Source organism: Cavia porcellus, unplaced genomic scaffold (genome assembly GCF_034190915.1).
Source record: "Cavia porcellus strain 051 isolate PalLab524CR breed Dunkin Hartley unplaced genomic scaffold, mCavPor4.1 scaffold_16, whole genome shotgun sequence".
In the NCBI taxonomy this organism is placed as follows: Eukaryota; Metazoa; Chordata; class Mammalia; order Rodentia; family Caviidae; genus Cavia; species Cavia porcellus.
In genome coordinates, this window is record NW_026947499.1 from 33989738 (window position 1) to 34059011 (window position 69274).

The following is a 69274-nucleotide window of genomic DNA, read 5'->3' on the forward strand; positions in this document are numbered from 1 at the left end:
TAAAGGGACATTGTGAAGCTCCTTGATCAAACCTTATGAAGGATTTTGGGATGGCAATGCTCGAGCATTACCGTAGGCACATGGCCCTTTGAGTGAGGGCCTAGGTCACAAGCATGCTTTTGAAACCAACTCTAGGCTTTTTTTACTATTTTGGTTTGTTTTATTTTGTTTTGTTTGTGAGACAGAGTCTCATTATGTAGCCCAGCCTGGCCTTGATCCTGTGATCCTCCTGCCTCAGTCTCCCAGAGTGCTGGGACCACAGGCATGAGCTACCAGGCTCGATGGGGGGTTTTTAAGCCCTGGAGGCCAATAGGGAAAGGTTCCCAAATATCCTTTTGCCCTGTCCCCAGAAGTCTCAGACCCCTCACATTTTAAATCTTCTCCCCAGAGCCTTACCTTGCTGCCGACCCGTGTGTGGCTGCTGACCACCAAGCCTGTGCCCTGCGAACCATGCTGCTGTTCCTCATCCTAGCTCTCTTCCTCAGTCCTGCCTGCAGCGCCCAGGGTGAGTCCCGTCTGCCTGGCCCTGGCCTCCTGGTCCTGTCCTAGACAGAATCCGGTCCTAGGCACGACTGTCAGGTGGGAAATGGGACCTCTGGACCCCAACGCAGCTGCCTGGAGTGCACCCCGGTGCTCACCTTTCTGCTCCTCTCTCTCCAGAGATACAGGGCCCTGGCTTTGGCTCCTACTTCTATATCAAGGGCGAAGAGCAAGGCGAGATCCAGAGCATCCGAGTCTTCGTGGGGATCCTGGGCCTCATCAAGGGGTAGACTCTGGTTCCCAGGCTCCCCCCAAACCCTGCTTGCGCTCACAGTTTCTAGTTTCCCCGCTGGAGCCCCTAGAGGGCGTTCTGTCCTTGGGTCTTCAACTCCCTCTGTTTCAGCTTCCGGGCCTTTGGATGAGGTGGTGCAAATCCTCGGTGAGGCCGCTAGATTGGGACTTCCGTTCAGATAGGATGGGGAGGCTCTGCAGATCCCTCCTCTGTGTAGTTCTGTCGGTTTTAGGGTCCCCTGGTAATAAGTGACTGAAATTACTCATTAGAGTACAGGTTACAAAGAACTCCCTGTCTTCACCTAATCCTTTGTGCTACGGAGAAGAGCCAGTCTCTCCAGCAGGCCTAGGCTCATCTTTTCCCACTACCATGGGCCTCTGGGGAGCTATCATCCTCCCAAAGTACCGTGCGTTTCTTGGATTAGGGTTGTCAAGTTAAGTTTGGTTTTTGTTTTTTTTTTTAAATACACCCAGTTCAAATCAATATCAGTGAATAACATTTTATTGTGTCCTGTGCAACATCTGGGACACATTTATTCTTTAAAAATTCAGTATTTATTAGCAGGACATGATGATACACTCTTGTAATTCCAGCACACACGCAAGAGGCTGAAGCAAGAGGATTGCCATAGTGCTAGCTCAGCCTGGGCTACAAAGTGAATTCAAGGCCTGGACTACAGAGCAGGAACCTACCTCAAAATACCACAACAAAAACAAAACCCATCAATATTTGCACACAGTTGTATTTTTAAAAAGCAACATTTGGGATATATTTACCTAAAAAGTTATCGTTTATGTGACATTCAAGTCGATCTGGTAGCCCTTTTACCCAACAGTCCTACTTGGGATGTATCTTACAATACACCAGTAGGAAAAATCTAGAGTGAAAAATACTGAAGGAGACTTCAGGGCCACTTTTCTTTTGCTCCAAGACTCCAGCACAGCGCCTTAGCAGAACACAGTGACCAGGGCCCCTTAGTCACATGTGGTATCATCAAGCGAATCAGGGCTTAACGGCCTTCTTGGGTCAAGGTCCACCTCTGGGTAGGCTGGGAGGAGGGCAAGTGCCGAGAGGTTCAGAACAGGAGGGAGTGCGGCCGGCAACAGCAGGTGCATGGCCGCCGAGAGCGCTGGATTGCCACGCTGACTGGGCCTCTCTCCAGCATCCAGCTGCGGTTCGGCGAGCTCTGGAGCCCGCGCTACGGGGCTCCGGGTGGGCGCGCACAGGAGTTCCTGCTGGAGGAGGGCGAGCGCATAACCGCGGTGGACGGCAGCGCGCACGTCTGCATCTGGCACCTGCGCTGGACAACCAGCAGGGGCCGCCAGGCGAGTTTCGGGCGTGCGGTCGGCAGGCGGTTCAACACCAGTGCCCCGACTCCTGGCCAGCAGCTCCTGACCGCCAACGGCCAGCACTGCTTCTTCTGCCTCTCCGGAATCGGCTTCAAGTGGGGATTCGCCCCCCAGAAGCTGTCCTCTCAAGCATCCACCGTGGCTTCTCAAGAGCAGACCACAAAGCCGGTGGAGGTCTCTGGAATGGGCCGTACCTTCTCACTGGACTTCCTCTACTAGATGCCCTGGCGTGGCTGAGAGACCAAATGACCCCGGGCTGGAGATGACAAAGATACTACAGCCCTGAATCCCCTAGTTGAATAAAGTCTCTGCACCCATGTATGCCCGCATGGTCCTTTGTCATCAGGAGAATTGGACTGGGAGCCTGGACTGATGGCTGAAATCCCAACACTCTGGGAGGCAGGATTGCAAGCCTGGGCACTTAGCGATTTAGTGAGACCCTGTCTCAAAATTAATAACAAAACCTGCAATTTTTTGTTGTTGTTTTTGGTTTTTGAGACAAGGGCTTGCTATGTAGTTCAGGCTGGCCTTGAACTCTCTGTGTAGCCCAGACTGGCCTCTGCTTCAGCCTCCCAAGTGCTGAAATTACAGGCATACAACACCATGCCTGCTTTAAAACCGCATCTTAAAAGACTGGAGAAGTAGCGCAGTATGAAACCCCATATGCCAGAATGGGGTTTATGTGTGTGGGTGAACTTGGGCATCCTCAGGCCCCTCTTCCTGTTTTCACCCTACTCACTGTGGGTTGCACTGGGATCGCCATCCCTGCGGTTGTGATACCTCAGGCAGTATCATTTCAACGCGGGGCTGGCTCGCAGGAGCTGAGGGTGAGCTGTAGGAACTTTGGAGGAGTCCCGAGGTGGCCCCACGCAGAGAGGCAGTGCAGGGCAAGAGACGAGTGGGTGCAATGAATCAGAAACACTGCCCCTGAGCAGGCTAGTGCCTGTGGTTCCTCTCCCCTCTGCTCTCCTACACTGGGCAAAAGCTGTCGCTTTTTAAAAAACTGGCGCCATCGTATTTGTGGCCATCCATATCGCCAACCCTGGAAGGAATGGAATGCAAAGTCGACCCTCTGTCTTCACCCTCCACGGCTACTCCCGCAGCTGCTAGCCTGAGTACGGATACCCGCTAGTACTGGAAACATTTCGCTGTTAGCAAGGCAGGTGCAGGAAATAAACTATGCGACAGAGCTGGCTGTCCACATGGTGGAGCAGCTGGGAAAGGTTAATGGTAGGTCCCCAGTCAACCCCAGTGACTTGTGTGCTGCTAGGGAAGAAAGGGAACTGCACTATACTTAACCAAAATCTTTTTTTTTTTTTTCTTGCTTTGTCTGAAACAGGGTCTCTTCCTCTCTAGCCCAGGGTGGCCTCAAATTCACAATCCTCCTGCCTCAGCCTTCCAGAGTTCTGGGCTTCCTGGCATGGACTATCATGCCACCCCAAAACGTTTTCTTAAGTGTGTTTCCACAAGTATCTGAGCTTTGATTATTAACACCTTCAAAGGCAAATCTGATGATATTCATAGTTTTGAAATTGTGATGCGTGAACATTTCAAGCTGCCTGTGACAGCTGTAAGGGGTGTGGCAAATTGAGGGGCATTGTTTGTGAGCTATGTGAGGTCACATTCATACCAAAGGAAACACAAAATTTCAGGAGAGGACAGTACAAATAAAGAGGAATTTTTTCCATCCCAGTTCATAAAATCCACAGACCCAAGTTTACTCAAGCAGCATTTAAAATTAAATAAAAACCGAAGTAGAGAAGAGAAAAATGTCCAGGTGTCTCAGTGCAGAGAAGTTTGTGAATTTTTTGCTTTGATCTTGGACTCAGCATCCAGGCTTTGCAGCTGAGTCCCAACTCTGCCACTTAGTGCTATGTGACCCAGGACAAATGACTTCATTCTCTGTGCCTCAGTTTTCTCATTTTGCAAATTTGGACAATGGCAATCCTGTCCTTAAACTGCTGTGAGCAAGACACACAGTGGACCTTTTCTTTGCTTTTTTCTAGCTCTTTGTTTTCAGCACTACGGGTTAAACCTAAGGCCTTCTCACTGAGCTGCATACCCAACCCTTTTATTTATTTTGAGATAGAATCTTCCTAAATTGCCCAGGTGCAATTTGAACTTGTAACCCTCCTGCCTCAGCCTCTCAAATAGCTAAGAAAACTACAGGTATGCACCATCACACCCAGCTTCATTTGGGCTCTTGCCTTTGCCCTTCATCCTTGTCTCTACTTGGCCAATTCTCCTTCATCCTTTAAGACTTACTCAGATGTTACCTCCTCTGGGAGGCCCGGAAAACGCACTCCCTCCACTTTACCTTTAGCAGATGCCCATGCACAATGCCCTGCATGTGCCCGCATCAATGCAGGTGCCACAACAAACTGCTGCTATCTGCTTGCATACTTGTCCATCATAGGACAGCCACCTCCTCAGCTGAACACCTGGCCCCTTCTTTATTCTCAGTATCCAGGGGATCCTGGTGGGAACTAGGCCTTGGCAGTTTGATTGAGTAAATGAGTTGGTGAATGGCTCCCCAAGGCCTCTTACACACTCAGAGGAGCCTAGCCCTAGAGACCAGCTGAAGGGGTCTGGAGAGGGCACAAGGGCAGGGGTGGCCTTGCATCCTGGCTCCTCAGAGTGCAGGGTTAGCACTGGCTCCTTATGGACAGACCCTGGATCTTGGCAGTCACCTCTGCCCACCCCAAATTGTAGTTCCCTAGACTCCAGCCCTCGGGGCTTTAGACTCTCAGACCCAAGGACCACGCCTAGACACTGTTCTTGCAGAAGCTTTAATTATTGGTGGATTCAGAATCCCAACTTGGTCACCCTAGTACTGTTAGGACATCTGTACCCAGACAGCCTCAGTGGGTGTGTCTGTGGCCCAGCCTGAACACTCAGCCAGATCTTATGGTGATGAGGTAGTGTTTGTACCAGTTGGTGGTACAGTGATTGGATCAACATGTACATCACCCCATATGCAGCTAAGACTCTTCAAGAAAAGGAGCCCAGTCGAGCCTTTGAAGCCCTTGAGCACCTGCCCTTTCTTTGGGGGGAAGAAAAAGAACTCAGGGGTATCCATCACCCCAAATGAGACACAGCGAGGTAGGTTGGTGCACAGGACCAAGTACCGGAGGTTGATCTTCAGGCAGCCACGGACTTCAGTGATATATTCACCCTCATCCAGATTGAATTCCTTGAGAGTCCCTCTTTTATGGCCATGGACAACATCCCAGTTTTCCCCCAGTTTTACCTGGAGGCTGGAAGAGAGGCAGACTTGAAAGGATTCAGTGCTTCCTGGCTCCTGGCACCCCCACCCTCTGGTGCCTACACTTTGTTCTACAGTTTCAGCTTTGATAGTCTTGAACTCATTACCCAGCCTCTCCAGGACTCGGTTTCCTCATGTGCAAAATGAGCTGGCTGCTGGGCCTCCTCAACCTGAGCAGCTCCTAAGAGAGCAGGTCAGGGGCCTGAGGAGCATGTGCCTTCTACTGCCCCTTGCCGCTGGGCTCACCTGTTCCCTTTTCGCCTGGTGCGTGGTGCAGGGTCTCCCCTGCCTGACCTTACCCTGCCCACTCTCTGTGTCCTGTGCTGCCACCATTCCTGCCCCATTTCCTCTCCCACATCCCTACAACCCTACTCCAGGCTTCAAGCAGAGGACCCACAGCGTTCAGGGAAGCCTCTTGGGGTTTTGGGCGCTCGTGTTCAGTCAATGGCCCACTTTGACCCTACATCCTTTCCTCTGACTCTAACCAGTCAGACCTTTTCCTGATTTCCTCACAGGTATTGGGACAGAGAAGCCATTTTTGGTTGAGCTAAGTTTGGGTTGAAAGGAGAAGGTAAGGAGAAGCATCACAACACCCTTCTTCTTCCTCTTCCCCTCTTCCTCTTCCTCATCTTCTTTCTCTTCCTCCCTACCCCCACACTTTTTTTTTGTACCAAGGACTTAACCCAGGGTCTTCTCTCTGAGTTACATCCCCAGTACTATCTATCTATTGATCTATTTATTTTTGAGACAGGACCTCTCTGAGTTGTTAAGAATTCAAACTTGTGATCCTCTTGCCTCAGCCTCCCCAAATGCTGGGATTACAGGCTTTCACCACCATGCCTGACTAGCCACCCTCTTTGAGAGGGCTGGGGAATAACTGTAAGACTTACTAGTAGGGTCAGGAGGACTGTGAGAAAGACAGAAGATAGCCAGGCAAAGAGACAAGCGGAAAGGTGATGGCTGGTGACTCCATGATTCTAGGAATCAAATGGCCTCAGAGAGTCACCAGGAGACCGTTGAGAATATTTGGAGAAGTGGCTATATGTGGATGCTCCCTGGAGTCCTAAAACTGTGGAGTGAGTGGGACTTAGCACTTCTATGACCCCAGTCTTACCTTGTAAGGTAGCCAGTGAAACTCTCAGTCATCCGAACTCCCTTGACTTCCTCATTACTGCATAGAGGGGTGCTGAAGGGTCTGCCAACTTTCAATTGGGTATCAATAAAAAGAAGGTGGGAAGAAATTGTGATCACACAGGGACCCCTGCCAGAGTCATGACCCCCACCCTGCAGGCAATGACCAGGTTTTCTCTGTGATGAGAGCTAGGATCCCCCTGGCTAGAGGGAGACAGGCCTGAGGGGAAGACTCAGGCTGACTTACCGTGTGCCCAGCAGGTGGGGCTCACCAGCAGGGCAAGGGTCAGCAAGAGCAGCATGGCTTCTGGCTGATGTAGCAGGCTCTGGGGAGCAGAGAAGTTGCATTACTCCCAGAGGAGCTATCCAACCTGCCCCCACCCCTACAACAGCGCCTTACCTGCTAGGAAAGTCTGTTATGGAAATCTTGTGCCCAGGCACCTGTCATCTGCCCCTTATATGCTCCTGGGGCCTATGGGCCCCCCTCCAAAAGGAAGAACCCAGTGGTCACTAGGGGGCCAGGAAGGAGTTGCTGGTGAGGGCTCTTCCGAGGTGAATCCCCAAAGTCACCCTGGGAGGCTCCCGGATGTGCTGTGTTTGCTGTCTTGGCCTTGCAGCCTACACAAACAAGCCTGGAGACGACAGGCATTTACCTGTCATTTCTGGGTGCTCTTGTCAGCACCTAGACTGACCTTTTCTTCAGAGGCAGGAGGTGATTTATTCACAGGCTTTCCCTAGCCAGCTTGAGCAGGTTTCAACCCCTGGGATGCCAAGGCAGGGGTCCTCAGAAGGGCTGTGGGCTTGGGGCTGTTTTGGCAGAGATGGGCTCAGACCTCATTCATCCTGGGTAGCACTTGGGTCTGGCGGGCTTTCAGGGCCTAGACCCAGCTCCCTGCTTATGCCAGAGAGCCATAGTACACAGTCTAAATCTGTGCTTTGAGCCAGGGGCAAGAGGCGCCTCAAATCCCATTCCCTGTCCTGCCACTCAGAAGGCATCTGTGGCCTCCACACTGGCTTTGGGCATAGTGGGGGATGAGCTGTGTTAAGGAGCACAGAGCCCATAGGACAAAAGGACGCTCAGGATGTGACCTTGCTTAGTACTCTGTCGTGAGACTGAAGATCCAGGAGAAGTGACTTGCTTTGTCTCCTATTCTTCGAATGCAGGAGGGCTAAGATGAGGGTCTCCCTTTTATCTAAGCAATGACAGTGCTTCTCCAGAGCTTGCATCTTGGACACCCTTTCCTGTTTCACCCAATTCAGTCTCCTTGACCCCCATCTATATGTATGGACCCTCCTTTGTGTTACACCATTATGTACCAACACTAGCTTAAGAGGGGAGACGTTCGACCCAAAGAAGTTGAAGGACTTAAATCTACCCTGCTGGAAATGAATTGGAATGTGGGACAGAATAAGGGTGCAGGATAAGGATGAGAGGGTGTGGATGGATGCTGCTGGATGCTCAGCCAGGGAACCAAGAACAACTCGAGGGAAGCCCCTGGTGTGCCATTTGGATACTGTGCATTGTGACATGCAGAAGGCAGGACTGTCCTCAGGGGCTATGACCTCTGGAATAACCATAGATTGGAGGTCAGCCCAGGGCCTAACTGAGGTGCAAATCTGGTTTCCTCCTCACTTGGGGTATGATTGAGGGCTCCCTCTGTGCTTTGACTGCTTCCTCTGCTATATGTCAATAATAACAGAATCTACTCTTGGGTGGCCATGAAGATCTGAGGTTCTGCACTGAAGGGTCAGAATGCTGAAGATTACACTACGCAGGCAGCTGCACCAGGTTAGTCTCTGGAAAGTGCAAAAGATTAGAAGTAACAGAGTGTCTGTCTGGGCTGAATGAATGATGCCACCCTGGGAATACTGCTGAGGTGTGGGAAGGAGCACAGAAGCTCCCTTGCTCACAGGAGCCTGCTGGGTTTGAATTGGTGTGTTTAGACACACCATATGCCTAGAATAGAAAGGTGCACAGAGAATGGCTTTGTATGTCACAGACTGTCTCACTGGGAAGTGGGGACACTGGTCTCAGAGAGGGGCTGTGGGTAAAGGGTTGTGGGACCAAATGGGCCAGGTGCTACCAGCACTAGGGATGGCAAATAATGCCCTGCAGGGCAAACCAACCCACCACCTATTTTTGAACTAAGAATGCTTTTCATGTGTTAAAATCATTAGAAAATTTTCAGAAGAAAAGTATTTTGGTATTGTACGTCACAAGAGAATTTTATGAAATTCAGTGCCATTTGTCATGGAGTATTAGGGCAATCATTTGCAGCCACTGGGTCTCATGCCACATAGACAGTGCTGAGGTCATGTTCAGAGACATTATGGTCCCCAGAGTCTCCGGTCTTACCTGCTAAGCCTACAGACTTCTGGTGGATACTCACCCACAGCCCACCTGGAACAAAGTGCTCTCCATGGTGTTGGCAGACCAGAAAGCAGGAAGGTGCTCTGTTCAACACTGGCCTTCTGCCCCACAGCTGCCTTCTATTCTGCCCTGCACTTTCTCCTGGGGACTCCAGGACTCTGATCCTACTCACACTCACTGCAGAAGTGAGCTCCCCTCAAGCTGCCCTTCCAGCCTCCCATGTCAGTCTCAGGGAACCTCTGGCCTGCAGACAAATCGGAGCTGAGCAGCCCAGGGCAGACGGGACCTCCGGGGCGCCAAGAACTGTCAGGGAAGTAGAGGCAGAACAGCCTGCACCCCTGGTAGGCACAGTCTTGAGGCAGGGCCCAAGAACAGCACAAAGGGAGATTGTGTCCAGCCCAGCCCAATTCAAGAACAAGGGCACTTGTACAGCTGTGCTACCAGCTCAGTGGCTTTTAATCCAGGCTGGCAAGGTTTGGCGCCCAGAATGATGATCTGTCTGGGTCAGGACTCCAGGAAGTACCCCCAGGGGTGGGAATGATTGGAGGAAGAGACAGCTGCCAGCCTGGTTAGAGGAGACAAGGGCACTGGCCAAATGCACCTGAGGGGCACATATTCATTGAGATGCGTGGGGTATTGACAGATAGACACACACGCACATACATGCATTCACTATGTGTAGGGGTCAAGAGGACCAATCCTAGAAAAGTTGCACCTACATCAGCTGTTAGCCATAGAGTGCTGGCCCAGAGCCCACACTCAGGGATGCTCAACAGGCCCTTTGTCCCTCCAGATCAGGGCTCACTAAGAGGGGGATTTACTAAGCCTGTGTTCAAGTCCAGGGCACGCCCCAGTTACCGCTTTGCCAGGAGAGGGAACAATAAGGCCCTCTCCCCTGGGCCAAGATAGGCCCTGGACATCTTGCCTTCCCAAGGTGGGGTGGAGGGGACTCCCCTCTGGCACAGCACATGAGAGAATCTCTACCTGCAGCTCGCTTAGCCTCACCTGGGTTCCCAGCCTTGGTCTTGGGCCATCCCAACAAGGCTGAGACTCCTGGGCCCTGCGTCCTCTACATGACCTCAGTCAATCACTGGCACTTTAGGGATTGGAGAAGAGACCTGTTGGGGGCAGGGGGGAAGACAATGAGATGCTCAAGGGCATCTTTGTGCATGCACAGAAATTGACTTTGTGCACAGACTTGCCCCTGCGTGGGCTGCCTGGAAAAGATGCCCCTGAAGGGGAAGGTCTAGGAGTGACAGGGAAGGGGCTCTTCAGGTCTGCACTCATGGCACAGTCAGCTCTTCATGCTTGCTCATCCACTCGCATTTGTACAGATACCAAGCTCTATGCAAGGCATTTTGTCTAAATTTGGCCCCAGAAAAACTCGTAACACTTTTATTGGAAAGCCATGACACACAGCTACATATTTTGCTTAATATTTTATGAAATTAAAATCCCATTAGTGAAAATGTTAAAAAGAAACTAGATGGGCACGGTGGTGCATGTCTGTGATCCTAGCCCGCTGGGAGGCTAAGGCAGGACTATCATAAATTCAAGGTTAGCCTGGGGCAACATATCGATTTAAGAAGACCCTATCTCAAAGGTTTAAAAAGGAGGAGGAGGAGTAAGGGGTGGGGAGGAGAAAAAAGAGGCTGGGCTATAGTTTAAGGCAAAGGCTCTGGGTTCAAACTTAAATTCTACCAAAAATAAGTAAATAAAGCAAACTATTTAAGTTTCAAACCCAGGGTGGCAGGGCTGACTTCCCAAGGCTGCCACAGCACATTTATTACTTGCTGTCTCAGTGAATTCACACTGTCCTGATGAAAATAACAGAGGGTGGCTGTTTTAAAACAATAGCCATTTATTGCGGGAGGCTGGAAGTCCAAGATCAAGGCTCTGATAGATGCGATTCTTTGTGACAGTTGCTTCCTGGCTCGTCAACAGCCACCTTGTTCCTGTGTCCACATGTGGTGGGATAAGGAGGGGTGTGTGGGGGATGCCGTGATCTTTTCCTCTTATTATAAGAAACCTAATCCCATCCTGGGGCCCCATCTGATCCTAACGACGTCTAATGTTTCAACCTCCTGTTACAGTCACAGTTGGGACTGGGCTTTGGAGGCCACAAACATTCTTATCAGAGTTGGTCTCTGTGGGAAAACAGAGATCACACAGGGCATGCTCCACACAGGGCATGCTCCACACAGACATGCTCACTCTGCACCTGACTAGGGAGATCCCCGGCACCTCAGCACTTGGTATTAGAAGGTTGCAGCCAACCTGGGAATTGGAGGTGAGACCCTTATGAGGAGGAGACCCCTGTAACTGGGGAAAGGGAGTACCTGGATGTGAACCTGCCTTTGGCCCTTGACATGTTCCCTCTAAACCCTTTCACCTCCACTCTGGTGTACTCATCCTTATTTTTTATTAAATTAATTAATTCATTAATTTGGATTTTTGACAGAGGGTCTCACTATGTAGTCCAGTCTGGTCTTTGAACTTGCTACACATTCCAAGCAGTCTCAGACTCACAGCAATCCTCCTGTCGAAGCCTCCTGAGTGCTGAGATAACACCTGGTTAGTTACTGATATACTCAGATTTAGAAAAATCTCTAGACTCACTTTCCTCTCAGCATCCCAGACTACCTAGGACCGCTTATATATAACTGGGAGACAAATATCTAATCCCACTTCCCATGGCCACTAAGCTCCTTGCCCCATGATAGGCCACCAGCTGCTCTATCATGGGGTCCTCACTCTCCTCCTTTCCTAGGGTCTCCAGTTCCACCTGTGTCTCAGTGGAACCCTCAGTGTTTTCAGTCTCAGTTTCTCATGTCCCAGCAGTGTGGTGCACTGGCCCCTCCTGACACTCAGCAGGGTAACTTAGTATGGGGGATTGACTGACAGTTAGTAGTCAACTTGTAACACCCAGCTGAACTGAATCAGTGTGGTGCTTGTTGTCGATGGCCTACCTGAGAGCTCTTGCCAATGGCCTCAAAAGAACCAGAGGGGAAGATGGTGTACTACTGATTCTCCTGGAAAAGCATGTTCACTAGTTTTTCTGATTTGAACTCAGCTGTTCTCATCACAGCAGCTCAGAACCTTGCTGTCCCTGAAGACGGCTTCGGAGCTCTGGTCCTTACTTTGAGCATCACTTCCTGGTTCCAATACAGATCCTTCAGCCTGCTGGTACAGATCCTTCATCCCACTGGTGCAGACTTTTTAGCTTCCACCAGTGACCTTTGGGTCTTCTCAGTGCAGATCCTTGATAACAACAGACTTGAATGAGACATTGCTGTGGGCTCTAGGCCTCCAGCTGGACTTGTGCAGGACATTGCCATGGGATCCAGGCCCTCAGTTGGATTCTTTGGATCTCTAGTGTGTGGATAGATTTCCTGTATTATTTTGCATTTGACTCTTTGGGTGAATATTATAACATAATCCTATAAATGGTATGTCCTGTATTAAATCCTTTCCCTTGTAGATCCTTGGTGAACTTGGTAACAAAGGTGAAGCTGCCTTTGTTTCTGATATGTTTTCTCTGGCCATCATCCACCTCTACTCCTCCTCCCAATTCCATCAGCAAGTCCCCAGACACACTTTGGACAGGGCTCTGGGCTCATCTCTTTCCTTAGAACCAGCCATATGAAGACCAGGCACACCTGGGTCCCCAATCCTCATCCCCTGGGCCAGTCCTCCCCACCCACTCCCATTTTTACTTTTTCCAAGTGAACAAATAATGCAAACCCCACCACCGAGCATGGCACCTGGGAGCCAGAGGGACATTGTGCTCTCTGAATTAAGGGGCTCTCTTTGCTGCAATAGAGGGGGCTAGTCCCTTGCTGAACAATGTGGACCTGCAGGACAAGAGGACAGCATGAACAGCAGCCCTGATCCCAGATTTAGGGAGCCAGGCTTAACTCCCAGGCTCACAGGTGAGGAGATGGGACAATGTCCAGGAGTGGGGGCCCTTGGCTGAGTACACAGTTGTGGCTGGTGTCCCCCCATGGGGCCACACTTGAAACCCGTGCACCTGCTGCAGGACATTTTCTGGGAACACACCACCAGCCACAGAAAGAAATGAGCCATTCATGGGCCTCAGAAGGAAATGAGGTGGCCTGGAGTCAGGCAGATATGAGAGGCGCAAGGTGACAATGGAGTGGGGGAATGGGGGAAAATAGAATAGCAGGTCCTACATGGAGCCACACTCAGATTGTGGGGCCACCCTGCTGAGGGACCCACCTATGAGGAAGCCAGGCCTGAGAGACCCTCCCAAGTGCCAGTGTGAGCACAGTGAGGGTGGGAAGGCAGGGGCAGCTCTGCAAGGCACAGTAGCACTGGGATAGGAGAGGGATGCTCAGTGCTGGCAGGACTTGTCCCCAAGGATTTCTAAATCTCTTGGGAGTGACATGGGAGAGGAGAGAGGAGGAAGACCACAATGTAGATTGTAGGCTTCATTCTCTCAGTATCCCAGCCTAGATAACCTCATGCAGTTTATTCATACAAACTCTTTCCTTCCTTGCCTCAGTTTCTCTACTTCCTTGCATGTGCTTTCTGAGATCACCTCCCAGATAAACTACCTGCAACTAAGTTCTGATCCTAGCCTGGCTTTTAGGGGACCCAGGTAAGACCTGGAGGGTCTGGTATTTGTGTGAGGGGCATACTACAATGGGGGGCATGTAGTGACTGGGAACATCTGTCCCTCTGGTACTCCCAGCCCTCAGCACCCTGAAGGAATGACCATCTTTCCATAAATTACCTTTCTCATGGAACTAACGCAAGAAGGTTCACTCATCTGCAACAAAAATGTGGTCAATGAATGAGAAAAAATGGCGGCTTGATAGGGGGCTGGATGGAGAGCCTCTGCAGGGAAGGCAGCTCTGGTGCTAGAATTTGACAGCATGGAGAGGGCCAGATGATTGGAGGATGATTTTTATTAAGCCAGGAAGAAACTGAAGGGAAAAATAAAAGTAAAAAAGGGAAGGAAAAGCGTGGATGGAGGGCTGTAGCCTGACATGCTCACTGAGACCCGTTCAGCGCTGTGCTGGAAGTGGCCTGGAGTCAGGCGATTCAAGGTCAAGCTGAAGCCATGGCCGCAGATAATGAGAATTGTTGTGTCCCGAGCCCTTGGCAGGAGGACACAGCGTGGAGTGGGATGGAGTCAAGATGAGAAGCTGCATTGATTCTCGGTGAGTGCTGGGGATTGGGTCCTGCGGCTGGCTGGCTGGAGGACATCTTGGAGTTGGGCAGAGCCCAGTGCAGCAGCAGTGTCAGTAGGCGGCCCCTGGTGCAGAGAGGATAGGTGGGCTCTGTGGGGACTGAGCTATGCCTCTGGTTATACCCAATAGCCAAGGACAAAAAGGTCATGACTCTGTGACATCCACAAGGTACAACATAAGTCCCTGAAAGAAGTTGCGGGTTGACTGGCTCAGAGGCTAGAGGCTAGCCTGCACTGTCTTATGTCCTTGCCTGTACCTCAAATAGCAGCAAACTGGGGAGGGCAGCAAAACCCCAGTCAGCATGCTTCGGAAAGACCCTAAGTAATACGGAGAGGGCCAGAGACCCCCAGAAGACACCTGTCTGAAAGAAACCAGAAACATGACAAGAGATAAAAATTTTTTTTAAAAAAAAACCTCCAGCTAACTGGGGATTTAGCTCAGCAGCATAAGCGCCTGCCTTGCAAGCAGGCAGTTGTGAGTTCGATCCCCAGTACCAATAAAAAGGAAAAAGACAAAAAAAAAGTAAGGAAAAAAAAAAAAAACCTCCAGCTGCTGACCCCAGGAAAATAAGCCCAGAAGAGGTAAATACAGAAGAGAACCAGTGCAGTAATCATGCAATATTAGACACAGCATCAGCGGATATAAAGAAATACCCTTGTGGCCTCATAGATGAACTTAAAACTGTACTTCTGATTCAAGTGAAGCAAGATCTAAAAAGATTAATTAAAAAATGATAAACCCTTCCCAAGGGAACACAGATGGTAGAATGGAGGAACTCAGAAAAGGAAGACAAGCCTTTGATGAAGAATATGAACAAAAACAAGAAAACATGAAACAGATTCAAAGAGATTACCAGGAAACTAAAAACTCCATTGAAAGCTGGCAAAATGCCTTGACAGAAACTCAAGTTAACCTTTCAAAACTTGAAGAGAGATTTATGATGTGTGATCATGAAAGAAAAGATCTCTTAAAAATAAGAAGGAACCAGGAAGAAACAATTCAAAGACTAGAAGATGACAAGAGGATTTATAACTTAAGAATAAAAAACATAAATGAAGAAGCAGGAGTAACCACAGATGAACTACAAAGAATATTCACAGATATAATTAAGGAATACTTCCCAAGCATAGGAAAAAGTAATGATATCCTGATAAATGAGGCATACAGAAATCCAGCCACCTACAACCAAAACAGATCTACACCCAGATATATAATAATCAAGATATCAGAAATCGACCACAAGAACAGAATATTAAAAGCGGCCAGAGAAAAGAAGCAGATCACCTATAAAGGACAAATTATCAAAATAATGACAGACTTATCAACACAAACTCTCAAATCAAGAACAGCCTGGGGGGAAATAGTCCAAGCCCTGAAAGAAAATAACTTCCAACCAAGACTGATGTATCCAGAAAAACTCTCTCTCAAAATTAATGGAGAAACAAGATATTTCCAAAACAAGGAGGAACTGTAGGAGTTCATGGCCACCAACCCAACCCTACAAAAAATACTGAAGGACATTCTAGAGAGAGAGAAAAAAATACCAGGATTCCAGCAACAGTGGCAGAGAGGCCTCAATGAATGGGGCAGACAGTGGAATGAAGGAATAAAGTGGACAAATAATAGCAGAAAAATAGAATAGCAGAGATGAGGCAGAGAAGGTAGGCTATAATCTTTAAGATAGATAGGCTTGATACACTAACAACAACAACAAAAAAAAAAAAACCACAGGCAGAGTAGATTAGGAGGCAGGATCCATCGAGATGCTCTGAATAGGAAATACACTCAACCTGAAAGAGGGTTAATAAACTGAAAGTCAAAGATGAGAAAACAATACTATATGTGACAGGAAACCAGAGAGAAATAGGGACAATTCATCCAGCAGCCGCAGATAGATTGGAAAGCTAATGCACTTTTGGGCAGTGTAGAACTACACAGCTGGAAGAAAGGAAAACTGTGCCTTTAGTAAGTAAAGGAGTACAACTCAAGATTAAGCTCAGGGGTAAAAAGGTTCAGCAACACTCAGATAGATAACAGGTTGACCCCCTAGTCTAAAAACTAAAGGAGCTAGTGGGACCCAAAATATACAAAGCATCCTGAGAAGGGGAAAGGTGAGGAACTGCCTAAAAAAAGGAAAGCAGAGGACATTATTAAAAGTGTATCAGGATTTAAAAGCCACAGTAGTCATAACGCTCTGTTTAGTTTGATTATATTGTGTTCTGCTCTGTGCACTCATATGAGATTTGAGGGCACAGACAGCTAACCCAAAAATAACAGGTTATACCACAGTAACTATCCTTAATTTCCTATTAACTTAAACTGAAACCCTGTATTACTTACATTTTCTTACTATGACTGATCTTATTTGAAGCTGGTTTGTTAGACCACTATTTTGCCTTGACTGATTTTATTCGAATTTGGTATACTTGATAGTATCAAGTCTAAGAGTAGAGACAACTACTTTGAAGATGACAAGATGTAAAAGATATCCATTCCAGTTTTTATTATTAACTGCTTTCAAGTCCTACAATGTCTCCAAAGATGTGTTTTTATAAAAATAGCTATGTAATGCTATGCTTAACTATATAATGCCTGATTATGTGGACAAGTCTATTGAAAATAACAAGAGAAAGCATAGTAACTACTGTAGATTACCTAATATTGTGGTCTTATATATCTTTTTTTATTTCATGTTTTTCTAGGAATTTGTTTTGTTGTCTTGTTTTGATCTGTTTTTCCCTAAAATACAGAAAGGATAGATATACATGTAGAGATTCACACATGGGAATAATTTCTAAACTATTTATGGGAACAGATTATATAATACATGATGTAATGAACAGATACTCTGAAGAAGAGACACTAAGAAACCCAATGCTAATTCTGTAACATTATGATATAAAATCTAGCAATACTATTATTCACTATTCAGGGTGATATTAGTCTAGTCTCTTACGTTCAATTTCAGCATATGTAAAGATAAAGACAGCTACTTCGAAGAGAATGAGACACATTATGGTAGTCGTTATTGTCTTCCCCAAAATCAGGCCTTGAAGACCTAAAAAGCCTTCATCATCCTGGAATGATTTGATTAGTTCTATTATGTTCAGTATATATTCAATGTGTGTGAAGATGGGGACAACTATTTGGAAGAAAACTAGAGACAATAAGATAGACAGTGAAGATCTCCAGTGGATGTGCTTTGAAATTTGTGTTTCTTTAAATTGTTTCCTTATGAACTGTGTTTGTTCTGTTTTGACGTTTAATCTTACCCTCTTTAAGATAAAAAAGCAAGTGTGTAGGACTGATAACCATATTAGTAAGTTTTTGTTGGATCATTGAGCAGAACTGTTTTCAGTATCATTATTTGAATAACACTTTGAATTTTTTAATTTTGTAACTTGAACAACTATTTCTAAGATGACAATATGTAACTTACCAACTAGTGATTTCTTACTGTCTATTTTTCTGAAATTTTGTATTATTTCTACCCTTTTTTTTCCGGTTTTTTTTTTCTTTTTAAATAAAAAAAAAATGTGGGCAAGGGTTGGAGCTGGGGTGCGGTCCTGGCTGGACAGGTCACGAGTGAGCAGAGGAAGTCCTCAAGGAAGCCACTGGGGATCCTTCAGTTCGTGAGCGTGATGATTGGGTGTTCATGCTGTGTACATGAGATGTGTCTCCCTCAAACCTTATTATGACGTTGGTGCGTTATCTGTCTGACATGAAGGGAAAAAAAAATGAAGCCACTGAGTCCCCGTAAAAGTATGTAGGGAACCAATTTAGATATGCACACAAGTTTACTAGACAGAAAGGGACAGGAAAGGGACAGGATCCAGGCAGGCTTAGCACTTGATTCTAAGTACCCACAGCCTGATAAAGGGACAGTGCTTTGATAGCTACACAGGTGAGGTGGGCACAGCCCTATCCTCCCCAGAGCTCCAGAGCCCAAAGCAGAGAGAGGAACAGTGGTGGAAAAGGTTTGGCCTGGGTGCCATGGGAAACATGAGCACCTGCATAAGTGACATTGGTGTAGACAGGGCCAGTTGGGCCAAACACAAGCTACGCCCCAGCTCATGACTACAATCTGCTACCACAGCCCATCTTGGTCATAGGCCAAGCATCCTGAGTAATGCTGAAGAGAAGCATGGGTGAGCTTGCCCTGGGGTGGCCTAGCACAGAGACTAGGAGAGCAGGAGGGGGTCTGGAGTTAGGACCTACCTGGCAAGGACAGAGCCTCAGTTTACACATCTGTAGAGTTGGGCTAGAATCTCTACATCCTGGGGAGGCTGAGTGACCAAGGGCTGCAGTTAATTTCTATTCCAGAATTATAAAGATGGATGCTGGGGCACATGGAAACAGCCCCTGACCCTCAGCTGGGGCAGGTTCGGTTGAGGGGCACAGGTTGGAGTGAGGGGCACTCACTTCGCAGGTGTCTTGTGCTGCCATCCCCAGGGCTCGCATAAAACCTTCTATCTCTGAGTAAGCTACTATGGGACAGCAGCCCGAACAGGTAACTGTATCTTATGTTGTTCAGGATGATGACCTACACTTTCTGGAAGTGGTACGGAGGTGGCGGAGGTGTGGCAGTAAGGACAAAGACAGGCAGTGACTTTAGCATCCCCTCTGCCATCTGAGACAAGGGGCAGGACAGAAAACACACCTTTCAGAGGTGATGCAAACTATCCCTGGTGAGCATGCAACTTTGTGGATGATCAAAAAAAATCATAGGAGGAACCAAAAGTGGTGGCACACGCCTGTAAGTCTAGCACTCTGGAAGCTGGGGCAGGAGGACCACCAGAAGTTCAGGGTCAACTGGAATTAATCCGGATTAGTCAACACAGATCTGGACTCTGTCTACCAGCGACAGCAGAGCCAGGCCCTGAAGTGTACAGACAGCTTCTCTACCAACAATTAGCAACGCTGCTGATTTTTTTGGTATGGGAAATTGAACTCAGGACTTTGTGCTTACCAGGTTATACAATCCTTTTTTTATTACATAAAGTTTAATTAGGAATGCTTCCAGAGATTTGAAATGCATTATGGGTATTTCCATTATTTCTTAAGAAAAAAGTAGTCTTGATTTACAACCAACTTGAGTTACAACCAGCCCTCATGAACAAATTGAGGGTCCACTGTACTCTGAAAAAGGAGATTGAAGAGGATATCAGAAAATAAAATGATGTTCTTTGTTCTTGGGCAGGAAGAACCAATACAGTGAAAATTGTCATATTCCCCAAATTATTGTACAGATTTAATGCAATCCAGGTCAGAATACCAATAGCATAGCTCACAGAATTAAAGAAAAAAAATCCTAAAATTCATTTGGAGCCAGAAGAGACCTAGAATAGCAAGAGCAATGCTGGGCAACAAAGACAAGACAGAGGACATCACAATATCTGACTTGAAATTATATTACAAAGCTACTGTGGTTACAAACAGCATGGTACTGCCAAAAAACAGACCTAAAGATCAATGAAACAGATTAAAAGATGCAGAAACAACTCCACCTTATTTTTGACAAAGGGGTCAAATACCTTCACTGGAAGAAAGACAGCCTCTTTATTAAATGGTGCTGGAAAAACTGACTACGTGCAGAAGATTAAAGCTAGATCAATATCTTCCACTAAATTCACATCTTTCACTAAAGTCGAAATGGATCAAAGATCTAAATATTAAAACAGAACAGTAAATCTGCTGGAAAATAAAATAGGTAGAATTCTTGAAGACATTGTTAGAGGCAAAGACTTTATGAACAGAACCTGGATTGCACAGGAACTATGATAAAGAATCAACAACTAGGATCTCATCTTACTGAAAAGCTTTTGCATAACAAAAGAAACCATCCACAGAGTGGAGACAGCCCACAGTGTGGGAAAAAAATTTTTGCCAGCTGTTCCACAGACAAAAGACTAATATCTAGCATAATAAAGAATTCAAAAAAATCAGACCTTGATTTGGATGTCTGAAATGGATAGACACTTCTCAGATAAAGAAATAGACATGGCAAATGTATGAAAAAAATGCTCAGCATCACTGGTTATCCAAGAGATGCTAATTAAAACAATTTTGAGATTCTAGCTCACTCCAGAAAGAATGATTAATATCAAGAAATCAACCACTGGAGATTTAGCTCAGTGGCATAAGCGCCTGCCTTGCAAGTGTGGTCGTGAGTTCGATCCTCGGTACCGATAAAACAAAACAAACAAACAAACAAAAATCAACCAATAACAAATGCTGGTGGGGCTGTGGGGAAAAAGTAATCCTTTTCCACTGTTGGTGGGAATGTAGTCTTATGCAACCACTGAGGAACTCAGGGTGGAGATTCCTCAGAAAATGAACACTAGAGGATTCCATTTCATCCAGCTATTCCCCTTGTTATTTTCCCAAAAGAAAAGCATCAGCTATATATGGACACTCATGTTCATAGTAGCTCAGTTTATAATACCTAAATCCTAGAAACAACCTAAATATCCATCAACCAATGAACTGAAAAAGAAGCTATGGTTTTTTTTTTCATACAATGAAGTACTATTCTGCCATAAAGAATGATATATATTTTTTGTCTTTATGAGACAGGGTGTCACTATGCAGTTCAGGCTGGCCTTGAGCTCACTTTGTAGCCCAGGCTGGTCTCAGAACAATTCTCCTGCCTTAGCCTCTGGAGTGCTGGGATTACAGTTGTGTGCCACTATGCCCAGCTAAGAATAATAATCTTGAGATATTTCTAAGTAAATGTACACACTTTGAGATAGTATTCTTAAGAGAAATAACTGGACACACACATTTAAATATCAGTCTAGTTTTAAATGTGAGAAATCAAAAGTGTAAATAAGGCCCAAAAGTGTATGATAGATTTTGGGAAATGGGGAAAAAAATGGTCAAATGGGAAGGGAAACAAGGGAGGGGAAGGGGGAAAGGAAGGAAAGGACAAGAAAGAAAAGACAATAGAAGGGGAAAATGGAAACGAAGATTTATAAATAAGGCGGGGAAGAAGAATTGAAGGGTGGGAAGTGGAATGGGAGAAAAAAAGAAGCAAGACACATGTACAGGTACAAATGCCTTACGATGAATGTTATCACTACGTATATCTAAATAAAAAGGGAAAAAGAAAAAACAAAACAAACCACAGGAAGACCCAAAGGGTGGACAAGTACTCCCCCAATACTTGGTTTTCCTGCTTGTACAACAGAAGACCCCTGAGTATACCAGTGGGGGAGTCCCTGCCTAAAGCCCAGATGGGGAGAAGCTAAAGAGACTGAGAGAATTTGGACTGCAAGATCTAGGACAATTTTAAAAATTAAAAATAAAATTTAAAAAAAATCTAGGACAATGTTCCCACATTTTGTGACTGACAGACTTGAGGAAGAAACTCCAGGCTGGGTGTGGTGGCAAGCTGGAGGCCTGCCTGAACTATATAGTGAAACCCTGGCTCAAAAAGCCAAGAAGAAGAAGAAATAGGAGGAAGAGGAGGAGGAAGGAGGGGAGAAAAGGAGAATGAAAAGAGGAGAAGGAAGAAGAGAGAAGGAAAAACTCCAAAGAGGACAAACACAAACAGGGTCATACAGCAACACATTATAACCAGACTAACAAAAGCCTGACGGGGTATGGTGCTGCACATTAGGAGGCTGACAGGAGAATCACAAATTTGACCTCAGCCTGGGCCTCTTAGCAAGGCTTTTTGTCAAAATAAAAAATAGCAAAGAGAAATGTAACCACTGAGGAACTACATTTCTCGCTTAGTGCAAATGTAGCTTAGTGCAAAGGTTCAGGGTTCAAACCTCAGGCCTCCAAACAAACAAACAAACAAGCAAATGAAACAAAAACAAAATCAAAAAAATACAAGCTCATAGAAGCCAGAAAGCAGTAAAAAGGCTTTTACTTTATACGGTCTTTCTATCTTGCTCAGGCTGGCCTTGAACTCACCGTGTAGCTCACTTCAAACTCCCTCCCAGAAATCCTTCTGCCTCACCTTCCCAAATCCTTGCCTTAATGGCATGTATTTAATACCAAGCTCATAAAAGCACATTAAAAGCCAATGGAAGGGATGGGGTTTTAGCTCAGCGGCATAAGCGCCTGCCTGGGAAGCACGAGCTCATGAATTCAATCCCTGGGACAAAAAAAAAAAAAAAAAAAAAAAAAAGCCAATGGAAAGAACAATCAACAAATAATTCCATATCATACAAAGGTATTCTTCAGAAAATTAATGAGAAATTAAGACATCCTGGGACAATCAACAGATGAGAATGTCACCAGAAACTCCAGGTTTCCCATTTCACATATAAAAAGGATGGCCACGGTAGCAAAACTGGAAAATAGCACATACTGACAAAAATGTGGAGAAATTATAGTCCTCATTTTGATGAAGATGTAAAGGTGCACATGGTGTGCAACCCTGCTGGTCTCACAAAAAGCTCCACAATATGGTCCAGCAATTCCTCTCCCAAACATTCTTCTTAAATCACTGAAAAGAGGCAAGTGCACTAAAGATAGTATAGCAATGTCCTAATCCGTCCATTCATAACAGTCTATGGGTAGAAAATACGCAAATGCCCACCAATGCACAATGGTGTAAACAAAAAAGATATACATTCTTTTGGAGTTTCACTGATGAACTTTGAAGACCCTCTGATGCCGGAAGTGAGACCCTGAAAGGAACATGCTATATAAAGGTATTTATATGAAATACATGAAAAATATTGAATTTGTAAGCATGGTTATGAGTTCGATCCCCGGTACGGATTTTTAAAAAAATGCTGAATCCAGAGACAGAAGGCTGTTCAGTGAGTCCCTGGGGCTCCAAGCAGGTGGCTGCTTAGTGGGAATGAGGGTCTTCGATAGAGACGGATGGTGGTACAGTGTTGTGAATGGTCTAGATAGGGCTCACCTGAACTTAAAGTAAGTCATTTATACAATGTAAATTAGACCTCAAAAAGAAAAGAATGCAAGATTGATATAAATGGGCTGGGGATTTAGCTCAGTGGCATAAGTGCCTGCCTTGCAAGCAGTTGTGAGTTCGATCCCTGGTACCGATAAAAATGAAAAAGATTGATATAAATTACAAAGTGAACTGACCTTGAGGACACTGTATCACATGAAAGAAGGCAGACACAAAAGATAGAGTTCAGAGAAGGCAAATCCCCAGACAGGCAGGATGCAGGTGACCGGGGTGAAAGGTCTGGGACATTGGGCCACCAAGAGGATGACTGAGGAGAGGGGGGCTGTTTTTGAGAACATGAAAATGTTCTATTATTAGATGGGGTTATGGCTGCACAACTAGGTGAATATACTAAAGATCGCCGAGGGGTGTCCTTTAACACTGTTCTCTTCCAAAGTTCATGGGCTGTGAATTCAGTCTCAGCGTAAGGAATGAATGCCTGAAGCTGCCCCACAAAGCTGCCCCACCCCAACCCCGCTGCCAGGGGACACAGGAAGGGCCAAGCTGGAGGCCCCTGTGGCCTTCAGCCCCCAGGTCTGTCTGCAAGGGAAGGGACTGAGCATTTGGTTCCTGATCTCACAGGTGGGAGGCAGAGGAGAGGATGGATGGGAAGGATGCAGACTAGGCAGGCAGAAGGGCTCAGTGGTGCCCCAGACACCAGGGAGAGGCTGCTGTGCCTGGTGTGGCTGGGACAGAGGACCAGGAGAGTGCCCGCCCACACCCTTCCCCCGCTGCCCATGTGTCCCAGCCTCACTCAGGTCCTCGTGGAGAACGCCCCAGCCAGTCACCCAGCAGTCAGACCGGTGCAGGAATGTGGAGGCGGCGGCGGCCTGGACACAGACTGGATGGATGTACTTGGTGTAGGTGACAGGAGAGGCCAGCTTCAGCAGGGCAATGCCATTGGTTTGCCCTTTGGCTTTAGGGTGTATGAAGATGTCCTTCACCTTGTACCGGTTGAGGTAGGCGCGTAGGTTCCAGGCAGATGGGTAGAGAGTGAGCTCACCCAGCTGGACAATCCATTTAGAGGCATCAGGGAACCTGCCATAGAGAAGAGAGAACTCAGGGTCCTGGGAGTGGGGATGGCCACCTTGGCACAGGCCTTGCTCGGGTATCCTGGGGGCTACACCATGTGCTCATACTGCACACCACCACCCAGTCTCTCTTGTGGGCCAGAAGTCCTCTGTAGAAGTATCAGACCACCAACAAGCCACGACCGAAGTCCTCACTCTTGGGCACTGTGGGGGTAGGGGTTGTTGGAGTGACTCCTCTGAGAAATGGTTCCAGTCCTCCAGGGGACCCCTGTGCAGCTCAAAGTGGACAGAATAGATTTCAGGGCCGGTTTAGGGCTCTGGCAGGAGGCTCTGCTCACCAGACTCTCCCTCAGCTCCCACACCTGCCTCAACTCCGTCCATCCCCAGAACAGCACAGGGAGGGAAAAGGGGGTTGCCCTAGTGAGGCCATTGGATTGGAGGGGGAACAATGCACCAAAAGTCCACGGAATGTTCTGGAAGGACATTCTGGAAGACTCCAAGCAGAGTTCCTTCCAGGTACCCTAGTGGAGAGTCCTTGGTGTGTGACTGCACAGCCCAGTGCAAGGAACCTGCTGGTCATACCACAGGCAAGGACATGCTAGCATACCCTGCAGGGTTCCTGCCAAGGCCCCAAGGGAAAGTCTTTGGTGGGTAACTGAATGAGGCCCAACTTGGGATCATGAGGACCTGGTGACTGTACCACAGGGAAAACTGTCTTTCCAGATTCTGGCAAGTATATACCAGAATATATACTCCAGAAAATGCCAATGTAGGTAGGCAAAGAAATTTATTGTTTCATAATTTCTTTTAAAATGTCTTTTCTATTTTAATGTAAAAATGCCTTGTTAAAAAATGGGACACAAGAAGAAAGCAGATATGGAAACTTTAATATCAGATAAAACAAGATTCAAGGCTAGCAGTCTCAGGTCTGAAGTATGAGGTTATGTTCCATTGAGAAAAATCATGCTTTTGGCTGCAAATGTACGTCGGTGGTAGAAGAGCATTTGCCTGGCATTTTTAAGGTCCTGAGTATGAGTCCAGCACCAAAGGAAAAAAGTTATGCTGGAGGGAAAGACTGTAAGAGGCAAGTCCTGCCCACTCCCCACCTCCTGCCCCAGTACCAAACCTGACCAGGGCTCCCTTAACCTGAACAATCTCTCTAGGGTCCCTGATCCCAAGTGCCAGGCCCATGGCTGCCCTCTGGTGGGGCCAGGGGGTGGACATTAAGGTGCCTGCTCTGGGCAGTAGAAGCTGGGACCTTCATTTGCCCTGCTGAGATCCAGTCTCCTGGGACTGCTTTACCCCTTGAAATGAGTTTATCTGTCACAACCCAGGTGTCCTCACCCATGTCAGGCTCCCAGAGCCCCCGGGTGTCTTATGAATGTCTGCAGGGTACAGTGGGGTATGCTTGGCCAAGATGCCTCCAGCAGGCCCTGGACTACAGCTCTGGCCCAGCCATGGCCTTCCACTGCCCAGGGTGTCAGGTGCTGCCGCCCAGAGAAGGAGGGAAAAATTTCTTGGCTTTGTCCTAGAGGTTCAGGCAGGAACCCCCTCACTGCCAGTCCCAGGTCCTCTGCTACCCTGTGGAGGCTGTCACAATGCTTGGGAGCCAAGGGCAGCATGTGTCATTGGCACAATGCCAGGCACAGCACCCATTGGGGAGGTGCCCATTATAAAATGAGTACTGTGGATATTGAGCTCCAGGGCCAGAGCAGGAGAGACCCTTGGAGTCAGGTGAAGGTTCTCAGAATATGGGAACTCAGGGCCTCTGTGCCCAGGAGTTGTGTTTGTTCGGTCAGCTTAGGCTGCAGTTAAATCCAGGGGATAAGTGTGGAAGCTCAGCCCCCATCCAGGACGAGCCCAGGAGCCCAGTACCTGTGCCCCTGATGTTAGTGATGTCACTTTGTTTTAGTCTCCTGGGGCTGCTGCATCAACTGAGCACAGACTGAGTGGCTTAAAATAAGAGAAATGTGTTCTCCTTCAGTCCACACTTCCAGCAGCCTGAAGGAAAGGGGTTGCCAGGCCACATCCCCTCCAGAGTCCCTCCTGCTCTGCCAGCTTCTGCTGGCTTCCATCTCTGGCTTTCCCCTAGCAGCTCCAGTGCCTGTCTTTGAGATTACCAGACCTCAAGCTTGTATATGTCCTTTGAAAGTATAAGTTTGGCTTCTGAACCTAGCCAAAGTAATCCTATCTTGTGAGGCCCCCCACCATCCGCAGCTGCCCTGAGGGTCCCCCCCCCCCCGGTGCCCAGGCTGTGTGCCAGACAGCAGCTCAAGTTCATCTACTGACGCGGCTGCACAGCACTTGCTGAGAACAGCAGAGTTTCCTGTTAAGGGTGAGACAGAAGTGGAGTACATACAATTTTTCCCAAGCATCTTTCTTGTTTTTGATCCTGATTTTACCAAGTAGAGGACAGTTTTCTTTTGGTTTGGTCTGGTCTGTGAGACAGGGTCTCACTATGGTATCCAGGCTGGCCTTGAACTCACTATGATCGTTTTTCCTCAGCCTCCTGAGTGTGAGAATTACAAACATGTGCCATCATTATTGGCTTGATTTTGCCGTTTGGTGGAGTTGTTTTTAGGTTTTGGTTTTTTGAGACAAAAATCTCAGTATATATAGTTTAGGCTGGCCTTGAACTCGCTATGTAACCCAGGCTGGCCTTAAACTTTTGATGACTCTCTTGCCTCAGCCTCTTGAATGCTGGGGTTACAGGTGTGCAACACTACACCCAGCTTGATTTTGCTGTTTTGATCAGTGCTGTATAAAACTAGTAGTCTAGTTTGGGTGAGGAGCTTTCAGAGTGTTGCAGTTTGCAAGTTGTGTACCACTCTGTAATTAAGCCCTGATAAACTCAGTTATTTGCCAAGCTGGGTTTGTTATAGTCATTCTTTGCATTATTAGTGCCCTTTCGGTTCAGGGGCAGCTATTTCATTTACATCTCCCTGGGAGATTTACAAAACAAGTGGATTTATAATTTTATGAGCTAATGGAAAATGGGGAGATGTGACCTAGTTGTAGGGAGTGGACCTGTGGGGCTTGCCTTTGGAGACTATATCTTGCTCTTGGTGTCTCCCCTACTTCTGTCCACCATGAGGTTGAGAAGCTCTCCACTGCCATGTCCTTCTAACTCACCACAAGTCTACGACTATGGACGGAAACCGGTGTTAGAACACCATGAGCCAAAATAAACCTTCCCTTTTGTTTTTCTCAGGTGTTGTACCACAGCAATGAAAAGCTAACATACTAGGCTGCATGGACATCGTAACAACATATACTGGGGGTCCTGAGGTTATTAGAAGGACCGAAGAGTGACCAAGGTCATGAGTAAGACATGTAACAATCCCAGAATCGTGAGTGAACACAGGGAAGAATTCCAGTCTTGGGAAAACCCAGGAGTCCTAGAAGTCATTGTTTGGGCTGGGGTGAATCTCAAAGTCACTGTTAGCCCTGGGATTCAATCTTAGGCTTTGTTAATCTCAGGGTTAGGGGCACAGCCAGGGTCCATCCCAGGGTCAGCAGTAGGGTTAGTGTGAATCCTGGTATCATGGGAAGACCTGGGGTTCATTCTCAGAGTCATGAGTGGAACCATGGTCAATCCCAGGGTTTGGGCAGATCTGAGGGTCAATTCTAATGCAGTTGTCAGGCCTTAGGTGGTATGAACTATGTCTGCCTGGGCTGATGACAAAGAAGTAGAAAATAGAATAGTGATTACCAAAGGCTGAGAAGGATATGGGAAAGAGGAAGAAAGGATGATTAATGGGTTTGGGATTGCAGTTAGATAGGAGGAAAACCTTCCAAAGTATAATAGCATAGTGAGGGAACTAAGCTAGGCAACAGTTTACTACAAATTTTAAAACATCTAGTGGAGAGTATTTTGTATGTGTTGTAAGAAATAATAAATTGTAGCTGGGTGTGGTGGCAGATGCCTGTAAGCCCAGCACTCAGGAGGCATTGGAGACCAGCTAGGCAATATAGTGAGTTCAAGTCCAGCCTGAATTACATAGCAAGACCCTGTCTCAGAAAACCAAAGATAATGAGCTGGGGATGTAGCCCAGCAGCAGGGCATCTGTCTGACAAGCACAAGATCTTGAGTTCAATTCTCAGTACAAAAAAAAAAAAAAGAGAAAAGAAATAATAAAATTTCAAGGTGATGGATGCCAGTTGTCTTGATCCTGTCCTTATACATCACATATATGTATTGATATACACTGTACCCTATTAACATGTACAAAAATGTTATCACTTAAAAATTATATATATATATATATATATATACACACACACACACACACACACACACACACACACACATATTTGTATATATATACACACATATTGGTTTCTTTTGTTTTGTTTTGGTACTGGGGATCAAACTCATGACCTTACATTTGCCAGGCAAGCGCTTGTGCTGTTAGGAGCTAAGCTAAATCCTCGGCCCAAATATTTTGTATTTAAAGAGACAATTAAGTTATAACCTATATTCTTGGATATTTAAAACAACTACAGGCGCTGGGTGTGGTGGTACCTTCATTTTACTTGATTTCTCCAGGCTTCCTCCAATGCCCCTCTGCTGCCCATGATCCAAGCAGGAGCACAGTGTGGTATCTAGCTCTTCGTCGCCACGTCACCTGATGTGGCATGCCTGCAAACCCAGAACTTAGGAGCCTGAAGCAGGAGGATCATTGGGAGTTTGAGACCAATCTGGGCTATACAGTAAACTCAAAATCAGCTTGAACTGCATAGTGAGACCCTGTCTCAAAAACGACAAAATAATACTAATAATCAATCAGTCAATCAATAAAACAATTACAACAAAAGATTCAAGGTGGAGAAGGATGAGGAGAGCTGGGCCTGCTGTCAGGAGGCAGCCAGCACCGGCATGGTCTTTGTCACTACCCACTGCTGGGAAACAATAACTGACACCCACAATTTAAAAGAGGAGAGGGAGCCAGGCATGATGGCACATGGCTGTAACTGTAGCACTCGGAAAGCTGAGGCAGGACGATCACCAAAGAGTTGGAGGCCAGCCTGGGCTACAATAATGAGTTTGAGGCCACCTTGGACTAATGGCAAGACCCTGTCTCAAAAAAAAAAAAAAGAGGAATGCTTTATTCGGCTCACAGTTTCAGTGGATTGAGTCCAAAGTTTGCTAACTGTAAGATAGAACAGCTCGGGAAAGGTCACTGCTGAGGAAAACTGTTCAATCCATAGCAGTCAGGAAGCAGAAAGAGAGGAGAGGAGCAGGGGACAGACATATACCCTGAAAAGGCACACCCCAGTGACACACCTTTTCCAACCAGGCCCCGCCTCCTAACAGCACATTATAACTGTGAACTCATCAGTGGATGGCACCCCCACCGTCCAATCACCTTCCAAAAGCCCCATCTCAAACATGTAAGACTTAGTGGGGTATTTTAGGGCTAGATCATAACACAGGGACAGTCCCAACTGCCAGCTTAGAGAGAGATAAACCCAAGACCCTCACTCATTTTCTCCAAGAAAGTCCTGTGATGGGATGAATATGATCCTAACCCAGCCCCAGGGCCTAGGCCTCAGATCACCAAACACCAGGGAAGACTCCTGGAGGCTCCTGGCTGAGGGTCAGGAACCTGGAGGAAATCTGAGTGGAAGAAAAGGCAAAATGGACACAGCCTGCACCCCTGGGCCACAGGAAACAACGGAATTATTCCCCCCCCCCTCCCCACTTGGTGGTGCAAACTGAAGCCAGGGTCTTTATACTGAGCTACATCCCCAGCTCTGTTCTTACATTTTTAAAGTTTGAGACAGAGTCTGGCCAAGTCACTAAATTGTCCAGAATGAGACTGAACCACGATCTTCCCTTAGCCTCACGTAGGGCTGGGATTACAGGCTTTTGACAGGGCACCTGGCTAAAACAACAGGGTTTTTCGGATCCACTGGCTGCTGGGCCACGTCCACGGGATACGGGTGACCGGCCTTTGTAGGAGCGGAACGCCGCGTCACGTGGTCTCCAAGCATCCCAGGGCACAAGAGGTCAAACTGGAAGGAGGGGGCGTCCAGGGCCCGCCCCGCCCCGCCCCCTCTCCCTGAGGGGAGGGGGTGCCACCTCACCCCAGTTCAGGTAGGAAGCGCAGGAGAGGACGTTGCCAGGGGCGAGATGCGCCTGCTGCTCACCGCTTTGCTACTGTCCCGGGTGGGACCTGGGAAACCAGGTGAGCTCAGGGGCGCCGCGGGGCGCATGGAGGGAGACAGGGATGGGGTGAGATGGGGGTAGGGGTGGAGGCCTTGGGACCTCACCTGTCACCTCTCCTCAGCACTACTGGGAGAAGACGTGATGGAAGGTAAGTCTGACCCTCCAGCCTGCCCGGGTGCTGCATCTAAATGCCAGGGACACCCCATGTATTGCCCTTCTGCCCCTGGATTGAGGACTCGGGCTTGAATGTAACGGCCCGAGAGGGCGTCTTCGGACTATGCAGAAATGCCCCCAACACCTTCTCTTTCCGTGGCTGAACCCAGACTCACTCAAGAATTCCAAGGTGCCCTCCCCCACCCCCAACCCCACCCCGCCCCCAGCGTCCCCTGCAGTAGATCTCTTCCCAGCGAGCGTGGGCCTGCTGTACTTTGCTCAGCCCCATGTCTGTCTAGTTATACCAGGTCCCTGTGGCCTTCGAACCGTCCCCTCGCGCGTGGTGGGTGGAGAAGACGCGAAACTGGGGCGCTGGCCGTGGCAAGGGAGCCTCCGTCGATGGGGCATTCATAACTGCGGGGCGAGCCTGCTGAGCCACCGCTGGGTGCTCACTGCCGCCCACTGCTTTGACAGGTGAGTTGGGAGTGGCAGGCTGACAGTGACCTCAGGCCTCTGAGGCCTCACCTGGTCACACATTCATGCATGGTGGTGTGCATCCGCCCCTGGATAATCCCAAGGAGTTCTGTCTCACTAATTCCCTGTGGGCAAAATTATACTATAAGAGTTGAAGCACAGCTGGATTGGGATGGGGGTGTGGGGTGGGGGTGGCCCAGCCTGGGCAAAGTTCTTTACAGTCCAACTCATTTTCTTCGTTTTGCCAGGAGCCCTACCCTGGCCCCCACATCCACTCTGTCCATTATGGGTTATAAAGAGGTCCTGTGAAGGACTGGGGCCATTTGCTATCCTTAGGACAGCTGTGGAAGGTGAGAACTAATACAGGGAGCCACCCCTTCACCTCCTTCAACAGTGAGTGGAAATTTTGGTTATGGCCTGTCTGAGCTCTGAGGATTACATGGGGGTACCTTTGATCCACAAGAGGGACTTGATATCCAGGATGAGCAAGTAGTACAGTAGTACCCACAGGTTACTGGAGGTCGGGGCAGGTGTGCCCAAGTGGCCAGCTCTACTCTTAGAGCCCTGAGTTCTCTCTCCTTTTTTCCAGCACATTTTTTCCCTATCAGTGGTCAGTCCAGTTTGGTGAGCTGACTGCAGCACCATCTCTCTGGAACATACAAGCCTACTATAATCGCTACCAAGTGGACAGGATCTTTCTGAGCCCCAAGTACACAGGGGTGGTTCCTTATGACCTCGCTCTGCTGCGGCTGACCTCCCCTGTCACCTACAGTAACTACATCCAGCCTGTCTGCATCCCGTCCTCCACATCCAAGTTTGAGAACTGGAATGACTGCTGGGTGACTGGCTGGGGGGACATCAAACAGCATAAGAGTGAGGCTGGGAACAGATGGGCAAGGGGGTTGGGCACTATCCTGCCCCTCGTCCCAGCCACATCAGCCCATCGGCCCCTCCTTGGTATCTGGGGGCACTGCTGAGCCCCTCTGTCCACCTATTCAGCATCCCTCCCATCTGCTTGCCTCCTCTCACTCCTACCTGCAAGGGCAGGAACCAAACCCTCAAGTCCCTCCCTTACACACCCAGTGGCCTAAGGCAGAGGCGCAGGGATATTTGGGTAGGCCAGGGCAGCAGAGATGGAGGGCCCGTGGGAGGGCCTTGGTATTGCTCTATTCATACATCTCCCACTTCTGCAGCCCCACCTGTCTGTAAGCCCCACTTGAGCTCCGTGGTACCAGACTAATTCTGGCTGCCTCTCCTAGAGGGCTGAGCTCTCTCCCCTCAAAATTCCTAAGCCTGCTGGTAATACCAGCACTATGGGGGGCTGAAGCAGGAGGATCACAAATTTGAGCCCAGCCTGGGCAATTTAAGAATTTAAGTAAAATAAAAAATTGGGTTAGGATGTAGCTCAGTTGGAAGGCCATGGTTTCAAGCCCCAGTATCAGGAAAGAAAACAAAGAAAAGAAAAAGATTACCATCAACAAAAAAGTCATCCTTCTCCCATCTTGACTCACAATTGAAATCTCCCTGAAGCCCTCAGGTAGCACAATCCCTGCCTATCTCATGGCACAAGAATTCTCTGCAAATGCTGGGCATTAGCTTTCCCTCAGGTGCTCTGAAGCTTTCCTCAGATGGAGTAAATTCTTTGTGCCTGGAATGGCCTGGCTGTCTCCTATATCATTTCCTGATGACAGCAGTTATAACCGCTAACTGTGTGTATGTTGTCTACTGAGCACTATGTCAGGCTAGGGACCTGACATAGAGAACAGAACAAGAGCTCTTCCCCTAGAGCTTATCTATAAATGAAGCTGGGAGGCTGAGACAAGAGTATTGCTGTGAGTCCAAGGCCAGCCTCAACTATACTGTGAGATCAAGGCCAGTCTAATCTACATAGCAAAACTCTGTCTCCAAAACAAAACAAAATCTAAATTAAGCTGGGAGTGTTCTGTACCCATTTTGTAGATGGGAATAAGTTAGATAATCATGAAAGTTGCCTCAGGCCCCAGAACTAGTAAATGGAGCAGAAGCTAGGCTCAGACAGTTTAAGGGATGTTTCCAAGGTCACGCACCTAGAATTGGCATGGAGAGAACCCAACACTAGATCTGCCTCCTCTAGGAAAGGGATCTATTCCTTTCTTCTAGAAGAGACCCTTGCTGCAAAGGATGAATAGATGTGAACAAAGGGATCCTATGGTAGGTCCCCACTGCAGGTCTCCCTTCCTGGCCAGGGGCTGACAGAAACCCCAAAAGCCACAGGTTCCACCCCTGTTCTCAGTGCTTGGGGAGCAGGTGGGAGACACGTCTGGAGTCTCCTTGCCTCGCAAAAGGTTTTGCTGTGGCAGGTATGAGCTAGGAGATTTTGGACAAAGCAGTTATGACTCTATTTCCTTATTGCTAAAATAGGGTACTAAAAGTGCTAACTTCACAGGTGCCTTTGTCATTCTCTTCAGGGCCAGATGAAGACTATAACCCCTGACTCACATCAGGCTGTGATACTTTCCTGGTGCCTTTGGAAAGGGGCTCTTCCCCTGGCTTTGTCCTTATCAGGAACCCTAAGAGCACCTCACACAGCTCTTGGGTCAAACCCTGAGAGTGCCTACGTGTCATCGAGGGAAATGCATCCAGCAGGCTGCCCCTCACTCCAGTCTGGTACCTGGGTGCCTTAGCAAGGCTGTGTTCATCATAAGCCATCTTAGTGGCCATAGCCCCTCCCCTGGGTATGTTTTGGCTAAGGAAGCTCTACTGGCTCAGGCAGAGGCTTTGGGTGTATTCTGCAGGTGGGGTAAATGCATCTCAGGGGAGAGTACTAATAGTATGTCCATCTACTGGGCTCTTCCGTGATTTTATTGATCATTCATGATGTCCTGTTTTGTGGGGCTAGAGCTGGAAGCCCTTAAGAGTGACATCCTGCCAGGAATGGTGGTGCACATCTAACTCAGCACTCTTGAGAGGCCGAGGCTAAAGGATCACAAGTTTGAGACCAAAATGGGTAACCTAACTTTTTTTTTTTTTTGATACAGGATCTCACTATGTAGCTCAGGCTGGCCTTGAATTCACAGCAATCTTCCTGCCCTAGCCTCTTAAGTGCTGAGATTATGGGCATCTGCCACCATGCCCATCCATTATGGGTAACTTTGCCTCAAAATCAAATATCAAAAAGGGCCGTGGATGTGGCTTATTACAAAGGCCTTAGATTCAATCCTTCAACCTCCATACAAAAAAAGAAGAGGAAAAGGAGGAAGAGGAAGATAAAGAAGTAGCAGAAGTAGTATGACTTCTTAGGTATCCCAGGGACACTGCCTCCCCACAGCATGTCCCTCCCCAGAGAAGAGGACTGTGTTGCCTGTTTCTATCTATGCTCCAGGTCTGCCGGCTCCCTATACTCTCCAGGAAGTGCAGGTCAGCATCATCAGCAACTCCCTATGTAACCACCTCTTCCAAAAACCAATCTCCCGTATGGACATCTGGGGAGACATGGTGTGTGCTGGTGATGTCGCAGGTGGCAAGGATGCCTGTCGTGTGAGTGTCCCCAGCCCCACTGTTCTCATCCCTAAACTCAACAACAATCTGTCACCGCCCTTTGATCTTTGCCCTCAGTTTGCAGATACAGAAACTGAGGCTCTGTCACTGCCAGAGGAGGGTACAGCTTCACAGATCCCAGCTCTCCCATTCTCTCTGCTAGGACCCCCACCCCCAACCCAGGCTGGGCTTACCCATGCTGCTCCCCAGGGTGACTCAGGAGGACCCTTGGTCTGTGACCTGCATGGGCTGTGGTATCAGATTGGAATCGTGAGCTGGGGAATTGGCTGCGGTCTCCCCAATCGGCCCGGAGTCTACACCAACATCAGCCACCATGTCGACTGGATCCTGAAGACAATGGCCTGTAATGGCTCATCCAGGCCAGACCTCTCCCCACTGCTGTTGCTCCTCACTCTGCTCTGGACCCTCCAGTTTGTGGGCCTCCTTTGAGCCCACCTAACCCATGGTGTTAAGGACCATCTGCTGAGTTAGGCTTTGGTCCTCTTTTGTCCTGTTGGTAATAAACACATTGGAGTTGACCTCAGAAGAGGAGCTTCCTGACCACCCCTATCCAGTCCAGCCCTAGATCTCGCTCCCAAAACCTGTCTACCTATCTGCATTAGCCACTTTTGTTGAATAGCAGAATTGTCTCTGGTTAGTTCAATCACAATCAGAATTTGTGGAAGGAAGATCAGAGCTCCTGGGTGTCTTTGGCACTGGGAAAATGGGTGTAGGTGCCAGGAAACACCCCAGTGTGCGCCATCATACAAGCACCAGAGACTTCTGCCATGGCCTCCAGAGACCAAACTAGGATCAGGACTTGACTGAGGTAGTTTACTGGGAGGTGGCCTCACGAAGCATGGACGAGGAGGTGGGGAAACAGACAGAGAAGGGGTTTGCATGAATGAGGAGGTTACCATTAAGTGCAGTTGAGGCACAATCCTTCTTGGGCCTTGGCATTGACCTACAGAAGACAAGAAAACCAGGGCTGGGCATTGTCTTCCTGGCCTCTTCCCATGGATGCAGGATGGACCTAGGGGCCTGAGGTCCTGCAGAGCTGGAGCTGACCCCAGTGAGGCTGTCAGAGTGTCTCTAGCTGCAGCAGCACTATAAGATGATGGATTTGGTTTTGGTTTCCCTCCACCCCATTGGGCTGGGTGTTTGTTTTGTTTTGCTTTGTTTTATCTTATCTTTTTGAGACAGGGTCTCACTATACAGTTCAGACTGGCCTTGGGCTCACTTTGTAGCCCAAGCTGGTCTCAAACTTGCAATGATCCTCCTGCCTCAGCCTCCTGAGTGCTGGGATTATAGGAATGTGCCACCTTGCCAACCAATTTAGGTTGTTTTTTTGAGACATGGTTTCGTTATATAGTTCAGACTAACCTTGAACTCATTATGTAGCCCAGGCTGGCCTCAAACTTGAAGCATGTCTCCTGCCTCTGCCTCCCAGCACTGGGATTATAGGCATATACCACCATGCCCAGCCACCAGTGAAATGGCATCCACCCATCTGTCCCCAAAAGGGCTCTAACCCAAGGCTCAGCATAGCCAAGGGACCAGTTCAGACAGGCAATGTCAGGGCTCTCTATGCTGTTAAATGTGTGTTTTCTAGGCCCCCTAGGTTCTGTGAGAATACAAAAGGGAGAGATGCTCCAGGCAGCTCTACCCGCTATGCCACCCACAACTCTGCTTCCAGGCAGATGTATACCCTGAACATATGCTGTCATCTAGAAGCCAAGCTGGAAAGGGGTTTAGTTCCACAAACTCAGCATGGCTACCTGCAAAGGGTAAACTCTGCATTGTGCTCTGGGCCCCCGCTCTGCCCTCCCCTATGTCACTTCCACAGAGACCTAGAAAGTTGGAGATAAGTCCTGCCAGCCCGGGGCATTCCCATCCCAGTGTTACTGCACCCTGAAGAGCCCCTGTCCCAACCTACACTGTGCTCCATCCAACTGCTATGGGAGGGTCTCCTTGTCCCCTACCCTGCCTGGCCTCTGCAGAGGCAGGTCCTTCGGCAGAACATCCCCACAGCCTAGATGAGGCCTCCACAGGACCTACTGCCCTGCTGGCCCCACTCCTGAACCTAACACTTGGCTCAAGTGCCATGGCTGTCCCCAGTGGCTGGTGGTGTGTGCCAAGCAGGCAGATGCCCCACCTCCCACAGTGGCTGTGGGCTGAGACACAGGTCAGTGCATCCAGGCTGGCATCTATGTGAGTCAGGGTCTTGGTAGAAACCACAGGCTTGTGGGTCTCGTGTGTCCTTCACATAGCCCCTTCTCGGTGTATCCCTGGACAGCCAGAAGGGCCCCACTCTCACATGTCATACCAGGCTGCTGAAGTAACAAGGGAGAGCAGGCCAGCTAGCTCCAGTGCCTACTGTGATAACTGCAGGCAAAGATGGGGTAGAGGCAGCATGTGCCCAGCAGCCAGCATTGGAGGTGGTGCCACTGTGACCCCCTCCCGAAACACAAGCCAACATGAACATGTACAGGGCCAGTGCCTGGAACTCAAAAGAGCCAGGGAGAAAGTGAGCCTCCAGACAGGTGGGCTGGGTGCCCTGCATCACTCTGACTGGGGTCAGACCTAGATGTGGGCAATATTAGGGGCTAAGCCCTTGCTCTTTCAGTTGAAGAACTCACAACCAAGCAAGTGGGCACATGGTACTGTGTGCCCTCTTTCTCCAGAGTCGAGGTCTGGAAGACATGGAGGCATGGCACCAGGGCCAAGCACCACTGGGCTCTGCCAACCCGTGCCCTGCCCAGACAGACAAAAGAGAGCGGCCCAACCTTCCCCAAGAGGTACTGTTTATTTTTATTCTGTGGTTGCCTCAAGCACCTTGCATCTACCCTAGCTGCATCAGACCTCACACTGCCACACATGGAGACATTCTCTTTGATCATAGAAAGCTCAGTCTGGCACTTATCCCAGTTGACTCCACCTGGCAGGCCCTCCGGAACCCTCCTCAGTCACATCTAGAGAGGCCTCCCCTCACCACGACCAAACAGAAAGTCTGACATTGTGCATGTGCAGACCTGCCTCTCCCTTTACCATGTAAACAATCTCCCCATACCCATAGCAGATCAGTCCGTGCACTGTTACCCCTCTTATGCTGCAACATAAGTCCTAATAAAGCCCCTTTCACATGGCATATTTTTGCACCTGTGTGATTTTGATCTGGAGTAGAATATGCCAAGCTAATACTCTAGTAGCCAGTAACACCAAAGGGCCTGACAGTGCTTTCATCTGTAGCTGCAGGCAGTGAGCAGCCAGAGAAAGGCAATAACAGAGAACTGCTACAATCTGCTATCCTTGATGGTCAAAGAGTTCTCAAGGCCTGTCAGTGGCTGATGCCCTGAGTGACAAGGAGGGTCACTAACCCTGAGAGCTAATCAGCACAGCATTCAAAGTTCAGAGCTGTTCATGCTAAAGGAGATACACTTTGCTGATGGGTGATTTGTATGTGAGTGAACCAAAAGAACCCTCTGCTGAGTGCTAACATCTTGGTGGTCCATATGGGGCCTTCCCTTTCGGAGGTCCCTGAAGATGAGGGTGGACAATGGTGATGGTAGTCATCAGTGGAGAAGAGGCCCAAAAACTACCCTGTGACTGATTTACATCTCAAATTCGTTGTAACAGACATCCTAAAGGGTGGCCTGGCTGAAAGACTGTGTCTGCACTCTGTGCCTTCCACTGCATCCTGGACACGGACACAGGGCCAGCTGGAAGACAGTGCATTTGCAATCCAGACCTCCTCCATTGTATCCAGGAGAGAGGAGCTGGCTAAAACAATCTAAGACCAAGGAGAACCCCAAGGCCCAGGACAACAGCCTGGCACATAGATGCACATACACCTCTAGAGGTAAAGTAATTAGCAAGGCCAATAACATGGAAACATCTGAAGCAGCAGTGAGGAGACAGCAGTTGCACCTGGAGAGCTCCACTGACAGAAGACCAGTCCCATCCCCCACATCCAGAGGCCAAGATCAGCTCCATACCCAGCACATCTCTGGGATACAACACGGACATTATCACAGAACACCAGAACAAGATAGGTTCTTGAGGAAGCTAAGAATCAACTACATGTGAAGGACATCCCTGAAGAAAAGATATCTCCTTTCTTCCTTGAGAGAGACCTTAGTGCTAGTGGTAGAGCTAGATTTCATGGGAGGCTGGTGGGCATCAACACAGAAGACAAAACAAAAAAGAGATGGTGGAGAATGGCAAGACAGAGGCAGGGTGCAGTCCCAGATCCCCGGCCCACCCAGGCATGAAACTCAATGAGATGGATGAAGTTAGAAGTCAGACACTGGAATTTTTGAAATAACAACAGGAGTGAAAAAACAAGTGGAAAAGGCCATAGAGGGAAAACGATCTCAGGTACAGAAAGAAATGATGCTTAATATCAAAGATATTAGAGAAGACACAAATAAAAGATTATGAGCTCAGAAAAAGAAGGAGACAAAAAAATGGCCAACAAAGGAAAGTAGTGGAATCCATGAAACAGACACACACACAAAAAAAAAAAAAATCCAGGAGATTAAAATCTCCAGTGAAACAGACTGAATGAATGGAAGGATAGAATTTCAGATCCTGAAGTCATAATTGCAGCTAGTGATCATGTTAAGAAATACCTTAAAAATTGCAAGAGAAATCAATGCAACAGCTACAAAACGAAGCAAAGGATAACAAGATTGACTGGAGTCAGTGAAAAAGCTGGAATCAGTGAGAAAATGCCTTGACAATCATAAATGTATATGCACTTAATATGAGAGCGCCCAATTATATAAGACCGTTATTGATAGACATGGAAAATCAAATGCGTAATAACACAGTTGTAACAGGAGACCTCAATCTCCCATGGTCACAGAGAGACAGATCAACTAGATAGAAAATCAGCAAAGAAATATCAGAGCTAAACCAAACCTGTGAACAAATGGACTTCATAGGAAGAAGCCATGCCCTGAGGCCCTGCCATCAGAGGAGCATCTGTAAAGCACAGCCCTGTGCCTTTCTGCCACTCCAGGAACCCCAGATCGGAGGAACCCAGGTACCTAGTCCAGTCCGCTGCACTGAAGGACTGGCAGCAAATGTAGGAACAACCTGGGATGCAGTAATGGGCTGATTTGGATAAACACAAGAAAATATCAAGACAAAGGAGCAAAATGCAATCTCAGACCTCCAGCCCATGCAGAACAAGTTCAGGAGACCCAGACATAATAGAAATTAGAGCTCACACCTGAAATGTCTGAAAAGATAACAATGGAAATAAAGAAGCATCTTAGTCCTTGTACTGATTGGTTAATTTTACATGCCTAGCGCTAATAGTCTGCACAGCTATTGTTGAAGATAACAAGAGACATTATGGCAGCCATTGTTAATTTCCTATTATCTTATTTTGAAGTTCTGTGTAATGTTTGCTGTTTTGTTTAGCTTGGTTTTATTCCATTTTGCTTTAATTTTATTATGTCTGATGGTATGGGCAGCTATTTTGAAGATAACAAGATATGGTAGCCATTGTCAGTTTCCTATTATCTTGTTTTGAAGTTCTGTATCACTTTGTTTTGTTTTGATTGGCTTTATTCATTTTATTTTGTTTGGTGTTATTCTCTTTCAAATGTTAAAACAATTCAGTGTAACACACATGCTGGCCAAAGACACCAGCACAGCCTGCCTCACAGCTGCAGAGGTCGCCTCCTGGCCAAGTCCTCCCAGCTCCAGTAGTACACCCAAATCCAAGTATGAGGCACCAGGGCGTGCCCTTAGGCCCCAGGGTGGAGGTAGAGTGCCCTGGCCCTCCTGCAGAGACCACTGCAGATGTGAGTCTTACATCTGGTGGCACTTGGTGGCCCCACTTTGCACCCGAAGTGGAAGCTTTCTCTATTATCATGCTTTTTTGCTTTCTGTGCCAGCCCCAGGTCTGTCTCTACAACAGGACTGGGTCACTAGGGTGAAGCGTGGCACCAAGTCAGGCCCCAGCTTCATCCCAAACACAGGGTAACTAAAGGAAGCCTCAGGCTTCACTGAATCAGTAGACCTGGGTTATATCCACAAACCCCTACGTCTTCTAAGTACTCATACTCCCCCTCACCTGTCATGGTCATGTGGGTCTGTATAGGCCAGTAGGCCACGGGTATGGATGAGGTACCTGGGTTCCTAATAGTACCTGCTCAGGCAATTAGGCTACGTAGAGGTGGAACCCACTGTCTCTCTGGATTTTCCCCAAACACATGCTCTGTGTAGTAACCTCTTAGAGTGCCTGCCTTCCTGACTCCACATTATCCTACTTTAACCCAAGTGTATGTCATGAATATTTATAGGGAGAGACTGGGTGGGGGAGTTGAGAGTTTCCTCCTTCGAAAGGTAGTCCCAGGCCCAGGAATTAGCTCAGCGGCAAAAGTGCCTGCCTGGCAAGTGCGAAGTCATGAATTCAATCCCCGGTACCAAAAAAAAAGTCTGAAGTTTCTCCCCACCATCTGGTCACAAGAGGAGGACAAGCAGCATAGTGGGGAAGGCCAGGTCCCTGATGCATCCACATCCATAATCCCAGCTGGTTTTAGGATTGGACTTCTTGGGGTCAGAGGAAGGAACGATGCGATGGTAGGGGCAGCTGGGTTCCTGGGCTCGTCCTGGATGGGGGCTGAGCCTCCACACTTATCCCCTGGATTTGACTGCAGCCTAAGCTGACCCACAAACATAACTCTTAGGCACAGAGGCCCTGAGCTCCTATATTCTAGGGGCCTTGACCTGACCCCAAGGTCTCTCCTGCCTTGGCCCTGGAGGCTCAGTAACCACAGCACCCATCTGATAATGGGCACCTCCCCAGTAGCTGCTGTGCCTGGCATGGTGCCAGTGACAGGACATACACACACTGCACTTGGCTCCCACGTATTGTGACAGCCGCCACAGGGTAGCAGAAGATCTGGGACTGGCAGTGAGGGGGGACCTGCCTGAACCTCTAGGACAAAGCTAAGAAATTTCTCCCTCCTTCTCTGGGCGGCAGCACCTGACACCCTGGGCAGTGGAAGGCCATGGCTGGGCCAGAGCTGCAGTCCAGGGCCTGCCGGAGGCATCTTGGCCAAGCATACCCCACTGTACCCTGCAGACATTCATATGGCACCCGGGGGCTCTGGGAGCCTGAGGTGGGTGAGGACATCTGGGATGTGACAGATAAACTCATTTCAAAGGGTAAAGCAGTCCCAGGAGACTGGATCTCAGCAGGGCAAATAAAGGTCCCAGCTTCTACTGCTCAGAGCAGGCACCTTAATGTCCATCCCTAGCCCCACCAGAGGGCAGCCATGGGCCTGGCACTTGGGATCAGGGACCCAAGAGGTTGTTCAGGTTAAGGGAGCCCTGGTCAGGTTTGGTACTGGGGCAGGAGGTGGGGGTGGAGTATGTGACTCTTACAGTCTTTCCCTCCAGCATAACTTTTTTTCCTTTGGTGCTGGGGCTCATACTCAGGGCCTTTAAAATGCCAAGCAAATGCTTTTGTACCACTAAACAACTGTTGTAGTCTTGGGTTAGGAAGGAAAACAATGTGATACAGGACATATAATTTATAGAATTATTCTATAATAATCACCCAAAGAGTGAAACACAAAAAGTGCAGGAAATCCGTTCATCTACTAAAGACCTAAAGAATCGCTGAGGGCTTGGTTCCCATGACAATGTGCATGAGTCCAGCTGAAGGCCTAGAGTCCATGACAATGTCTCAGGCACGTCATTCACAAATCTGTGCTAGAAAGGCCAAAGATCAGTGGTGGAAACTAGAAAGTCTGTGCTTGCAGGATGGAGGATCTATGTCAGTAGGCTGAGGGATCTGCACTGGAGCCAGGAAGTGATGTTCAAAGTAAGGGCTAGAACTCCCCACAAAAGTGTCACAGCGATGAGGTTCTGACCTCCTCCAACGATGAGAACAGCCAAGTTCGTATCAAGAAGCCAGTGTGACAAGCTTCTCCAGGAGACTGAGCAGCACACCATCTTCCCCTCTGGAGCCAGGAAGTGAAGCTCAAAGTAAGGACCAGAGATCCCCGAAAGTGAACTGCAGCCATTCTCAGCGACAACAAGGTCCTGAGCTCCTCTGATGATGAGAACAGCCAAATTCATATTTGGAAAGAAGCTCGACAAGCTCCTCCAAGAGAGCCAACAGCAACAGGAGAACCAACACCACCAATTCTTCCTCTCCAGGCCCCCTTTTATGTTGTTGGCAGCAATCCTCAGGTGGGCCCTCCACACCCAGCCCCACGCTGATTCAGTTCAGCTGGGTATGACAAGCTGCCCATCAGTTGTCAAACCAGCACAGCTACATTTCTAGTCAAAGGCATGGTTTTTCAATGGCACATAGCCTCATATTTCAGACCCAAGACTGCTAGCCTTGGATTCTGTTTTACTTGATGCTATAGTTTCCATATCCACTTTATTCCTGTGTCCCATTTTTTACCAAAGTATTTTTATATTAAAATAGAAAATATCTAGAAATATATTGTAATTTATAAATCTCTTTGCCCACTACACTGGCATTTGCCAGAATATCCATCCAGCAAAAATGTATACATTAGAAAAAGAAAAATTTGTGCAACTATTTTAATATTAAATTTATTAAAATTTGGCACAGTGGCACATGCCTGTAACCCTAGCACTCTGGAGGCTGAGGCAGGAGGATCACCATGAGTTTGAGATTATCCTGTGTTACATAGTGAGTTTAAGACCAGCCTAAACTACACAGCAAGACCATGTCTCAAAAAATAAAAATAAAAAAGCAAAAACAGTTATTGAGACATAAGGCCGGGGATTTAGCTCAGCAGCATAAGCCTGCCAAGTGCTAGGTCATGAGTTTGATCTCCAGTAAAAAAAAAAAAAAAAAAAGTTATTGAGACATCATGATATTAATGTGAGTTGCCTTTGACTTCTATAGTTACAAGAGATGCTCAAACCAGTACACCTGTAATCTCATCACTTGGGAGGGTGAGGCAGGAATATCACCAGCCTGGGCTCCAAAGTGAGTTCAAGGCCATCTTGAACTACAAAGTGAGACTCTGGCAAAAAAAAAAGAAAAAGAAAAAAAGAAAGAAAGAAAAAGAAAAAAGTGTGCTCAAAGTGGTGACCATTAGTTTCCAGATATTTACTAGTATGGTGAACTGTTGAAGTGTTTTGTTGTTGTTGTTTTGGCAGATTCTGTGTGTTCTGGTATACTTGCTGGAATCTTGGAAGATAGGAAAGCATTTCCATTAACCATATAGACTTTGGGTTGTTAGATAAGTTGAGTTTCATGTAGCACAGATGTCTTCTGGATCTAACGGCACATACAGCCTGCTTGAGACTGTTTTCTAATTTGGTCTCAGAAATTGTGTTGGAGAACTGCTAAATGATCAGAACGAGGCTCTGTCCCAGCAAATCTCACTGGAAGACGTCACAAGAGTCCTTATCAGGGGCTGGGGATTTAGCTCAGCGGCATAAGCACCTGCCTTGCATGCAGGCAGTCGTGAGTTCGATCCCTGGTACCGATAAAAAATGAAAAAGACAAAAACAAGCAAACAAACAAGAGTCCTTATCATCGTCAGTCACCCCCATCCACACACTGGTCCTTAGCACTCACACACATGCACAACCCTTTCAGGGCTCACAAGCAGCAGATCACCTGGGGAGTGCACTACAGATTGGGGATGTATCTGTGGCACTGGGCAAGTCTGTCACAGAAAATGCAGCCTCCATCTGTCGGTGCTCATCACCTCCATGGTTTCAGCTGATGTTGGGAATATGTACAGTGTCGGAAATGCTTCTGTACATTCAGACTACACATCTGAGACATTTCCTCAACATGGGTTTAATACCACCCCTCCCCACCCTTCTTACGTGTTGCTCATAGGAATCTGCCATCTGGCTTGCCCTTTCTTTTCCCAACTGTGTATTTTGCTTTGTTTTGAAAACCTTTTTGTGGAAAAACTTAAATATATACTCACAGCTGGATGGCACACACCTATAATCCCAGCACTTGGGAGGCTGAAGCAGGAGTATATCACTGTGATTTCAAGGCCAGTCTGGGCTATCTAAGCAAGTTCAAGTTCTGCTTATACTACACACCAAGATCCTGTCTCAAAAAATAAAATAAGGCCATGGATATAGCTCAGCAGCATAAGCAGCTGATTGGCAAGCACAAGGTCCTGAGTTTGAGTCCCAGTATCAAATATAAATAAGATAAATATAAATAAATATATACTGATAAAGAGCAGTCAAAAGCATCCTACCATATTTCCTAACTTGAACAGTGAAAATGCCAAACATATTACTTCCTCTCATGTAATTAACTCTTTAAAAAAATTTTTTTGTTTTGTTTTGCTTCTTTTCTTTTCTTTTTTTTTTTTTTGTACCAGGAATTGAACTCAAGACCTCGCATTTGCCAAGCAGGCACTTAACACTGCTGAGCTAAACTCCTGGCCCCTTGTTTTGTTTCTTAAGGCAGGCTCTTGCCGCGTAGCTCAGGCTAGCTTTGAACTCACAAGGATTCTCCTTCCTCAGCCTCCTGAGTTCTGGGATCACAGACATGTACTACCACACTCAACCCCTTTTAATACTTTTGCTCTGAATTCCTTTTCCTTTTCTTTCTCTTCAAGTTTACTAGTTCATTCTTTATCTGTGTGCATTTTATTAGTCAGCCCATCTGCTAAAGTGTTTTATTTCCTTTTTGTTTAGTTCAGTTTTTAGTTTCTGCGTCACGGTATGTTTATGTAGTCTGTAACATTGAGCTTGTGTCCTTGCACTTTAGCAATCCTTCTCCCTCAGCTTTCCAAGTCCTGGGTTCTGGGCATGCGCTGCTATACCCAGACTAAAACGTTTTATTTTAGTAGTGAAATTTTACATTTTTAAATACTTTCTCTGCTTTTTTTCCCCATATAATTCTTATTCAATGCTTGCAAACGCCCCTTGGATCTTTCTGAGGGATACTTCTTGCAAGCTGCACCTCTGTCCTCTGTTATATGGATGATGTTTCCTCTGGGGTCAGTTCAGCTTATTCCAAAAGACTTTTTTGGTGCTTGTGGGATTCTTGTTCTCCTTGACACTTCTGCTGCCAGGCTATTATGCAGTATGGGATGAATTCAGCAGACTCAAGATGGTCAAATCCACCACAGCCCAAGAAAGCACTGGCCCTGGACCACCTCCAGGGAAGTAACAGGAGCTCTTGAAATACCCTACCTGAGAATACTGTCTTTGTATTCCTGGAGAGTTCTGCCATACTGGTTCTGCTCATAATGTGACTCCTAATGGAGATGGATCCACAGGGCATCAGATGCTTGAGTGGATGAACTGGAGACTAAGTAACTCTGTCAGCCATTAGGGCCCTCATGCTTCCCTGGCCAAACCCAATGAACCCCTGACCCTGAGTGTGTACCCCCTACCCTGGTGGGCATGTCTCCCACGAACAGTCATAGGTCCTTGCTGGAAAATGAAGTGCTTTTGTTTTCCTGTGTTGGGGAGCACACCTGGAAGCCCTGGGTGACTTCACATGTGTGCTTTTTCTGTAAAGACATTGACCTTGAGAAGGTGGAGTCTTGCTGTGAAACTGGATAATAACATCCTGGCCCACAAGGTGGCCATGTGAACACCCAATTGATTGTCCATGCTGGGATTAACTGCCAACTGATTCACCACCCTCTAAAACTGGCCCCAGGATGGAACAGCCGCTGGAGACCAGGGACACTTGTGTGGGGCCCTTGCAGGATGGCAAGCAGAGTAGATAGTTCTAGGCCCTGTCCATGGACAAAATAGTTTTCCTTCCTTCTGTTTGTCTGGAAAGGATCATACCACTTTTGACACATTTGTTGGCTCCAAAGGGGCCTTCCATGAGGTAGGGACATGTTAGTGGGCTTCTTGGGGGATTATGTCTGAGGGCCAGGGCATGAGGAAAGGGTGCGACAGAGGAGACAGCTAGGATCCCTGGGTTGCACAAAGGTCAGTGCTGAGGTTCACTGGATACCGGGTCACGCCAACTGCTACTGTGGGTGATCTACCCTTGTAGAAACAGAACGCCCAACACTTGTTCTCCAAGTAGAATAAGGTGAGAGGAGGTGGTGTCCAGGGCCCCGCCCCGCCCCTTTCCCTCAGGGGGCGCCACTTCATCAGAGCAGCAAGGAGGCGCAGGAGACAGCGCCATGGCCTGCAGAGGCTGCATGCTCCTGCTGCTCGCGGCCTTGGTGGTGTCCTGGGTGGGACCTGAGAAGCTGGGTGAGCTCAGGGGCGCTGCAAGCCCCACCGAGCAGTGGGGAGGAGCAGGGGCGTAGAGGTTCTGGGGCGCTAATTTTGTGGCCTCCCCACAGCACAAACGGATGCGGACCCAGAGGAAGGTGAGTTCCCAACTCTCAGGATCTCCTCGGGGCACCAGGGGAGCAGCGAGGTGACACCCATTTTGTCTCTGTCACAGGTCCCGGGACCACCAGGCTGCTTACCAGTACTTACAGGCACAGGGGCTGCGCTGCGCGGGGCGACCCTGGGGCTGGAGCAGTCCCCTGAGCCCACCCCCTCGCGTGGCCCTAGGATGCTGTGGCGCCTCCGCGCTCAGCTGCGTGTCTCTGTCCCCTAGGTCCCTGCGGCTTCCGCGCCGGCCACATACTCGTCGTGGGTGGAGTGGCGACGTCGCGGGGCCGCTGGCCGTGGCAGGCGGCGCTGCACGAGGTGGAGCACCGAGCGCTGTGTGCGGGGAGCCTGCTGAACCGCCGCTGGCTGCTCTCGGCTGCGCACTGCTTCACCAAGTGAGTCCAGCCAGGGACTTTGAACTGAGCGGCGCGATCACACACCAAGGACTCTCCACTAGGGTACCCGGACGGAACCCTGCTTGGAGTCTTCCAGAATGCCCTTCCAGAACATTCCGTGGACTTTTGGTGCATTGTTCCCCCTCCAATCCAATGGCCTCACTAGGGCAAACCCCTTTTCCCTCCCTGTGCTGTTCTGGGGATGGACGGAGTTGAGGCAGGTGTGGGAGCTGAGGGAGAGTCTGGTGAGCAGAGCCTCCTGCTAGAGCTCTAAACCGGTCCTGAAATCTATTCTGTCCACTTTGAACTGCACAGGGGTCCCCTGGAGGACTGGAACCATTTCTCAGAGGAGTCACTCCAACAACCCCTCCCCCCACAGTGCCCAAGAGTGAGGACTTCGGTCGTGGCTTGTTGGTGGTCTGATATTTCTACAGAGGACTTCTGGCCCACAAGAGAGACTGGGTGGTGGTGTGCAGTATGAGCACATGGTGTAGCCCCCAGGATACCCGAGCAAGGCCTGTGCCAAGGTGGCCATCCCCACTCCCAGGACCCTGAGTTCTCTCTTCTCTATGGCAGGTTCCCTGATGCCTCTAAATGGATTGTCCAGCTGGGTGAGCTCACTCTCTACCCATCTGCCTGGAACCTACGCGCCTACCTCAACCGGTACAAGGTGAAGGACATCTTCATACACCCTAAAGCCAAAGGGCAAACCAATGACATTGCCCTGCTGAAGCTGGCCTCCCCTGTCACCTACACCAAGTACATCCATCCAGTCTGTGTCCAGGCCGCCTCCTCCTCCACATTCCTGCACCGGTCTGACTGCTGGGTGACTGGCTGGGGCGTTCTCCACGAGGACCTGAGTGAGGCTGGGACACATGGGCAGGGGGGGAAGGGTGTGGGCGGGCACTCTCCTGGTCCTCTGTCCCAGCCACACCAGGCACAGCAGCCTCTCCCTGGTGTCTGGGGCACCACTGAGCCCCTCTGCCTGCCTAGTCTGCATCCTTCCCATCCATCCTCTCCTCTGCCTCCCACCTGTGAGATCAGGAACCAAATACTCAGTCCCTTCCCTTGCAGACAGACCTGGGGGCTGAAGGCCACAGGGGCCTCCAGATTGGCCCTTCCTGTGTCCCCTGGCAGCGGGGTTGGGGTGGGGCAGCTTTGTGGGGCAGCTTCAGGCATTCATTCCTTACACTGAGATTGAATTCACAGCCCATGAACTTTGGAAGAGAACAGTGTTAAAGGACACCCCTCGGCGATTTTTAGTATATTCACCTAGTTGTGCAGCCATAACCCCATCTAATAATAGAACATTTTCATGTTCTCAAAAACAACCCCCCTCTCCTCAGTCATCCTCTTGGTGGCCCAATTTCCCAGACCTTTCACCCCGGTCACCTGCATCCTGCCTGTCTCTGGGGATTTGCCTTCTCTGCCCTCTATCCAGTAATAGAGCTGACAACATTTTGTAGCTGGCTTCTTTGATGTAATATGGTATCCTCAAGAGCAGTCCACTTTATAGCATGTCATATCAACTGTCCTTTTCTTCCTTTCTTTTGTTTGTTTGTTGGTCAAATTCTCATTTGCATAACATAAATAACACACTTTCTTACGGGTGCAATTTGGCCTTCTCTAGTGAGCTCACAACACTATACTACGAACCTTATAGAAGACCGTCATTCCCACTAAGTGGGAATGGACCTCCTCATGGACCCTTTCTTGGAGCTTTTGGGACTCACTGGCCAGCTTTCAGTCTCTGGATTCAGTTTTTTGAGCATTTCATATAAACAGCTTTATGTAGTATGTGGCTCTCTGGATCTTCTTTCTGAAATCTGAGTGTCTTCAAGGTTCATTAGTATTAAAGTGTATATCAGAACTTTATTTCTTTTTATGGCTGAATAGTAATCCCCTGAATAGCATACTTTGTTTATAACAGTTTTTTTTCTTTTATCAATCCATGTGTTCATGAACAGACACTTCAGTTATTTTAACCTTTTGAGTGTTGTGAATAGTTTAGGAACACTATCATACAAGCTTTTATTTGAACACCTAATTTCTGGAAAGAAACCAATCCTATTGAGTTCTCTTATACTGACAACTAGGTTCTCTCCTGCTGTTTACAAATTCCTCTCTGTGTTTTGCTGGTTTGTTTGTAATGTGTCTACAAAGGCATCTCTTTTTGTTTGCCTTGCTTGGAGTCTTTTCAGCTTTTCAAATCTGTAGTTTCATATATTTCAACTAATTTGATCTTTTTGAAGGGAGTCCTGGCTTGTGCAGTCAAAAACTGTCTCCAGAGCTGGGCATGGTGGCACATGCCTGTAATGCCAGTGCCCAAGAGGCTGAGGCAAAGGGATCACCACCAAGGCAAGAGTCTTCCTCAAAGAATAAAACAAAAATCAAAACATATACAGGCTAATGCCTCCTTAGCTCTTCTTTATCTGGGCTTTCGTTAAGAAATCTGTTCATTGGGGCTGGGGATTTAGCTCATTGGCACAAGCGCCTGCCTTGCAAGCAGGCAGTCATGAGTTCGATCCCTGGTACCGATAAAAAAAAAGAAATCTGTCCATCTGTGCAGGCAGGGGGTGTCATCTCCATTGCCCAACTGGGGGGACAAAGTTTCCAGTGGAGCTGCAACAGCTTGTCCTTCCATTGCATCCTCCTGCAATATTATTGATTGCCCGAATGTAGGTGATCCTTAGGGGCTACTTGCATCACTGCCATAAGGAGTGCCCTCTGTCCTGTCCCTGCTCTAGATGGCAGAAGGGATATTAAGGTCACCTTCTGTCTCTGTCCTACCCCACAGCACCTCTGCCACCTCCCTACTACCTCCGGGAAGCACAGGTCACCATCCTGAACAACACCAGGTGCAACTACCTCTTCAAACAGCCCACTGCACTTAGTAGAATCAAAGAGTCAATGTTTTGTGCTGGTGCAGAGGATGGCAGCACAGACTCCTGCAGAGTGAGTCCCCCCCTCCCCAATCAGAGAATCCTACTTTTTCCCAACAGTAGGACTGAGGTCCACCACCCAAATGAATTTGGAGTTCAGTCATAGAAATCAGTTACACTCCTAGCTGGGTAGTGTCACATGCTTGAAATCCTATCACTATAGGAGGTTGAGGCAGGAGGACCACAAGTTTGAGCTCAGCCTTGGTAATTTTTAATGGTCTCATCTCAAAATAGAAAATAGAAAATGGGCCTGAGATATAGCTCAGTGCAAATGTCCTGGGTTAAGTCCCTAGTAGCACGCGCGCGCGCACACACACAGGAGGAATCAATTGCAGCCTTTAGTCACCCAGCCTATACCACATATTTCTCAGTCTCCACTAATGGGCCTCTTTATGGTCTTGTCATTTCTGAAGGTAGGAAGTCTGACCATACGCTATAGTTGTAAAAACTGAGGCTCTGTCACTGTTGAGGAGGTTCCAAAATTCCCTGCTTTACTGACCTCTTTGCTGGGCCACCATTCCTTGCCCCAGGCTGGGCTCACCCACGTTCCTCCCCAGGGTGACTCAGGAGGACCCTTGGTCTGTGACCTGGATGGGCTGTGGTATCAGATTGGAATCGTGAGCTGGGGAGTGGGTTGTGGTCGCGCCAATCGGCCTGGAGTCTACACCAATGTCAGCCACCATGTCAACTGGATCTTGAAGACAGTAGCCCTCAATGGCTCACCCAGGCCGGACCTCTCCCCACTGCTGTTGCTCCTCACTCTGCCTTGGGCTGCCCAGCTCCTGGGCCCCACCTGACTTAGGGAGATGCATCTGGGGTCACAGTGCTTGCTGCCCCCTTGACCCTGTGCAGGTTCCCTTCTGTCCTGTGTGCTAATAAAGTTGTGTGCAGATCTGAATTCTCTTCACAGAGCTCCATTTCCTTGATGACTCTGTTCACCTGTGACCCATCCAGTCTGGGCCCCGCCTATTTCCTGAACCTTGTCCAGGTTTTGGTTGCAAATGGCTAGACCTGCTGTGGTTAGTTCAATCCTGAAGATGATTTAAGGAAGGGCAGCTGTGGCCTCAGACAGACTTGCAGGGCAGGTGCTGGGAAGCGTTCTAGTGTGCCCCATCGCCAGGAAGCTTGGCTAGGGAAGGGTGCGTTTAAAGGAAGAAGAAGAAGGGAAAGGGGAAGGGGAAAAGGAGAAGGGGAAAAGGGAGAAGAGCAAGATGTGATGATGCACGTTTGCTGTCCCAGCACTCATGAGGCCAAGGCCACAAGAGACTGTGAGTTCTATCTATGGCCTACATAGTGAGTTGGAGGCCAGACTGAACTAATAGCAACATTCTTTTTTAAAAAATGTGAAGCTGAAAGAAGGTGGGGTTTAGCTTATATTCTCAGTTCTCGATATGAGAACTCTCTTTGGGGCTCTTTCCAAGGTTCAGATATTCATATTTCAGCCAGTTGCACCCCTTCTCTGGAAAGAGCCAGTTTCTTGGTGAGAACCATCTCCTTGCCCCAACCCTCTTGTTCGTCTATGTCTTCTGCCTTCACCCCAGGTTGCACCTCCCAGCTCCCTACAGAGTAGAGTGCCAGCCTTCCAGTTTGCTCCCCAGCAAGGTCTGCTCCAAGTCCTCTGGGGTGCTTCTGTGCCGGGCGCCTCCTGCTCCTCATTGCCACGAGTCCCTGCGGCTTTCCAGCTGCTGGTCCCACCTCCCCCAAGCCACCCAAGAGCAGCCAAGCCATGTAACAAAAGACTCTGAGGCTTGGGGAAGGTAGGAACCTGCTTCCTTCATCCCGGGAGCACTTTCATAGCCTTTGGTCCATACCAGGCACTGCTGTGAGTCCTCTGAGGTGGGTTTTACAGGTGAGGGATGCATATGGATTTCAATAATTACCCCCAAGGGCTCACCACTGGAGGGAGGGAGCACCAAAGCCAGACTTCAAAGAGCTAATCTTCGTTTCCTTTGTGTGCTAAGGATCAAATCTAAGACTTCATCCATGCTAGGGAATTGCTCTACCACTGAGCTATACACAGGCCCAGAAGTTATGGTTTTGAGTGTGGTCCTAAACTGTGGACAGCAGTAGTCAAGCTTGGAGGCTCCCTCCTCCACCCCTCATCCAGATGCTGAGGGTTCCCTCTTCTGCATCCCTCAGGGTGATCTCCAACCTGCCGCCCTGCCCAGCCTCATTCACTTGCTCCCAGATCTTCAGTGCTAGCTGTGTTCTATCCACTGCTGTCTGTTACACACTGAATGTTTGTGTGTACTGCTCAGCTTTTCATCACTATAACAAAACACCTAAGGTAGGATAAGTTTATAAAGTATAGAAGTATATATAGTTCAAAGCTTTGCAGGTTCAAAGGCACAGGACTTCAAGTCCTGGGCACTGCTACCCTTACCCAGCAACAGCCTTCTTGCTGGTAGAATACTGAGGTGGCTCATGGTGTCACATGATGAGAGGCAGGGAGCCCATGTGTCTGTCTCTGTGTGGTGTTCCTCCCTCTCTATAAAACCACCAGGATTCAATCATGGAGGCCCCTCCTAATGACCTAATCTAATCACTTCCTAAAAGCCTCACCTTTAAGCATCATAGTGAGATTAAGTTTCCACTCTCTTAATTCTGTAAGATTTTTGTGTATTAAATTCCTTCATGAGTTTGGGGCTGGGGAGCAACTATATTCAAACCATAGCAAGTCTTAATCCTCAGTGTGATGTTATTTCCATTTGTGGAGGAAGCTGGGGTTAAATGAGGTCATAAATACGGGGGTCTGGTCTAATAGGATCTCAATTTCTCCTCTCCTCTACACAAAGACTGTGTCAGAACACAGAGATGGACGCTAACAGGCTAAGAAGAGTGGACTCAGAATAAAACCTACCTTTCTAGCACTTTGATCTTGAACTTCCAGCCTCTAGAACCTTGAGAAATAGATTTCTCTTTAAGCCACCAACCCTCCAGTATTTTATCAAGGGAGCATGAACTGACTAATACAGGAGCACGGAACAGGCCCTGCCCTGTGAATCAGACATGAATCAAACCTCCCCCCACATGTGTCAAATTACAACTTTGACAGGAGCCCAAAAGAGGTATGACACAGGAAGGGAGGTGATGGAGCAAGGACTGAGGAACAAGGAGTTGCTGGTGAGGCAGTGAGAGGACACAGCCTCCCAGGTATGAACCTAAAAGAGGGTTCATGGCCCCTGGGCACCATTCTGGCTCCAGATCTCTACTGGCTCTTATTTTGTTTTGGTTTGATCTTTGGTCTTAGGTTTTGGTTTTCATTTTTTGTTTTGTTTTGTTTCTTGAGACAGAGTCTCACTGTGTAGTGCAGCCTGGCTTGAACTCATTATGTAGCCCAGGCTGGCCTAAACTTATGGCAGTCCTCATGCCCCAGCCTCCCAATTGCTAGAATTACAGGCAAGTACCACCCTCCACTGCCCAACCCTCCACTGGCTCTGAGAGAAGGGCAGTTGCTGTTCTCTGCATCTCCTGGTTTCACCCTACACCAGCATACTTGCTGTCCTGGCCATTCCAAACCCAAGAGTAGAGTGTCTCCCCAGGTCACACCTGTTTCTGTATGGGCAAGCAAAGCATGCCGCTGCCTTTGAACCGGTCATTTCCATGTTGGACTCTTACAGACCCAGGACCCAAGAGCAGATGGCAAGACCAAGGTTTCTGTGTGGGGTTAGCAAGCCAGGCCTGATGTTCAAGGCCCAGGATCTGGGGCCAGGGCTTGTGTGGGGCCAGCTAGGCAGGCTGAGCTGGGATTATCAGACAGAATAGCCGCGTTCAGAAGCTCCAGTTGCCAAGCAAGGAGGCAGGATCAGGTTCAGGGATGAGCTGCCAAGGATCCTCTGGAGCTCCCTGGCCTGACCACAGATCCGCTCTCTCCCACAGTGCTCAGCACCTGGTGTCCTTTTCCTGCCACCTCTAAAGTACTGCTGAAAGCATCTTTGTTTGAAGTTGATCAGGTGGACCACAGCCCCGCCTTGGCACTGTTCATTATCCCCTAGTCAGGCCTCCACCCCCAATACCCTTTAAGCCCCCAGGCCCTGCCCTAGCCCAGTCAGCAGAAAGGGCACCGGGCTCTGAGGGTGAGAGCAGGGTCCAGAGACTACTGGGGCACCACAAAAGAAGACGGGGCTGGGGAAGAGGCCAAGGATGCCCACATCCCACAGGAGGGGGACTGCATCATTGGTCAGAGAAGGTCATCATCACTGGTGCCTGTGCAGAGAAAAGGGTGGAGAGTGTGGGTGGCAGGCAGAGAGATAAGCCAGGAACTGAGGGCAGACAAAGCACTGTGGTGGGCAGGGTGGGATGTTCCCCAGGGCTAAGCGCTCCTCTCTGCTTGCTGCTGGCTCCAGAGACTGCAAGTCCTGGGCGCTGCTACCCTTACCTAGCCCAGCCCTGAAGACATAATGAGAGGTTCTTCCTGTCTCTGGGTGCTGCTTCTACTGGTGCCAGGTGAGTGGGGTGAGGGTTATGGGTGCTGGTCACAGTGCCTTTGGCCCATTTCTCCACCTTACCCCTCTCTGAGCCTGGTTCCCCTCCAGTACCCTTCAGCACTTTAATCTCAATCCCAAATGTTCCAATCCTTTGGCTCTCCAAATTCAAATGTGCTGTCCTTATGTAGGGCCTAAAACTCCCACCCACCCTACAGTGCTCAGATGAGGGTTTCGCCGAAGCCTGGCCTGAGGTCATTGTGCCTAATATGTGCCACCTCCTTCCTAATCTCTGGCCACCGCCTTCAGCGCACTACCTGACACCAGCTGCTTCCCTGCTTCCTTCTTCAGGCACTGCTGGGACACGGATATCTGCAGGTAAGGGAGCCTCAGGACCAGCTCCTCCTGGACCTTAGCCAGGTCTCTCTACCTACACCTGCCTCCCAGGGCCCTGGTCCTCCAACAGCTCATGCTGTCCCCTCACAGACTGCGGCCAGCCCCGCATGTCCAACCGGATCGTGGGTGGCCGAGACGCCCAGGATGGAGAGTGGCCGTGGCAGGCAAGCATCCAGCACCGTGGGGTGCACGTGTGTGGGGGATCTCTCATAGCCCCCCAGTGGGTGCTGACAGCAGGGCACTGCTTCCCCAGGTCAGCTCCCACCCAGAGCCCATGGAGACTGCCAGGGAAATTGAGGCCCACAGAATGGGTGCAGGACTGATGCCCCTGCCCCCATATGGAGGACAGTGCTGTCAGTAGCTCTGACTCCTGTGGCACAGGCAGGTGCTGGTGGCTCAATACCGCGTGCGCTTAGGGGTACTGCGTCTGGACCCCACATCACTTCACGGACTCTTGGTGCCTGTGTGGCGGGTGCTGCTGTCCCCGGACTATTCAGAGGATGCAGCCAGAGGCGACCTGGCCTTGCTGCAGCTGCGCCATCCAGTGACCTTGAGCGCCCGAGTGCAGCCTGTCTGTCTGCCCAGGTCCAGGTCCCGCCCCCACGCTGGCTCATCGTGTTGGGTCACTGGCTGGGGCAGCCTCCGCCCAGGAGGTAAAACTTAGAGGCCAGGGAATGGGGGCCCTGGGAAGCCCTCCTTCTCCTTGGGGCTGGGAATCCTGGCCCCTTACAGCTGCAATCCAGGATCCAGAGCCACTTCTAAAGACCCTAACCTCCTCCCAGGCAGACTCCCAGCCTGGCAAGTTGAGCTTAAGCTCAGCTTCTCCCTCTGAGCTTTGCTCCATGCTTCCCTCTGTCCTGGCTCCTCTTCTCCCAGTGCCACTCCCAGAGTGGCGACCTCTTCAAGGAGTGAGGGTACCACTGCTGGATTCACGCACCTGTGACCGCCTCTACCACATGGACACTGATGTGCCCAAGACAGAACGTATAGTACTGCCAGAGAACCTGTGCGCTGGCTACCTTGAAGGCCACAAGGACGCTTGCCAGGTAGGTCCCACCCCACCCCAGCCTCGAGGGTTCACATCCCTATGTCCAGCACCCTACTTCCCTAGAGTCCAGGACCTAGGAGACACCATCTCCAGGCAGGTGTCCCAGCCCCCAACCCACAGACATCAGCCCAGAGGACAGGACCTGGAAGAGCTGGGACCTAAGCTTGCCTTTCTCCCACAGGGTGACTCTGGGGGGCCTCTGACCTGCATGCAGTCTGGGCGTTGGGTCCTGGTGGGTGTGGTGAGCTGGGGCAAGGGCTGTGCCCTGCCCAACCGTCCAGGTGTCTATACCAACGTGGCCAAGTACAGCCCCTGGATTCGGGCTCACCTCAGCCTCTGATGCTGGTTTCTTTAGTGATGTTGACCTGGAGCCATGAACTGGGTCCCTCAGCCTCCTGGTATATCTGGGGTCCTGCTCACATCCTAGTTCTTCAGACTTGAAACTCTCCCTACCCATCTCATCGCCTCCCTACCCTCTCCTTCATGGGGCTCACAAAACCTGAAGATATCCCATGTGCCCCAGGGGCTCCTCCCCTTCTCATGTATATTTGCCCTCCTCAGCTCTGGCTCGAGATGAGGATGGGGTATCCAGAGGTGGGCAAACTAGCTGGTACCCTGTCTGGCTTGTGTGCCCAATATTTTCTGGAGGAAGTTAAACAGATTCAAGCTATGAGAGGCATTGAATACCAGGAAGCTTCTCTATGGCTGGCTTTGAAGGTGGAGGGGCCAGAAACTGTGAGCAGGATCCTGTAGCTGATAGCTAGGAAGGGACAGAAACCTCAGCCCTATAACCAACGGGAGCCAAGTTCTGCCAACACCCTGAAGGAGATGAAAAGCGAATTCTTCCCTCACCTCCAGAAAAGACCTTTGCTTGGCCAATTTCTTGACTTCAGCCTGACAAAAACCTGGGCAGGCAAACCCAGCAATGCCATCCAGTCTGCTGACCTATAGACCTGTAACTTAATAAATTTATATTGTTTTAGGCTGCTACCTTTATGGCAATTTGTTACATAGTCATAAAAACTACTATTTTTGCCACTGTGATGATGATTCCTAGGGGAGGGCGGGCTGGCTCTATGCACTCCAAAAGGCTCAGGACTGGTATCCTACCCTTGACTCAAGAAGGAAGTTAGGATGTAACAAAACTGGCTGGGGAAATAGGTATGGCCAGTTAGTTACAAAATCCCACACAGAGAAAAAAAATCACCAACAGAGTGACAAGACAATCCAGAGAATTGGAAAAAAATTTTACTGGCTACTCCTCAGACAGAGTACTAATATCTAGAATATATAAAGAACACAAGCCGGGTGTGGTGGCTCACGCCTGTAATCCCAGGGCTTGGGAGTCTGAGGCAGGAGGATCATTGCAAGTTCGAGACCAGCCCAGGCTACAAAGTGAGCTCAAGGCCAGCCTGAACTGCATAGAGAGACCCTGTCTCAAAAAGAGAAAAAAAAAAAAAAAAAAAACACAAAAAATCAGACCCCCTAAATGTAAAGATTCAACCCAAAACAAGCATCTGAAATTAATAGACTCTCAGATGAAGTATAAACAGCAAATAAATATATGAAAAATGTTTAATATCATTGGCCATTCATGAATTGCAAATTATGACAACACTGGGATTCCATCTCCAGAAAGAATGGTTATCATCAAAAAATAAACCAATAACAAATGCTGGTTGTGCTGTGGGGAAAAGGAATCCTTCCCCACTGTTGGTAGAAGTATAGATTGATGCAATCACTGTGGAAGTCAGTGTGGAGATTCCTCAAAAAACTGAAACTATGGTCGTGAGTTCAATCCCCAGTACCAACAAAACAAAACAAAACTGAAATTAGCCACACATGGTGGCTATAATCCCCATACTTAGGAAGCTGAAGCAGAAGGATCGCTGTGAGTTTGAGGCTAGCCTGAGTTACACAGTGAGTTCAAGGCCAGCTTGGAATACATAGCAAGACCCTGTCTTAAAAAAACAACAGCAAAGGGGCTGGGGGCTTAGCTCAGCAGCATAAGCACCTCCCTAGCAAGCAGGCAGTCGTGAGTTCTATCCCTGGTACCAATAAAAAGGAAAAAGACAAAAAAAACAAAACAAAACAACAGCAAAATGGTAAGTCCTCAACTTGTGAACAAGTTCCATTCCAGGAGAATTGTTCATAAATTGGATTGGTTTATAAGCTGACAAAGTGTCTTACACAGTACTCATATGGAAGTTTACAACTGAAATGTTCATAACTCAGGGAGTTACTGTATACTATGAATCTGTAAAATCTCCTATGGCAAACATGATCACTATGCATGGCAAACATGTACTAATAAAACAAAAAAGTTCCTGGGATACATGCACAGAACAGTTCCTAAAGCCTGCATGTGGACTTCCTGTGAGAACTTGAGCAGGTTTTCCTAGGATGGTAGAGATCGGACCTCAGCCTGACCAACCACATTGAATTTTTGCCACTCTGTGCTCTCTGGTGTGCTGGCCCCCCTCACGCCGTAGCATGTGCTTCTTTTCCTACTTTTATTTGGCCCAAACTCGAACTGCAGAACCTGTTTCTACTGCTACCTTTGATAAAACTTTGCTACTGTCTGTGCTTGTTTTGACCAATTCTTGGCTCATAACAAAAGAAACCTAGGAACCACCTTCAAAAGGAAATTCCAGCACCCCCAAACCTGGCAGCAGTCTGACTTTAGAGATGACAAAGTGGAGTTACCTCCTTGCTGTCTCCATTTTCTCCCCGCCTGTCACTGGGGTGCAGTGTGCACTGCTCTTCTCAGTCCTGGGCTGCAGCCCAGTGCAGGCAGGGGGAACCATCTTGCTGAGCTGGAGGTGTCAGTGCATTATATCATGCTGCCCACTGGGCTGGCCACAGCCTTAAGCCCTTTGCTGTGGGCCTGGCATGCCAGGTGACAAGATGGGAGACTAGACAATGAAGTCCAATGAGGGAAGTCACAGGAGGGGAAGAGACTTCAGTGGGGTCCACACCATTCAGTGGTCAAAAAATAGTGTGTAAGCTGGGTGTGGTAGCTGACACCTGTAATCCCAGCACTCGGGAGGCAGCAACAATCCTCCTGCCTCGGCCTCCTTAGTGCTGGGATTACAGGCAACAATCCTCCTGCCTCAGCCTCCTTAGTGCTGGGATTACAGGCAATGATCCTCCTGCCTCAGCCTCCCGAGTGCTGGGATTACAGGTGTGAGCCACCACACCAGCTTCATTTGTCCTTCTTAAGGAGGAGGAACTGAAGTGTCTTCCTAGAAAGCGTGAGGTTGTAAGTTTGATCTCCAGTACCAAAAAAAGAGGAGAAACTGGCTTGAATGAGGTTAACTGCCCAAAGCCATAGGATCAACAACAGAGCAAGGTTTGGATCTCAGAGTCCACTTGATTGGCCAACAGCTTGATGCGGGACCAAGACAGTGGCACCTGTGTAGCTGAACACACTGGGCTCCATTCTTGATAAGCATAAAACAAAGCACAACCAAGAGATAAGGGTAAAGAAAAGCCAAGTAAGGAGAGCACTGCAGGTATGTCTTAAGCAATGTCTTTTTAATGAAGGAAACAATGGAATTCTATTGGAAAGACTTTTGCAAATTCATAATGGAGAGACTTTTTTGGAGTTTTAGGGTGAACATGCAGGATTCTGGGATCTGTACAGATGAAGCTCAGCCACTTGTCCCAAAATATCAATCAAGGAGAGAGCAGTGGTAGACAGCAGAAGAGCTATAAGCAGTGTGGCCATGCCAGGAAGGACAGAGAAAGAGCTTTGAGATCTGTCTTTGGCCAGGTGTGGTGGCACATGCCTATAATCCCAGCATTTGGGAGACTGAGACAGGAGGATCACCATAAATTTTTTTTTTGGTCTTTTTTGTTTTTATCGGTACCAGGGATCGAACTCACGACTGCCTGCTTGCAAGGCAGGCGCTTATGCCGCTGAGCTAAATCCCCAGCCCCTCACGAACATAGGCTATACAGTGAGTTCAAGGCCAGCCTGAACTACATAGTGAGATTCTATTTCAAAGAAAGAGAGAGAAAGAGAGAGAGAGAGAGAGAGAGAGAGAGAGAGAGAGAGAAAGATCTGTTTTGACAGACTGACAAAAATGTGGAGGTTTTACAGAAACAGAGAAAAACAAGGATTGGCAGTTTGCACAGCTGATTTGCGGAGCTGGTAGAAGGTAATCCTGAGCAAATTGTGCTCTACTTGGTCATTGTCTCAGGACTTGATCTGTGACGCACTTCTGGAGAAGTTCTTGTGTCCTGAAGGAGGTGATCCAGATCTCACCAGGCCATTACTCCTCCTGGGATGAGGAGAAATGACAACCTCATATCTGTCCAGGGATGATCTGCCTTGGAGCGTCTGCTTTTCTTGTAATCAGGGGTGTGAGAAATGGAATCTTTTTCTTTTTCTTTTGTACTGAGGATCGAACCCATGACCTTGCACTTGGTAGGCAGATGTTTCTGCCACTGAGCTAAACCTCTGGCCCCTAGAAATGGAATCTTAATCTGGTCCTTTTTTTTTTTTTTTGGTACCAGAAATCGAACTCAGGACCTTGCACTTGCCAGGCAGTTGAATGAGATCCATTTTTAAGGCAGAGTTTAAAAAAAATTACTAAACTTGCCCAATGGCCTGCAGAAGTGACAAACCGTTATGGGCAGCTTGCTTCTAAAAAGTAGCTCAACCAACTGAACATTACAGGGTTTGGGGTTGTTCACCTCTCCTTCCAAAATTGAAATTCAGATTCTTCTCATCAAAGAATTGAATGAAATTGAGCAAGAAAGAATGGCAAAGTTTATTTTAGCAAATAAAAATGAAGAGTGGAATAAAAACACTCTGCAGAGCAAGCTTGAGTGGAATAACAAGAAAAAGAGGATAAGAGCAAAGATAAAAGTATACAATGAAGGCAGGCACTGTGGCAACCAGGCATCCTCATGCATACAAGGCCGGAAAACTGGAGTATGAGCACATCCTTGGTGGTCGAGTACTTTCAGAGACTAAGCACGGAAGACATAAAAATGAGGATGCAGTCCTGATCCAATGTTCCATTTTCTGGGGAGGGAAATGGCCAGACAGATTCTCGGAGTGTGCAAGAAACCTCCAGTAGGGGGTGTTGAGTGCATAGGGAATCTCAGACAAGAGGACCAGTCAAAAATGGTAAAGAAAAATTCTAGGCCTAGGGAATCTAATAAGGGGAAAATTGGAATTCCCATTGCAGCATTTCTCCAGATATCTGGAGAGTCCTTTAATGGGGATGCTGGAAGTTTAGGAATATGGTTCCCAGGCTCAAAAAGAAATAGAAAATGATTAAATACTGCTTTTTTGGTTTGTTTTTTTGAGACAAAGTATCACTATGTAGATCAAGCTGACCTCAAACTAGTGATGACCGTCCTGCCTCAACCTCCCAAGTGCTGAGATTCCTGGCATATGGCACCATGCCTGGCAGAAAATGATTAAATAGTTTCCAGGGGCCGAGGGCCCAATATAAAAAGAGTCAGTCTTTTGACCTAAATTCCCTTCCAAGGGCTGGGTTTGTCAGGCACTGATAATGTATGTTAGTGAAAAGAACCCAGTCTCACAGGAAAAAACAGACTATGCCCACTATTGGTTTCCAGGTTCAAACTCCATGTTGCTACTTAAAGAAGAAAAAGAGAAGGCAAAGAGAAGTGGGATCTCCTGACCTGTCCCCCTACTCCCATTATGTCCTACAGACTGAGGGGAATGTGACTCAATGAATGGCAGAGGATCTGGGGGTGCCTGGGGAGACTGAACTCAAGGAAGGAGCCAAGCCGAACACTCCCTCATATCCATACCCTAGATTAAGAAAGGAACTAGAACATGCAAGAATGACTTAGAAAACTTTCCCATTTCTCCCAAGCATTAGGCATGTTTGCTCACTCTCAAGAGGCTCCTGTGGGGCAGGGAGAGATTGGTTTTGTGACTTTCTACTTCCTGGTACTGAGTTTAGAAACTTCCAAAAGGAGATGACACCACTCTTAGAAGATGCCCTCAGAGATAAGCATGGTGGTGCACACTTGTAACTTCAGCACTCAGGAGACTGAGACAGGAGGATCACCATGAGCTCAAAGTCACCCTAGACTACATAGTGAGTTCAAGGCCAACCTGAACTATATAGTGAAACCCTGTCTCAAAAAACAAAACAAAACAAACAAACAAATAAAAACTATTCCCTTGTGCAAGCAGACCAATTAGACCAATTGCTTGGGCCTACAGGAGAAGAAACAGGAATGATTACAAGGGCAGCCAGTGGCATATGGGACAGACAGCAACCTTCTAAGCCTGGATCTCAGCTGTAGAATCGCCCCAGTGAAGATCTGGGGTGGAACAGTAATCTTCTGGGTCACCAAGCCAACGTGCAAAACCACAAAAGCACAGGAAGCTCATGATTAAGAGGATAGGAAGTTGGCTCCTTGAGCTCAAAGTGTCACAAAGGCATTTCAAATCCAGCAGGAAAGGAGGAAACCCCCAAAGCTTTCTTACACAGAGTTAAAGATCCAATAAAGTGTTCAAGTTTAGATCCAGATCCCACCAGGCAAGGCTTACTCAAAGTAAACTTTGTGGCCAAAATTGACTCTGCAGCATGAAAAAACTATAAAAGATAGAGGGGTGGAACAAAGAGCCAACTCAGGAACTCTTTCTTCAGAGAAGCTCAAAAAGTTTTTGTGAGGAGGGAAAAAGAAAACCAGAAGCAAAGGGCAAAGATTATGATATCCACTGTTGAGGAGGTGATCAAGAAGAGTTTAGATGGGACACTTCCTTGGAAAAGAAAAAGACAGAAAAGCCAAAGGGAAAGGTCTCCCCAGGAGAAAGTTCTAAGACTCAGCCTGCAGGTGGATGTTCCAAGAGGAAAAAACAAGGCACTTTGAGAGACAATCCCGAGTCCCCTTCACGACTTTCAGTGAAGATTAGGGAGTTGAGGGGTTCCTCTTTAGTAGGTCCCCACCAGGAACCTTGATAAGTTTGAGAGTGGGACCAAAAAAGGAGGCTGTATTTCTAGTAGACTCTGGAGCTGCCTGTTCTTCCCCCACATTCTAACTAATGGGGATTACATTATCCAGTAAGAAACTGCTAGTATTAGAGGTAAAGGGAGAAGGATTTTAAGTTCCAATTGTTTTTGTTTTGTTTTATTTTGTTTTTAATGATTTTTAAATTACGAATTGACAAGTAGAGGAATCACTTCTATTTTTCCCAAAGATTGTTGTTAGTCTTTTGGGATAAGACTTAATCTCAGGCTAGGATTGGGATTACAGGTAGTTTAAAATGTTAATGAGGCTTCTATCTAAAAAAGAAGGAAAAATGGATTCTCACATGTGAGTTAAGGAAGGTAGCAGAGGAGGATTACAAAGTTCTCTCTCAAACAACCAGAAGAACAGTCAGTAGAAAACAGTACCCCACATCAGCTGCAGAAAGGAGGGGTACACAGCCAGTGATAAAAGGTTTGACCAGGGACAGGTTGTTCAAACCTTGTGTGTCATCATACAACACTCCAGTAGTCCTGGTGAAGAAATCTGATGGGATGTTGGGCATGGTGGTGCACAACTGTAATTTTAGCACTCAAGAGACTGAGACAGACGGGTCAGTGTGAGTTCAAGGCCAGCCTGGGCTGTGCAGTGAGACCTGGTCTCAAAAAGAGAGAGAGAGAGAGAGAGAGAGAGAGAGAGAGAGAAAGAAATCTGATGGGTTGTACAGGCTGGTGCAGGATCTCTGAACCATAAACCAAATTGTCTAGGCCCTGTCACCCTGTGGTGTTCAACCTCTCCACCCTTCTCAGCAAAATTCCTATGAACACAAGTGGTTTAGTACGGTAGACCAAAAGGACCCTTTCTGAGCCTGCCCAGTAGATCCCCAAAGCAGAGACCTCTTTGCTTTTGAATGGAGAACCCCAATAACAGGAAGAAATAGCAATTCCATTGGATGGTGTTGCCCCAAGGATAATTTATGGAAGCTCTGAATTTATTCAGCCAAATTTTAGAAACACAGCTGAAGGAATTTCAACCTCCTCTTGGGACCCAGTTTTTGTAATATGTGATGGGGAGCAGAAGGACAAGGAATCAGAGGCTATGATCAGTCTGCTAAACCTCTTAGGAGAAAAAGGGGTATGAATTTCTAAAAATAAATAATAGTTTGTAGGAAAGGAAGCCAAATACTTAGGACATTTAATCAGTAAGGAAAGCCTCAAATCAACCCTGAAAAAGTTTCCAGAATTTTAACCTACCCCTCCCCCAAACTAGGAGAAAATTAAGAAACCTCTTGAGGCCAATTTGTTACTGTTACCTATGGATTGACTTGTAAACAGGAAGGTCTAAAGCTCTGTGCTTTAAATTGCTAGAAGAGGAACCTGATAGACAGCCTTGCAAAAAGAAATACAATCTGAAATAGGTTCTCATTATAGCCCCAGCTTTTACCCTCCCCCATTAGAAAAGTCCTATCTGTTCACTGCTGTGAAGGAGGGTACAGCCTAGGGGTCTCACCCCAAACTTGCAGAGGAAGGAAGCAACTAAATTTCTTGACCCTGTCTCTAAAGGGTGGCCTGAGTGTGTATAGACAGTGGCTTCTATTGCTCTATTAGCAGGGAGAAAAAAAGTTGGCTTTTGGTGCCCAGCCTTCGTGGTAAACACTCCACATCAGATTAGGACTATCTTGAACCAAAAAGCTAAAAAATGGCTAACAGACTCCTGGATACTAAATTATGATGTTATTTGTTGTTTGTTTGTTTGAGACAGGATCTCACTATGTGGTACAGACTAGCCTTTAACTCACTTATATAACCCTGATCGGACTTGAACTGAGTGATCTTCCTGCCTCAGCCTTCTGAGTGCTGGGATTATAGGCGTGTGCCACCATGCTATGATACTATTTTATTAAAACAAGATGATTTGGTTCTTACAAAATATATTTGCCTAGACCCTGAAAACCTACTGGGTTTGAGAAAGATCCAGGGCCCCTGGGCCATAACTGTTTAGACTTCATAGAGTATCAAACTAAAATTAGACCGGATTTGAGAGACTCCACTCCATAAATGGGCTCAGTTGTTTGTGGGAAGATGATCCTAGGTGAAAGAGGAAAAGAAACATAATGGCTACACCATAACTGAGGCAAGAGTCTCTAGCTGAAGGAAAGCAGTGAACTAGCAATTGGTCCACCCAGACTTGTGCACTGTATGCCATTTACACTGACTCAAAATGTACTTATGGGGTGGTGTACACATTCAAACAATCAGGGCAGGGCAAGACATAAATAAAAGGAAACAAAATAACTAATTAAACACATATCAGAAAGTCTCTAGCTACCTGAAGACGTGGCTGTAGTTCATGTAAGTGGTCACCAGAAGAGAGTCCTGTGAAAGCCACAGGAAACAGTTCACTGATAAAGCAGAAAAGCAGTCTGCCCTGGAGAAAGAGATTAAAACGTTAAGCCTGATTCCTCAGTTCACAAAGGAGGAAGAAAGAGAGTTTAAAAACAAACTCAGTCATTCAGACCAAGAGTCAAAAGCAGTTACTACCAGATGAAAGAGAAATGATGCACAAACCCACAATGAGGGAGTTAATGTCCACACTACGTAAGTCACTGGGGTCCCCAGGCTATGTGCGCTACAATACTGAAAAACCACTGCTGCCAAGGGATTGATACAGTTGGCAAAGGGTCTGCAGAAGCTGTGTGACAAGTCAAAAAACAAATAAGGGAGTAATTTGGAAGCACACTGCAGGCTAAGGCCACCAGAGTATTCAAGTGGACTTCATGGAAATGCCCAAAGTGGGAAGGCTCACGTATCTACTGCTGATAGCTGATTGCCTCTCTGGTTGGGTAGAAGCCTTTTCCTCTTACAACTGCCACAAAATAACTCTCAAATAGATTACATCTAGATTTGGCCTAGTATGGTCATTTCACTTCAAAGGCCCTCTGGGAGTTAAACATGAATTGGGATCTTCATACATCATGACACTCCCTCTCCTCTGGAAAGGTATAGAGGATGACTCAAATCCTTAAAGAAATGTATTACTAGATGAATCTTAGCGACCACACTGCCCTGGATTAAATGTTTCCGGTAGCACTCCTTGGGGTCAGGACTGCCCTGAGAAAGGTGTAGGGCTGTCCCTCCATGAACTGCTATACAGGCTTCCAGACTTGAGTAGATCTGCAGACCTCCCCACTATAAAAACCAAGAATCAGTCTTCAAGAAAATAGGCCATAGGGGCTGGGGATTTAGCTCAGCGGCATAAGCGCCTGCCTTGCAAGCAGGCAGTTGTGAGTTTGATCCCCGGTACCGATAAAAAGGAAAAAGACAAAAAAAAAAAAGAAAATTGGCCATACCCTCCACTTTATCTTCCCCTCAGGTTAAAGGTCTGCTTGCCTGGACTTCATCTTTGAATTTCACAGTTTATCAGTGTCAACTCTTTCAACTTGGTGACCTGGTGTTGATAAAGACCTGGAAAGAGGACATGCTCCAGCCAAATTGGGAAAGGACTTATCAAGTGTTCCTGACTACTAAAACTGCAGTGCAAACCAAAAAAAGGACAGACTCACCACACTCAAGGTGCAAAAATAGGGAAATTCAGAAAATGGTGGAACAAAATCAGTGGAAAGTATATAAATCACCTGAGGGTCCGCTAAGGGTAACATTAAACATGACTCAAAAGTTTCAATAATGAAGAAGTCATTCCTCTTATTCTTGTTGACAGCAGTTTAATGCCTTACATACACACACACACACACACACAAAAAGACTAATAGTTGACAATAAAAAAAAATCAAGGCCAGGCATTGTGGCATACACCTATAATCTCAGCACTTGGGAGGCTGAATCAGGAGGATCATGGCAAGTTTGAGGCCAGCCTGGGCTACAAAGTACATTCAAGGACAGCATAGACTATACAGTGAGACTCTGTCTAAAAACAACAACAACAACTGGAAAATGGGTTAGTAATAAACAACCAGAACCTCGGAACCTCAGACCATTAAATTTGATGCCTGTCAGGCCCTACCCTGTGAGAGTTAGGAAAGCCAATGACAGCTCTTACAGGCTATTAAATACTTCTGCCCAGGGTTAGGACTTTTTATAGCACAAAGAAATTCACTGATAAAAAGCAAAAAGCATTCCTAGGGATTGTGCTGAGTTTAATAACAGGTTTAAGCAAAAGCAGGAATTATATTAAGAAAGCCAATAGCCACAGCACCCCATATCCAGAGAACTACCTCTCTCTCTCACCATGATTTCTCTGCAGAACATCTTGCTAGGCCAACAAGCATTCTATACTCAGAGGTATGTTAACTGAGGGCTGAAAAAAGAAAGCCCTCAGCTAAGCATGATCCGAGGGGTCACAGGATCAGAGGAAGGAGGCCCAAGTGCACAGTAAAAGCAAATAAATCCAGTTCTGGCCACTTCCTTACACTTCCAGTTAACTGCCACTACCACTGGATGGGGTTAAACCCTGGGGACATAAAACAAGTAGAGACAGGCAGAAATACGTTCTCTCCCCATTTCTTTTATTTATTTTTTATTGGTACCAGGGATCAAACTCACAACCGTGCACTTGCAAGGCAGGCACTTATGCCAATGAGCTAAATCCCCAGCCCTATTTTTTTTTTTTTTTGTACAGGGAATCAAACTCAGGCCAGGAAGGTGCTGTGCCACTGAGCTATATCCCCAGACCCCCTTGTTTGTTTAAAAAATGGGAAACTGCTGTAGATAGATACCGGGGCAGACTGGAGCTTTCGCAGGCCTTCTTCTTCCCCCACTTTTTGTTTTGCGTTTTGGTTTTAGTTTTTTTAGATGGGGTCTCACTATGTAGTTCAAGCTGGACTTGAATTCACTATGTAGCCCATACAGTCCTCGCACTCAGGGGTTTTCCCCGCTTCAGCCTCCTGAGTACTGGGGTTACATGTGTGCATCACCATGCTGGGTACTACCCACCTCTCGAAATACACACTTAACTCCAAAATGTGTCACCTAGTCTCTTTCGATACCCAAACCCGGCTGGAATACCTCCTGAAAATAAAATAACTGAAATTACTTTTAACAGTCTGTCCTTTAGAGGGAATTGTTACATATGGCTATGAAATTAGCAGTTTTGGTCCCTCTCAACAAAACAGTGCAGCAGAGGGGGACCAAGAGAGGGTTCTGAGAAGCTCATATGACTCTTAATAAGATAAACCATCACCCTAAATCCTTTCTTAAAAAACAGTACTGGCTTTCACTGTGTAAAAGAGGTTTTTTAGGGGCTGGGGATTTAGCCCAGCCGCATAAGCGCCTGCCTTGCAAGCAGGCAGTCGTGAGTTTGACCCTTGGTACCGATAAAAACGAAAAGACAAAAAAAAAAAAAAAGAGTTTTTTTTTTTTTCTGTCTTTGTCTTTTTGAATCTTGCATTATTTTTTTAATTTTTTATATTTTTCTTGTTAGTGTTAATTTATGACAAGATTCTTTTTTTGGACTGGGAATTGAACTCAGACCTTACACCTGCCAAGCAGGTGGTTATGCTGCTGAGCTAAGAGACAAGAGATTTGTGTTTACTGATGATCTACAGAAAAACTGCTGACTAGTCTGTTTATAGTTACAAAGGTAAAAAACCATAATAGCGTTGGCCAATGCATTTGAATTTAGAAGTAATTTTATGTTTTTATATGTTTGTCCTTCTGCCAGTTTAATTTGCATTAATAACAGGTAAAACAACCCCCTCCCCCCACACACACACACCACACACACACATACTGCTTCATTTAAGAGAAATTTTAACTCAACAGTTTATTTTTATTGTTTTCTGGCTCTTTTTGAGATTTTCATGGAAAATCATTCACATAGGTTTTCAGAGTACCAAACTCACTTAAAATATCACAGGCTGGGCCTGACAAGGCTTACAAATAAAAGCCTTAACTGACCTTGACATATAACAACAGATTTATTTTGATTAACACAGACCTCACCTTAACTTGGTTTTAAATACTCAACAGAAAAGTATAACCAAAAGTTGTATAAAAAAGTAATAGTAATGTAGGCTAGATACAGAAAGGAAGCTCCAATCACTGATCTATGCTGGTAGTGCCCAGCTACACCTACAGCAGGCCACAGCTATGGTTCAGTGAGGCTAAAAAGCTACAGTGAGCCGGGTGCAATGGCACACACCTGTAATCCTGGCACTCAGGAGACTGAGGCAGGAGGATTGTTGAGAGTTTGAGACCAGCCTGGGCTATGAAGTGAAGTCAGCCTGAACTGCATATCAAAAACTTGCCTCAAAAAGACAAAAAAGGGGCCGGGGATTTAGCTCAGCAGCATAAGCACCTGCCTTGCAAGCGTGGGGTCCTGAATTCAATCCCTGGTACCAATTTAAAAAAAAAAGTAC

At 47.7% G+C, this 69274-nt stretch overlaps 6 protein-coding genes and 1 non-coding gene across 7 annotated transcripts; 5 read left to right on the top strand and 2 right to left on the bottom strand.

The window, feature by feature from the left end:
* Positions 1-450: 450 nt before the first annotated feature.
* On the top strand, positions 451-2442 carry LOC101788293 (prostatic spermine-binding protein-like). Its single transcript, XM_063227083.1, has 3 exons — positions 451-505; positions 580-766; positions 1935-2442. Exons 1-3 carry the CDS (start codon positions 451-453, stop codon positions 2338-2340), a joined length of 648 nt encoding a protein of 215 aa, XP_063083153.1. The 3' UTR covers positions 2341-2442.
* A 2476-nt stretch (positions 2443-4918) lies between these two features.
* Positions 4919-6840, bottom strand: Zg16b (zymogen granule protein 16B). Its single transcript, XM_063227069.1, has 3 exons — positions 6765-6840; positions 6501-6588; positions 4919-5378 (listed from the first exon to the last, which is right to left on the bottom strand). The coding sequence occupies exons 1-3, from the start codon at positions 6817-6819 to the stop codon at positions 5027-5029; spliced, it is 495 nt and encodes a 164-aa protein (XP_063083139.1). The 5' UTR covers positions 6820-6840; the 3' UTR covers positions 4919-5026.
* A 6978-nt stretch (positions 6841-13818) lies between these two features.
* LOC134470820 (serine protease 41-like) lies at positions 13819-27330 on the bottom strand. Its single transcript, XM_063227084.1, has 4 exons — positions 27315-27330; positions 27203-27215; positions 23794-24077; positions 13819-14169 (listed from the first exon to the last, which is right to left on the bottom strand). The coding sequence occupies exons 1-4, from the start codon at positions 27328-27330 to the stop codon at positions 14156-14158; spliced, it is 327 nt and encodes a 108-aa protein (XP_063083154.1). The 3' UTR covers positions 13819-14155.
* Positions 17725-17826, top strand: LOC111754045 (small nucleolar RNA U13). The gene has a single exon (XR_002788777.1). It is a non-coding gene; the product is annotated as a small nucleolar RNA U13 (small nucleolar RNA).
* Positions 27331-29600: 2270 nt separating the features above from the next.
* Positions 29601-34841, top strand: LOC100712601 (testisin). The gene is made up of 5 exons (XM_063227070.1): positions 29601-30261; positions 30364-30390; positions 30695-30869; positions 31459-31742; positions 34231-34841. Exons 1-5 carry the CDS (start codon positions 30207-30209, stop codon positions 34833-34835), a joined length of 1146 nt encoding a protein of 381 aa, XP_063083140.1. The 5' UTR covers positions 29601-30206; the 3' UTR covers positions 34836-34841.
* Positions 34842-46528: 11687 nt separating this feature from the next.
* LOC100712876 (serine protease 41) lies at positions 46529-50899 on the top strand. Its single transcript, XM_003478125.2, is given in 7 exon segments — positions 46529-46609; positions 46611-46635; positions 46694-46720; positions 46957-47125; positions 47702-47985; positions 49923-50080; positions 50625-50899. Coding segments are annotated over 7 exon segments (984 nt in total). The 3' UTR covers positions 50865-50899.
* A 3568-nt stretch (positions 50900-54467) lies between these two features.
* Prss33 (serine protease 33) lies at positions 54468-56912 on the top strand. The gene is made up of 6 exons (XM_003477691.2): positions 54468-54513; positions 54843-54869; positions 54978-55140; positions 55269-55540; positions 55764-55933; positions 56117-56912. The coding sequence occupies exons 1-6, from the start codon at positions 54468-54470 to the stop codon at positions 56273-56275; spliced, it is 837 nt and encodes a 278-aa protein (XP_003477739.1). The 3' UTR covers positions 56276-56912.
* Positions 56913-69274: the final 12362 nt, after the last annotated feature.

What these genes read in the sequence shown, in the direction of transcription:
- LOC101788293 (XM_063227083.1), top strand. Translation starts at nt 451, where the DNA reads ATGCTGCTGTTCCTCATCCTAGCTCTCTTCCTCAGTCCTGCCTGCAGC. An exon ending in TCCTGCCTGCAGCGCCCAGG is followed by an intron (nt 506 to 579) that starts GTGAGTCCCGTC and finishes CACGACTGTCAG; the next exon opens with GTGGGAAATGGGACCTCTGG. An exon ending in ATCCTGGGCCTCATCAAGGG is followed by an intron (nt 767 to 1,934) that starts GTAGACTCTGGT and finishes GCCTCTCTCCAG; the next exon opens with CATCCAGCTGCGGTTCGGCG.
- Zg16b (XM_063227069.1), bottom strand. Translation starts at nt 6,819, where the DNA reads ATGCTGCTCTTGCTGACCCTTGCCCTGCTGGTGAGCCCCACCTGCTGG. An exon ending in CCCCACCTGCTGGGCACACG is followed by an intron (nt 6,589 to 6,764) that starts GTAAGTCAGCCT and finishes CCCAATTGAAAG; the next exon opens with TTGGCAGACCCTTCAGCACC. An exon ending in TTCACTGGCTACCTTACAAG is followed by an intron (nt 5,379 to 6,500) that starts GTAAGACTGGGG and finishes CCTCTCTTCCAG; the next exon opens with CCTCCAGGTAAAACTGGGGG.
- LOC100712601 (XM_063227070.1), top strand. Translation starts at nt 30,207, where the DNA reads ATGCGCCTGCTGCTCACCGCTTTGCTACTGTCCCGGGTGGGACCTGGG. An exon ending in GGGAGAAGACGTGATGGAAG is followed by an intron (nt 30,391 to 30,694) that starts GTAAGTCTGACC and finishes ATGTCTGTCTAG; the next exon opens with TTATACCAGGTCCCTGTGGC. An exon ending in GCCGCCCACTGCTTTGACAG is followed by an intron (nt 30,870 to 31,458) that starts GTGAGTTGGGAG and finishes CCTTTTTTCCAG; the next exon opens with CACATTTTTTCCCTATCAGT.
- Prss33 (XM_003477691.2), top strand. Translation starts at nt 54,468, where the DNA reads ATGAGAGGTTCTTCCTGTCTCTGGGTGCTGCTTCTACTGGTGCCAG. An exon ending in GCTGCTTCTACTGGTGCCAG is followed by an intron (nt 54,514 to 54,842) that starts GTGAGTGGGGTG and finishes TTCCTTCTTCAG; the next exon opens with GCACTGCTGGGACACGGATA. An exon ending in TGGGACACGGATATCTGCAG is followed by an intron (nt 54,870 to 54,977) that starts GTAAGGGAGCCT and finishes GTCCCCTCACAG; the next exon opens with ACTGCGGCCAGCCCCGCATG.